This window comes from Scyliorhinus canicula, unplaced genomic scaffold (assembly GCF_902713615.1).
Source record: "Scyliorhinus canicula unplaced genomic scaffold, sScyCan1.1, whole genome shotgun sequence".
Lineage (NCBI taxonomy): Eukaryota > Metazoa > Chordata > Chondrichthyes > Carcharhiniformes > Scyliorhinidae > Scyliorhinus > Scyliorhinus canicula.
In genome coordinates, this window is record NW_024055585.1 from 114,347 (window position 1) to 186,435 (window position 72,089).

Genomic DNA, 72,089 nt, shown 5'->3' on the forward strand with positions numbered 1-72,089 from the left:
ACAAGAAACCACTGTAAATAATGACTTACTGCCCTGAGGCCACTGCAAATTATGATATACTGCCGAAGGAATAGTGTTAGTAATGAGATCATATTCAGGGACCACTGTATATAATGATGTACTGCCCATGAACCACTGTAAGTAAAGATATACTGCCCAGGAACCACTGTCAATAATGATATACTACACAGGGCCACTGTAAATAATGAAATACTACCCTGGATATATATCATTATTAACAGTGGTCCCAAGATAGTATACATTTACTGACAGTGGTCCCTGGTTAAAATATCATTATTTACAGAGATCCCTTTTTTGTATATAATTATTTATAGTGGTCCCTGGGCAGTATATCATTATTTACTGTGGTCCATGGGAAGTACATAGTTGTTTAATTTTGTCCCTGGATCACATATTATTTTTCACACTGTCCATGGGTAGCATATCATTATTTACAGTGATCCCTCTGTATTATATCATTATTAATAGTGGTCCCTGGATACTTTATCATTATTTACAGTGGTCCCCGGGTAGTACACTATAATTTCCAGTGGTCCCTGTTTAGCAAATCATTATTTAGAATGGTCCCTGCATAGAATGCCATTATCTACAGTGGTCCTGGATAATACATCATTATTTACACTGATCCCTGTGTAGTCTATCATTATTTTCAGTGCTCCCTGGATAGAATATCATTATTTACAGTTGTCCCTGTGCAGTACCTCATTATTTATTACGGACCCCGTGTGGGATTTCATTATTTTCAGTGGCCACTGGATAGTATATCATTATTTACAGTGGTCACTGGATAGTATATCATTATTTACAGTGGTCACTGGATAGTATATCATTATTTACAGTGGCCACTGGATAGTATATCATTATTTACAGTGGCCACTGGATAGTATGTCATTATGTACAGTGGTCACTGGATAGTATGTCTTTATGTACAGTGGTCACTGGATAGTATGTCTTTATGTACAGTGGTCACTGGATAGTATATTATTAATTAAAATGGTCCGTGTGTCGCATATCATTATTTAAAGTCATGATATGGTGATATCGGCGTTGGACTGGGGTGAGCTCAGTAAGAAGTCTTACAGCACCAGGTTAATGTCCAATCGGTTTACCTGTTGGACATTAATCTGGTGTTGTCAGACTGATTACTATTATTTACAGTGGCTCTGGGCAGTATATCATTATTTGCAGTTTTCCCTCTGCAGTTTATTATTATCTACTGTTTGCACATTATTATTTACAGGTGGTCCATGGGTAGTAGATCATTATTTTCAGTGGTCTCCGTGAAAGGTATCATGATTTACAGTGATCCCTACGCTGTATATCACGTACCAGCCTCGCCAAGCAGGCGCCGGAATGTGGCGACTGTGGGCTTTTCACAGTAACTCAATTTGATGCCTGCTTGTGACAATAAGCGATTTTCATATCATTATTCACTGTGGTTCCCGGGAAGAATATCATTATTTACAGAGGGTTTTGCGGAATCCATCATTATTCACAGTGGCCCTGAGCAATATTCCTTTACATACAGTAGTCCGTGGATAGGATATCATTATATTCGGTGGTCTTGTCCAGTATTTCATTATTTACACTTGTCCCTGGACAGTATATCATTATTCAAACCTTATTCATTATCTCCAGTATATCATTATTCAAACCTATATCATTATTCAAAAATATATCAAACCAACCAGGGGCTGGTTTAGCTCACCAGGCTAAATCGCTGGCTTTTAAAGCAGACCAAGCAGGCCAGCAGCACGGTTCGATTCCCGTACCAGCCTCCCTGGACAGGCGCCGGAATGTGGCGACTAGGGGCTTTTCACAGTAACTTCGTTGAAGCCTCCTCGTGACAATAAGCGATTTTCATTTCATTTTCATTTTCATCATTTAGAGTAAACCCTGGGCAGCATATCACCATTTAAAGTGATTGCTGGGGAGTATATCATTAGCTACAGTGGTCGCTGGGTAATAGATTAATATTTACAGTGGTCCCTGGGCAGTATGTCATGATTTACAACGGTCCCAGGGTAGAATATCATTATTTACAGTGGTACCATGGTAGAATATCATTACTTACAGTGCCCCCTGTGTATTATACCATTATTTACTTTGGACAAGGATAGTATATCATTATTTACAGTGGTCCCTGGGCAGTATATCATTATTTACAGTGGTCCCTGGATAGTATATCATTACTTACAGTGGTCTCTGGATAGTAGATCATTATTTACAGTGGTCCCTGGGTAGTATATCATCATTTACAGTGGTCCCTGGATAGTATATAATTATTTACAGTGGTCCCTGGGTATTTTATCAGTATATAAAGTGGTCCCTGGATAGTATATCATTATTTAAAGTGGTCCCTGGATAGTATATCATTATTTAAAGTGGTCCCTGGATAGTATATCATTATTTACAGTGGTCCCTGGGTAGTATATCATTATTTACAGTGGTCCCTGGGTAGTATATCATTATTTACAGTGGTCCCTGGGTAGTATATCATTATTTACAGTTGTTCCTGGATAGTATATCATTATTTACAGTGTCCCAGGATAGTATATCATTATTTGTTGTGCTTCCTGCGCAGTATGTCATTAGTTACAGTGGTCTCTGTGTGCTACATCATTATTTACAATGGCCCCAGGGTGCAATTTCATTATTTACAGTGCAATTATTTCAGGATTCCTGATTTGAAGGCCCGGCGTGGTAGCACAGTGGTTAGCACAGTTGCGTCACAGCTCCAGGGTTCCGGGTTCGATTTCTGGCTTGGGTCACTGTCTGTGCGGAGTTTGCATGTTCTCCCCGTGTTTGCGTGGTTTTCCCCCGGGTGATCCGGTTTCCTCCCACAGCCCAAGGATGTGCAGGTTATGTCGATTGGCCATGCTAAGTTGCCCTCAGTGTCCAAAATTGGCCTCAGTGCTGGGTGGGGTTACTGGGTTATGGAGATAGGTGGAGTTGTGGCCTCAGTGCTGGGTGGGGTTACTGGGTTATGGAGATAGGTGGAGTTGTGGGCTTGGGGAGGGTGCTCTTTCCAAGACCCAGAGCCGGTGCAGACTTGATAGTCCGAATGGCCTCTTCTGCACAGTAAATTTGATATATTTACTTCAATATGCAGGTGGACTGGGAAAATCCTAAGAAAAGGAATTTGTGCAAACTCTGAGAGATATCTCTTTGGACCAGCTTTTGACAGAACCGACTCGTGAACAGACAATCCTGGATTTGGCGATATGTAATGGGGCAGACTTGATGAGGGAACTTGAGGTGAAAGAACCCTTAGGGAACAGTGACCAGAATATGATAGAATCTCCCCTGCAGCTGGAGTCAGATGAAACGATATTACAATTAAATTGGGGTAACTAGAAAGACATGATGGAGGAGCTGGCCACAATTGATTGGAAAATGGGCCGAGCAGGGAAGACTGTGAAACAGCAATGGCAGGAGTTTTGGGTGGTTATTCAGGAGGAAGAACAGAATTTCATCCCAAGGAGGAGGGAAATTGCTGAGGGGAGGACAAGTAATCCATGGCTGACGAGGGATGTCAAGGATAGCAGTAAAGCAACATAAAAAGCAACCAATGTGGCGATGAATATTGGGATGGCAGAAGATTGGGAAACCTTTAATAGCGAGCAGAGGACAACCGAAAAAACAATAAAGGAGGAGGAGATGAAATATGAGTGCAAGATACTAGTAATGTAAAACAGCACAGGAAGATGTATTTCTCAATGTATAAAAGATAAGAGAGACACAAAAAAGACATTGGAGTACTGTAAATTCTGATTGGAGATGTAATAACAGGTAACAAAGAGATGGCAGGCGAACTGTATAGTTACTATGAATTAGTCTTCACGGTGGAAGATACCAGTGGAGTGGCAGAGCTCCAGGAGAACCGGAGGGCAGAGGTGAGTGCCCTGGCCATCACTAAGGAGAAGGTTCTGCAGCAACTGAAAGGTCTGAAGGTGGATGAATGACCTGGACCGGATGGACTATATCGCAGGGTTCTAAAAGAGATAGCTGAGGAGATTGTGGAAACATTAGTGATGATCTTTCAGGAGTCTCTGAAGGCAGAACGCGTCCCATAGGACAGTAAAGTGGCTAATCTAGCACCGCTGTTTAAGAAGGGATGAAGGCAGAAGACGGGAAATTATAGGCCGGTTAGCCTGACTTCAGTCATTGGTCAGATTTTGGAGGCCATTATTAAAGATGAGATCGCGGAGTACTTGGAAGTGCATGGTAAAATGGGACTGAGTCAGCATGGTTTCGTTGAGGGGAGGTCAATCTGGTAGAGTTATTTGAGGAAGTAACAAGGAAGTTAGACAAAAGAGAACCACTGGATGTGATTTATTTAGAGTTCAAGAAGGCATTTGACATGGTGGCGCATAGGACACTGTTAAATAAATAAAGAACTCATGGTGTTCATGGTAAAATCCTTGGATAGAAAAATAATTGGCTGTCTGGCGAAGGCAGAGAGTGGCACAAAGGGGTCTTTTTCAGGGTGGCAGTGGTTGAACAGTCGTGTGCCTCAGGAATCTGTGCTGGGACCGCAACTTTCCACAATATGCGTTAATGCTCTGGAAGAAGGAACCGAAGGCACTGTTCCTGAGTTTGCAGATGAAACAAAGATCTGTGGAGGGATAGGTGGTATTGAGGAGCAGGGGGGGGGGGGAGGCTGGTGGGGGTTGTGTGGGGCTGCAGAAGGTTTGCGAGGCTCGGTGATTGTGCAGAGTAGTGGAAGATGGAATACACTGTGGAAAATTATGAGGTTATGCACTTTAGAAGGAGGAATGGAGGAACTGACGATTCTCTAAATGGAAAATGCTTCAGAAATCAGAAGCACAAAGGGACATGGGAGTCCTTGTTCACGATTCTCTTAAGGTTACCTTGCAGGTTCAGTCGGCAGTTAGGAAGGCACTCGCAATGTCAGCATTCATGTCGAGAGGGCTAGAGTACAAGAGCTGAGATGTAGTCCTGAGGCTGTATAAGGATCTGGTCAGATCCCATTTGGAGTGTTGTGAGCGGTTTTCGACCCCTTATCTGAAGAAGGATATGCTTTCCTTGGAAAGGGTTCAGAGGAGGTTCACTGGAACGATCCCCGGAATGAACAGCTTGTTCTATGAGGATTGTTTGAGGACTCTGGGTCTATAGGTTGGAGTTTAGAAGGATGGGGGGGGGGGGGGTCTTATTGAAACTTACAGAATACTGCGAGGGCTGGATAGAGTGGATGTGGTGAGGATGTTTTCACTTTCACTTTCGTTAGAGAGAAGAAGGTTAAGAGGTGACAATAGAGGCATACAAAATGATCAGAGGGTTAGATACGGTGGACAGCGAGAGCCTTCTCCCGCGGATGGAGGTGGCTAGCACGAGAGGACATAGCCTTAAATTGAGGGGTAACAGATATAGGACAGAGGTCAGAGGTGGGTTTTTTACGCAAAGAGTGGTGAGGCCGTGGAATGCCCTACCTGCAACAGTAGTGAACTCGCCAACATTGAGGGCATTTAAAAGTTTATTGGATAAGCATATGGATGATAATGGCATAGTGTAGGTTAGCTGGCCTTTAGTTTTGACTTCCCATGTCGGTGCAACATCGTGGGCCGAAGGGCCTGTACTGCGCTGTATCGTTCTATGTTCTATGTACTTGTAGGAAAAACAAGAACCAGAGGGCACAATCAGACGAAAGGGACAATCCTTTCAAACAGAGATGACGAGGAATTTCTTCAGCCAGAGGGTGGTGAATCTGTGGAACTCTTTGCTGCAGAAGGCTGTGGAGGCCAAATCACTGTGTATTTTAGACAGAGATAGCTAGGTTCTTGATTAATAAGGGGATCAGGGGTTATAGGGAGAAGGTGAGAAGGTAGGAGAACTAGGCTGAAAAACATATCAACCATGATTGAATGGCGGAGCAGACTCGATGGGCCCGGTGACCATGTTCAGCTCCAATGTCTTCTGGTCTAATAGCCTTCAATGTCCAGATCGGTTTGAAATGTTGCTTTGGGTGTCTGCCTCCATTATTCTTACAGGAAATGAGGTAATGAAAGGATGTGAGGAACAAGCGGGAAATGACATTGAGGCAGAAGCTGAGCAGAGATTAAATTGAATGTTGGAGGAGGTGTGAGTGGCCCTGTAGTCTCTCCATGTTGCCATTTGTTATCAGTTCCTGCTCTGCATTACTCTCTGATGAATGTACCTGCATGATAATATATTTCAGTTACATCTTTCCAACAGATATTTATATTGTTCATGGAAACAGTTCATTTATATCCAGATTATCCAAAACTTATACAATCTGAAATGTGTGGAACGAATCTCACATCGTGGTCTTTTATTGCCAATAACCCAGCCCCAGCCAATCCAATCATCCCAAAGGGAAACCTGCTTCTAAACCAGTCACACAGCGAGTGTTTCTGATCTGGTCTGTACGGCCTGGGACACTGGTGTAGGCAGATACAACAGTGGTTTCACAGCGAATGGTAGGAGTGACAGAAATCAAATGCATGTCTCCAGGGAAAGGGCGGTGCAGTCGGATTGAATGATCTGCCCATCTATCGAGAGGCTGAGGACAAACGGAATGAATTGTTCTCCTTCGGTACTTCACTCACTTTTCAGGCTTTGGATGTTGTCTGGCTGTGAGAGGATGTGGGCCAACACCTGCAGGTTCCCTCCATGTTCCCCACCACCGCCAGTATTCTCACTGTAATCCTTTCTATTCACTGTGTCCATGTGTGAACTCAGCGTCTGGTTTAGCTGACTGGTTACTTCACAGCATCAACTGCATTGTAAGGTCCAATCTGTCTGACCCTGGGCGCTGCCTGTGCTTTTCATATTGAAAACATCTGTGTTGCTCCCAATAACAACAGACGCACATTTCATAATCAGAGGGAGGTCTATCTTTTTTGAGGTTGCATTACAATTATTGTTAAAAGGGTCTGTGCCACGTGTTTGCTTTCTGGCCTCTCACTGGCGAAAGACAAGTTCTATTCCAGCTCTGCACAATAACTGACCTATCACAATTATTCGCTACTTAAATTGTGGAATACTGCATGATGGATATTTACTTTATTCAGTATATGATTTTATAATTTAGGAACAAGTTTGATTGCTCAGCAAATATATCAATCCGGGTTGTGTTTTCCACATGATACTCAGTTCCCCATATCTCCAAGAACAACCTCACACTCTATTTCTCTCTTGCACTTTCTCCCTCTCTCACACTCTCTACCTCTCTCATCCTCCATCTCTCACGCTATCCTTCTCTCCAAATCCTTCCCACTCATACACTGTCTCACACTCTCCCCCTCTCTCCCACTCTCCCTCACACACACTCTCCTCTCTCACAATGCCTCCCTCTCGCACTATCCCTCTCTCGCACTCTCTCTCTATTTTACTCTCTCTCTCGCACTCTCTCCCACACCCCTCTCACACTCTCTCACTATCTCACTCTCTTCCTGTCTAACACACACTCCTTGCCCCGCATACTCCCTCTCTCACACTCCCTCCCCTCTCGCACTCTAACCCTCCCTCGCACTCTCTCTCTTTTACTCACTCCCTCGCTTACACTCTCTTTCTCACCCCTCCCACACTCTCTCCCTCTCTCACTCACTCCCTGTCTTACACACTCTCCCTGTCCAGAACTCTCCCTCTCTCGCACTCTCACCCTCTCTCTCACGCACTCCCTTTCTCGCACTCTCACCCTCTCTCACACTCTCTCACTCTCTGCCCCTTTCGCTCTCCCTCTTGTACTCTCTCACTGTCTCTCATTCTCCCCTCTCACACTCGCCCTCTGACACGTCTCTACCTCACTCACCGTCCCTTTCTCTCACACTTTCCCTATCTCACACTCTTACCCTCCAAATGTTTCCCCCTGCATGTCTCTCTCCCACTCACACAACTCCCTTTCTCACATTTTCTCTCACACTTTCCTTCTCACACACTATATCACACTCTTTCCCTCTCTCACACTTCCTATCACACTCTCTCTGCCTCACATTTTCTCTCACACTTTCCCTCTCACACACGATATCACACTCTGTCCCTCTCTCACACTTCCTATCACACTCTCTCTGCCTCGCACTTTCTCTCACACTTTTTCCCTCTCTCACCCTTTCTCGCACACTCTTTCCCTCTCTCATAGTTTCTCTCACACTTTCCCTCTCACACACACTCTTTCCCTCTCTCACACTTTCTCTCACACTCTTTCCCTCTCACACACACTCTTTCCCTCTCACACACACTCTTTCCCACTCTCACACTTTCCCTCTCACACACGCTCTTTCCCTCTCTCACACTTTCTCTCACACTCTTTCCCTCTCTCATTCTTTCTCTTACACTATTTCCCTCTCTCACACTATATGTCACACTCTTTCCCTCTCTCACATTTTCTCTCACACTTTACCTCTCTCACACTATATGTCACATTCTTTCCCTCTCTCACACTTTCTCTCTCACTATTTACCTCTCATACTTTCCCTCACTCTATTTCCCTCTCACACTTCCCCTCACATTCTTGCCCTCTCCCACTCCCTCAGTCACTCAGTCGCTCACTCCTTTCCTTGTCTAAGATTATGTTCGTATTTTACACCAGCATCATACAATGTGCCTCCCTCATCCACTCACCCACCCGCTCTCCACTCTGCTTCCCTTTCTCTCAAACAGTCTACCTCTCATTTTATTTTTTATTTCTCCCACCCTCTTTCTCTCCCATTCTATCTCATCCCACACTCTTTGTCTCTCACCCTGTCTTCTGTCAGCACATCTCACAGACCAGTTCTCCATTTCTCCATATCTCACCCCGCCTCTCTCCCTGTTTAAGTGTGTGTCTCAGATGGACGGTCGGTATCAGTTAGAGACGGGATATTAGTTTTCACAGCTGAATATTTTTATTGCTGCTCTCTGAGGTGACGACTTTGTATCTGCTGCAGCCTCTGAGTTTATTGAGGTTCCAATTATTCCAAATGTTTTCTTAGTTTAAGGGGCTGAATCAGATTTAGATATGGGTTCACACTCTTTGTGCATAAAATTGATCCAGATTTTGGAGACATTGACATTTTCTACTTCTGCTCACAGTTACAGAGACAGCTACACCCCAGAGTGCAGTGGACCCACCCAGATAAACACACTGACAATTGGAACTGTATCATAGAATGGTCACAGTTACAGAGGCAGCTACGCCCCAGAGTGCAGTGGAACCACCCAGAGAAACACACTGACAATTGACACTGAATCACTGAATGGTCACAGTTACAGAGGCAGCTACATCCCAGAGTGCAGTGGACCCACCCAGAGAAACACACTGACAATTGGAACTGAATCACTGAATGGTCACAGTTACAGACACAGCTACACCCCAGAGTGCAGTGAAACCACCCAGAGAAACATATTGACAATTGGAACTGAATCACTGAATGGTCACAGTTACAGAGGCAGCTAGACCCCAGAGTGCAGTGGACCCACCCAGAGAAACACACTGACAATTGGAACTGAATCACTGAATGGTCACAGTTACAGAGGCAGTTACATCCCAGAGTGCAGTGGAACCACCCAGAGAAACACACTGACAATTGGAACTGAATCACTGAATGGTCACAGTTACAGAGACAGCTACACCCTAGAGTGCAGTGGAACCACCCCGAGAAACACACTGACAATTGGAACTGAATCACTGAATGGTCACAGTTACAGAGACAGCTACACCGCAGAGTGCAGTGGACCCACCCAGAGAAACACGCTGACAATTGGAACGGAATCACTGAATGGTCACAGTTACAGAGACAGCTACACCCCAGAGTGCAGTGGACCCACCCAGAGAAACACACTGACAATTGGAACTGAATCACTGAATGGTGACAGTGGAGTGAGGGTTCTCACTGAAACAATCTGAGATCTGGAGATGGGACTGATAGTGTCTGAGGGGGCAGCATCCTTTCTGTTAATGTTATTTGAACAATGTGATTAACACAGTCCAGTGTTTGGAAAGAGGTCACTCACTCAAAAATAGTATTTGCTTTCACTGAACACAATATTATAATCCGTTTGTTCACAGCTTTGAAAAATAAGTTAAACGATGTCACAACCTCAATATCCCTGAGGTGGTCCCACAGGGTATAAATTAAAAGTTTGGAGAATATATCACTCAGAGTTTAAGACAGAGAGATTGCCAATCGCAGGAAGGGACACATCACTTCACAGTGAAAATGCTTTATCCAATTGATATTGCTGATAAAATATTCTACCCAATACTGGCTATCGTTGGTGTTCCTGGTAAGTGACTATCACCATTGAAGTTGTGTAAATCTCTGTGTGAGCGGCTGTCTGATTTTTAACTCTGATAGAAAATGTTTAACTCTAATCTCGTGCTCACTGTTATCCAGACACCTGAACAACGATATTATTCAATTAATTCAATTCTCGTCTGTAATGTCTAGGCTTTGAATCCATTTCATCAACTAACCATAAACCTGTTTGTAACTCACGGCATCTCTGATCAGTAATATAGTGATTGGAATCTTGGATAATGTTAGATTGGATCTCAGTGAATGCACTCTCTCTGACGGAAGGTTTAGTGGGCGTTAGAATGAAATCACACTGAGGGTCGATCACTGATCAGGTTGGAATATCTGACAGCAGTGAACAAGTATTATTGGATGTATCTGTCAGTGTAGAATTGTACTGAATGTGGATCGTTAACTAGAGTGGAATATCTGACAGCAGCGAACAATGTTTACTGAAAGTATCTGTCCGTATGGAATTGTATTGTGTGTGGGTCAGTAACTGGACTGACATTAGTTGGTTTTGTTATGAAATTATGTATTTTATTGGTGGGTGGTCGCTCCATTCTGTGGAGTTCTCTCTGTGTTTTATTTCTGGAATAGTTTGAAAACAGGAAGAGTTTGGCTATGTTTTGAAGATGTTTGATATTTATTGTATGAAGTGAAATGTATCTAACTGTTTTCTATTGATCTACTCCACACGGAACAGATATAATCCACACTCTAATATTTCAGAAAGCCCACAATAGTGCAGTATTCCAATAGGTTTTGTGATATTTACTCCTTCCTATTCATCGTGAAATACACTCACATGGTTGATCAATTTTTATGGATGTTTTAAAACTGTTTCTGCTTCACACGATTTGTGAATCTATTCATCTGATTCCAGAATCTTTGTCCATTGTCACACTTGTTTTCCGAGGAATGATTGGGGGACTTATTGTTCAGATCAAAATGCAGCAGCGGACACTGATCTGTCGGTACATTAATTTCTCACTGAAATACCCACTTTGCAAATTTATAATTAATGATCAATGTGTGCCTGTAATTAGTTATATTTTCCCTCTGTATTCACTATCAATCACAATTTGACTTTGTCTGTAAATTGTGTAATTATCATTCTGCTTCCCGATCCCATGCTGTTGATGGGAATGGTGCAGGAGTAATCCCGGTGCTGATCCTTGTGGAATACCATTTTCCACCTGCTACCAATCAGCCTAAATCCCTTCAATCCCTCTCCCTGTTTTCTGTGTTTGTCGCCAGCTTGTGTCCATTCTGCTGCTGTGTCCCCTAACCCCACTGGCTCTGAGATTACTCATCAGTCTGTTATGTCGGATCTTACTGACGGCCTTTAGAAACTCAAACTGTTTAACATCTATCCTACTACTGGGATCTATTATTTCTGATAGTTATTGAACTAATTGGATGAATTGTGTCAGGAATAATTTTGACTTTGGAATATGTGCCGACTATTTACTGTACCCTGTGTTATTGGATTTCTTTTACTCAGACTTCTAATTCCCTGTTTCCAACTGTTGACATTGTGACTGGAAGATTGTATTATATTCTGTTCTATATTCAAGAACAACTGAGACCGACTTCTGCTTTCCAATGCTGTGGTAATTATTCTGATGGTGTTCAGTGAGTAGATAATATTGTCTCTGGTATTTCTCACTGTCTATTTGATGAATATTTGTTGTTGAAATCCATCTGCCTCCAGTAATCTCCCTGTACCCGGACCCCACCCTCTGGCCTCCTATCAGCCCTTGGTCTTTTCATTGAGATCTGTCAGTGCGACATCCACCGTCTCAATTTCTCTGTGCCTCTCACCAACTCTATCCTGACTCATTCTAAACTTCCTCCAAATCTTTCTCTCTGATCCAACCCTGACCTGGTTATCTAAACTGTTCACAAGAGTGGTGCCCTTATTGTCTGGTGTACTGACTTATTCCTCACAGAGGCAGACTGTCAACTCTCTGGTCCATCCAGGAACCTACCACTGGACCAGCAGCACACCACCAAACATCATGATATTGTTTCCAGGACTTTCACTAACCTCATCGACTCTGAATATCTTCTGTCCACAGCCTCGGACATCATAGTGCCGCAACCCCACACATCCTGCATCAACCTCCCGCTTCTACCTCCTTCCCAAAATCCACAAACAGGAAAGTCCCAGTACACCCATTATTTCGGCCTGTTCCAGCCCCACCAAAATCAATTCTTCCTATCTTGATTCCATCCTCTTAACCCTGTTCTGCCCCTTCCCAAATACATTGGTAGCGCAGTGACACAGTGGTTTGCACTGCTGTCTCACAGCATCAGGGTCCATGGATCAATTCCAACCTTGGGTGACTAGCTGTGTGGAGACTGCACTTTTTCTCCGTGTGTGCGTTGGTTTACTCTGGGTGCTCTAGTTACCTTCCACAGTCCAAAGATGTGCAGGTTAAGTGGATTGGCCAAGTGAAATTACTCCGTAGTGTCCAAAAAGATGTGCAGGATAGATTAAGGGGTTAATGATATAGGGATGGTGTGAGCTAGGTTGAGGTACTCTTTCAGAGGTTTGGTACAGTCTGAATGGGCCGAATGACCTTCTGCACTGTGGGGATTCTATGATTCCTGATTCCTCTGGTGCCGCATGTTATATAAATAATGTCCCTTTTCCTGGCCCTAACCGTCTAATCTTCAAAATGGATGTCCAGTCCCTCTGCACTTCCGTTCCTCAACACGAGGGTTGTGTACAGATTCTCATACCCTGCTTTCTGTAAAGACAGCATCTCATTCTCCAACTTTCTCCGCCTCCATCGCCTCTGTTCTGATGATGACGTGTTTGGAAATAGCCCGTCTGGTATGCCTGTCTTTTCCTTAACCGGGGCTGTCCCCATCACTTTGCTTTGTGAACAGGGCTCTCATTCGTCTTCAATTCATTTCTCACATCTCTGTCCTCACACATACCCCTCCCTCCCGGAAACATGATAGTGTCTCCCTGTCGTCACTTTCCAGACCATCAGCCTCCACATTGAAAGGAAAATCCTCCTCCATTTCTGCCAGCTCCAGCATGATGTCACCATGAAACACATCTTCACCTCTCTCCAACCACCCTCCTCAATTTCTGCATGTGTCAGGTACCGCTCACTCCGCGACACCCTTGCCCACTTATCCATCACACACCACGCCCTTTTCCCTTCCCATGGTATCTTCTCTTGCAATAAGGGACGGTGCAACAACTGTCCCTTTACCTCCTCCGGTCTCATGGTTGTCAGCAGCAAACTCTCCTTTCTGGTGACCCAGCTTTTCACTTCTGTTCCTACAATTTGTTCTACTGTATTCGCTGCTACCAATACCGTATCCTCTACATTGGGGAGACTAAACACAGACTGCGACACTGCGTTGTGCAACACCTTCACTCAGCCCACAGCATTACCCCAGCCTTCCTCTTTCTGTCATTGGTTTCTGTAACTTTACAGGGCAGCACGGTAGCATTGTGGATAGCACAGTCACTTCACAGCTCCAGGGTCCCAGGTTCGATTCTGGCTTGGGTCACTGTCTATGCGGAATCTGCACATCCTCCCCGGATGAGTCTCCTGGAAAAGTGAGCTCCGGAAGCGAGCACTTTTCCAGGAGACTCATCCGGGGTGAGACTCATACAGAGTGGGAGATTGAAACTTGGTAATTTGGTGCAGTGAGGTAAATCAGCAAAGGTAAGTGGAAAATCTAATTCTGCTGTTTTTCAGTTAAAAGTGCAGTGTGGAGCTTAGTCTGATTGGTTGAAGCTGCCCCCACCCTAATTGCTGAGAGGCAGTTATCTGTCAATCACCTGAGGCCTGTTTAGGGGCACATTGTATTCTTCTCTTTGAAGTTAAGGTATTTTTTGAGTCATCGGTTAGCTGAGGTCTGTATAAAAGACAGATAGACAGCGCACACAGTAAGCGAGCACTTTTCCAGGAGACTCATCCGGAGTGAGACTCATCCAGAGTGGGAGATTGAAACTTGGTAATTTGGTGCAGTGAGGTATTTCGGTGCAGAGTGTGAGGAGGTGCTTTTTAACCCTGGTAAGTGACTGGTAAGTAGTCTCTCTTTTTCTTTTCATTGTCTAATTTATTTATTTTTATTTTGAAATTCTAGTTGTTTAAGTTTACCAAGGGTTTAAGACATGGCAGGAGATCCCAGACCCGTGTCATGCTCCTCATGTGCGATGTGTGAGCTCAGGGACACGTCCACTGTCCCTGGCTCCTCCACGTGCAAGAAGTGTGTTCAGTTGCAGCTCTTGTGAGACCGCTTGACAGCTCTGGAGCTGCAGATGGACTCACTTTGGAGCATCCGCGATGCTGAGGAGGTCGTGGATAGCACGTTTAGCGAGTTGGTCACACCGCAGGTGAAGGTTACTGAGGGAGATAGAAAATGGGTGACCAAAAGAAAGAGCAAGAGTAGGAAGGCAGTGCAGGTGTCCCCTGCGGTCATCTCCCTGCAAAACAGATATACCGCTTTGGATACTGTTGAGGGAGATGGCTCACCAGGGGAAGTCAGCAGCAGCCAGGTTCATGGCACCGTGGCTGGCTCTGCTGTACAGCAGGGCAGGAAGAAAAATGGCAGGGCTATAGTGATAGGGGACTCGATCGTAAGGGGAATAGACAGGCGGTTCTGTGGACGCAATCGAGACTCCAGGATGGTATGTTGCCTCCCTGGTGCAAGGGTCAAGGATGTCTCGGAGCGGCTGCAGGGGAAGGGTGAGCAGCCAGCTCTCGTGGTGCACATAGGCACCAACGATATAGGTAAAAAATGGGATGAGGTCCTACAAGCGGAATTCAGGGAGTTAGGAGTTAAACTAAAAAGTAGGACCTCAAAGGTAGTAATCTCAGGATTGCTACCAGTGCCACGAGCTAGTCAGAGTAGGAATGTTAGGATAGATAGGATGAATGCGTGGCTCGAGAGATGGTGCAAGAGGGAGGGATTCAAATTCCTGGGGCATTGGGACCGGTTCTGGGGGAGGTGGGACCAGTACAAACCGGACGGTCTGCACTTGGGCAGGACTGGAACCGATGTCCTGGGGGGTGTTTTCTCGAGCTGTTGGGGAGGGTTTAAACTAATGTGGCAGGGGGATGGGAACCAATGCAGGAAGTTGGAAGGTAGTAAAACAGGGACAGAAACAAAAGGAAGCAAGGGGAAAAGTGCAAGGCAGAGAAGACATAGTCAGAAATCCATAAGGGCGACAGTACAAGGTGCAGTGACTGAGGGGAGCACAGTGAATAGGCACAGTAATAACAAAAGGAATAAAACTGGAGATGTTAAGGTTCAAAACAGAGGTAAAAAAACCAACAAAAGTGTACTTTACCTGAATGCTCGTAGTATTCGGAATAAAGTAAATGAGTTGGTGGCACAAATCATCGTAAATGACTATGATTTATTGGCCATTACTTAAACATGGTTAAAGGATGGTCACGACTGGGAGTTAAATATCCGAGGGTATCAAACTATTCGGAAGGACAGAGTGGATGGTAAGGGAGGTGGTGTTGCTCTGTTATTTAAGGATGACATCCGGGCAATAGTAAGGGATGACATTGGTGCTATGGAGGATAAGGTTGAATCCATTTGGGTGGAAATCAGGAATAGTAAGGCGAAAAAGTCACTGATAGGAGTAGTCTATCGGCCACCAAATAGTAACGAGATGGTGGGGCAGGCAATAAACAAAGAAAAAACTGATGCATGTAGAAATGGTACAGCAGTTATCATGGGGGATTTTAATTTACATGTCGATTGGTTTAACCAGGTCGGTCAAGGCAACCGTGAAGAGGAGTTTATAGAATGTATCCGCGATAGTTTCCTAGAACAGTATGTAATGGAACCTACGAGGGAACAAGCGGTCCTAGATCTTGTCCTGTGTAATGAGACAGGATTGATTCATGATCTCATAGTTAGGGATCCTCTCGGAAGGAGCGATCACAATATGGTGGAATTTAAAATACAGATGGAGGGTGAGAAAGTAAAATCAAATACTAGTGTTTTGTGTTTAAGCAAAGGAGATTACAAGGGGATGAGAGAAGAACTAGCTCAGGTAGACTGGGAGCTAAGGCTTTATGGTGGAACAGTTGAGGAACAGTGGAGAACCTTCCAAGCGATTTTTCACAGTGCTCAGCAAAGGTTTATATCAACAAAAAGGAAGGACGGAAGAAAGAGGGAAAATCGACCGTGGATATCTAAGGAAATAAGGGAGAGTATCAAATTGAAGGAAAAAGCATATAAAGTGGCAAAGATTGCTGGGAGATTAGAGGACTGGGAAATCTTTAGGGGGCAACAGAAAGCTACTAAAAAAGCTATAAAGAAGAGTAAGATAGAGTATGAGAGTAAACTTGCTCAGAGTATAAAAACAGACAGTAAAAGTTTTTACAAATATATAAGACGAAAAATAGTGGCTAAGGTAAATATTGGTCCTTTAGAGGATGAGAAGGGAGTTTTAATAATGGGAAATGAGGAAATGGCTGAGGAACTGAACAGGTTTTTTGGGTCGGTCTTCACAGTGGAAGACACAAATAACATGCCAGCGACTTATAGAAATGAGGCTATGACAGGTGAGGACCTTGAGAGGATTGTTATCACTAAGGAGGGAGTGATGGGCAAGCTAATGGGGCTGAAGGTAGAAAAGTCTCCTGGCCCTGATGGAATGCATCCCAGTGTGCTAAAAGAGTTGGCTAGGGAAATTGCAGATGCACTAGTGATAATTTACCGAAATTCACTAGACTCTGCGGTGGTCCCGGTGGATTGGAAATTAGCAAACGTGACGCCACTGTTTAAAAAAGGAGGTAGGCAGAAAGCAGGAAATTATAGGCCAGTGAGCTTAACTTCGGTAATAGGGAAGATGCTGGAATCTATCATCAAATAAGAAATTGTGAGGCATCTGGATAGAAATTGTCCCATTGGGCAGACGCAGCATGGGTTTGTAAAAGGCAGGTCATGCCTAACTAATTTTGTGGAATTTTTTGAGGACATTACCAGTGCAGTAGTTAACGGGGAGCCGATAGATGTGGTATATCTGGATTTCCAGAAAGCCTTTGAAAAGGTGCCACACAAAAGGTTGCTGCATAAGATAAAGATGCATGGCATTAAGGGTAAAGTAGTAGCATGGATAGAGCATTGGTTAATTAATAGAAAGCAGAGTTGGGATAAATGGGTGTTTCTCTGGTTGGCAATCAGAAGCTAGTGGTGTCCCTCAGGGATGCGTGTTGGGCCCACAATTGTTCACAATTTACAAAGATGATTTGGAGTTTGGGACCAAGGGCAATGTGCCCAAGTTTGCAGATGACACTAAGATGAGTGGTAAAGCGAAAAGTGCAGAGGATACTGGAAGTCTGCAGAGGGATTTGGATAGGTTAAGTGAATGGGCTCGGGTCTGGCAGATGGAATACAATGTTGACAAATGTGAGGTTATCCATTTTGGTAGGAATAACAGCAAACGGGATTATTATTTAAACGATAAAATATTAAAGCATGCCACTGTTCAGAGAGACTTGGGTGTGCTAGTGCATGAGTCACAGAAGGTTGGTTTACAAGTGCAACAGGTGATTAAGAAGGCAAATGGAATTTTGTCCTTCATTGCTAGAGGGATGGAGTTTAAGGCTGGGAGGTTATGTTGCAATTGTATAAGGTGTTAGTGCGGCCACACCTGGGGTATTGTGTTCAGTTTTGGTCTCCTTCCTTGAGAAAGGACCTACTGGCGCTGGAGGGTGTGCAGAGGAGATTCACTAGGTTAATCCCAGAGCTGAAGGGGTTGGATTATGGGGAGAGGTTGAGTAGACTGGGGCTGTACTCGTTGGATTTTAGAAGGATGAGGGGGGATTTTATCGAAACATTTAAAATTATGAAGGGAATAGATAGGATAGATGCGGGCAGGTTGTTTCCACTGGCGGGTGACAGCAGACCTAGGGGACATAGCCTCAAAATAACGGGAAGTAGATTTAGGACTGAGTTTAGGAGGAACTTCTTCACCCAAAGGGTTGTGAATCTATGGAATTCCTTGCCCAGTGAAGCAGTTGAGGCTCCTTCATTACATGTTTTTAAGGTAATGATGGATAGTTTTTTGAAGAATAAAGGGATTAAGGGTTATGGTGTTCGGGCCGGAAAGTGGAGCTGAGTCCACAAAAGATCAGCCATGATCTAATTGAATGGCGGAGCAGGCTCGAGGGGCCAGACGGCCTACTCGTGCTCCTAGTTATGTTCTTATATTCTTATGTGTATCCTTGGGTTTCCTCTGGGTGTTCCGGTTTCCTCCCACAGCCCGAAGATGTGCAGGTTAGGTGGATTGGCGATGATAAATTGCTCTTAATGTTGGGTGGGGTTACTGGGTTATAGTGATAGGGTGGAGGTATGGACTTGGATAGGGTGCTCTTTCCACCCTGTGTGTATCGCCAGCATGTGTCCATTCTGCTGCTGTGTCCCATAACTCCACTGGCTCTGTGATTACTCATCAGTCTGTTATGTCGGGTCTCACTGACGGCCTTTAGAAACTCAAACTGTTTAACATCTATCATACTACTCAGATCTGTTATTTCTGATAGTTATTGAAATAATTTGATGAAATGTTTCAGCAATGATGGTGACTTTGGAATATTTAGAACAATCTGTGTTACTGCATTTCTTTTAACTCAGACTTCTAATCCCATTTTTCCTACTGTTGACATTGTGACTGGAAGATTTTATTATATTCTGTTGTAAATTCAAGAATAACAAAGACCGACTTCTGATTTTCAATTCTTTGGCAATTATGCTGATGGTGTTCAGTGAGTAGATAATATTGTCTCTGCAGTTTCTCACTGTCTATCTTATGGAAATTTGGTGCTGAAATCCATCCGCCTCCAGTAATCTCCCTCTACCCGGACCCCACCCTCTGGCCTCCTATCAGCCCTTGGTCTTTTCATTGAGATCTGTCAGTGCGACATCGACCGTCTCAATGTCTCTGTGCCTCTCACCAACTCAATCCTGACTCACTCTAAACTTGCTCCAATCCTCTCCCTAATATCCAACCCTGACCTGGTGATCTGAGCTGCCCACAAGGGTGGTGCCATTATTGTCTGGTGTACTGACTTCTTCCTCACAGAGGCTCGCTGTCAACTCTCAGACCCATCCTGCTACCTCCCCCTCCTGCTACCTCCCCCTGGACCAGCAGCACATCACCTAACATCATTATATTGTTCCCAGGACTGTCACTGACCTTATCGACTGTGGATATCCTCTGTCCACAGGCTCAGACTTCATAGTCCCACAACCCCACACATCCTGCATCAACCTCCCGTTTCTACCTCCTTCCCAAATTCCACAAACAGGAAAGTCCCAGTACACCCATTATGTTGGCCTATTCCACCCCAGCAAGATCATGTATTCCTATCTTAATTCCATCCGCTTTACCGTGCTCTTCCTCTTCCCAATGACATTGGTGACACAGTGACACAGTGGTTTGCACTGCTGCCTCACAGCACCAGGGTCCCCGTATGAATTCCCACCTTGGGTCACTGTCTGTGTGGAGACTGCACTTTTTCTCCGTGTCTGGGTAGGTTTCCTCCGGGTGCTCCGGTTTCCTGCAACAGTCCACAGATGTGCAGATTAGGTAGATTGCCAATGCTAAATTAGTCCGTAGTATCCATAAAGATGTGTAGGTTAGATTAAGGGGATAATGAGGTAGGTGGGTCTGTGATCTAGGTTGAGGTACTCTTTCAGAGGTTTGGTGCAGTCTGAATGGGCCAAATGACCTCTTTCTGCACTGTGGTGATTCTATGATTTCTGATTCCTCTGGTGCCGCATGTTATATAAACAAGGTCCATTTCCTTGGCTGTTGTAGACATCTGCAAAGGACCATGGGATTATGGCCAACCCTGGACTCAGACAGAAACAGAGCTGATGTGTACTTGAAACACAGGTAGCTAGACCTGATTTAAACCCCCCCCCCCCCCCCACCCCCTTTCGCTTGAATTTTTAATGGCCCGTTTCCCAGGACAATAGGACTCCAATCAAGAAACCGGTACAGCCACAGACTAATCTGAGCCACTCCCTTTACTCAGAGAGCCCATCTGCCAAGGTCAATGACCGCTCAGGTCCCGCCCAGCCACCAATACACCCGCCGCTTTATTGGCTGAAATCGAAGATTGCTCAGATTCCTGTCGAACAATTGGGTCCATATTGAAGGACCGCCCCAAAGTGCGTGAAATCCCAGAGGGATAAAAGACACAGCCATGTGTTCTGTCTCTGTTGGATCCGGCCTGTGCCAACCTCCTTTGAGTCTGGCCTGTGCCAGCCAACTGCAGCAGGAACAGCCAGCCAAGTTCAACACCAATGATCGCAACCTGACGGAGCCCAGCAGAGACAGAGCCACTTTCTTCGAACCAGCCGAGTGATATCCAGATAAAGGCCTTATCCATTTGCACAGTGCCGGTCGCCCTGAAGTTAAGTGTAGGTTATTGTAGCTGATAGGTAGTTTAACTCGTAGTAGATATTGTGTTTGCATGCCGAAGTAACCCTTGTGCATGTAAATAAACCACCTATTGTACTAACTAACTGGCTGTGTCGCCATTTGATCGATATAAGGGAAGGCTTGTGGTTCACCAACATCATCATTAATATTAGCAACAGTATTGGCGACGCTGTTGGGATGGAGCCACATTATAGTGCAATTTTATTGGTGACCCAGAGGGGACTGAATTAGAAGTGACTTTGTCACTCCGAGAGAACCCACAAACTTTAATTTCCAATTGCATGAATGAACCACAAGTGCAAGTCCCATATCGACCAAGTAACCGAATTGTGGAAGTGTGTACTAACCCACGTGCATTCCTAACAGGAAGAGTAAGGTGAACTCGTTAGAATTGTGCTCAACTATCGAGAGATAGTGAGCCGAACGGTAGCTTAGGCCATACCCGCAGTACAAATCGCCGCCTTATTCCTGTGTCAAAAATTAAAAGTAGAGCAAGAGATAAGGTAAATAATGGCCACTAAAGCAATAGAACGGTTGATGAATCGATAGGAACCCGAGATCGTAGCGACCAACAAAGCAATGTCCCATGTGGGAGAAAGAGTTAAGGAAATATTTAAAGGGGAAAGGATGGCCCTTTAGGCGACTATTTGTGCTAATGACGAGTCAGGTCCAGGAAAAATGGGATAAACTTGGCGGGAGAACCTAAGCAAAGTCCACAAGAAAAATGTAAAGTCAGAATGCCGATGGCATAAGTGTCCTGTTTGGCACAGTTGTGAGGCACAGAGGAGGCTGTGAGGACGCTCCGTAGGAAGTTAGTTGAGAAGGAAGAAAAGAACGAGGGAAACAGTAACAAAAGCGAGAAGATAATTGAGCAACTCCGGGAACAGTTAGCAGCTAAGGATAAGGAAATGTCTGATGTAAAAAGCGCATAACAATCTTGTCCGGTTCACATCAGTAGCTTCCAGACCCAGTACGATAAAGACGACCAAGATACACAGCGCAGTCCTGGTTAGAGAGGAAACAGAACAAAAGGTCGCCCAGCTAACTAGCAAATGCGCAGATCTAAAAGCAGCTTTGAGAGCGCTCCACAGATCCACCAAGGAACAGAGGCAGATCACCATTGACCATGCTAAATGCCGACAGAAGCTCGAAACGTTACAGTCGCTACTCTCAGTACAGAATGGCTTCAGGTACACTTTCGGGCAGGATTAGATGAGGAAGATGCTCCTGATTGGCAAGAATTAAACGAAATGTAGAATTGAAGCCCAAAGAAATGTAGAGGACACGGGAAATCAAAATCGAACCCCCCACGCCCCAAAAAGAAAAGCACCCGCAGCACCGACTGCACAGGCAGCACATACCCCAACTCACAATTCAACCCCCATGAATCCAGTTACCACACAACGCAGGTCATCGGATCAGGCGGAGCCTGATATCGTTAACACCACCCCACTATCCATAACACAATTAGGAAAAACTTGCATGAAAATGAGTCCATTCCAGCCCACCGCAGACCCACACAGCTTCTTTCAGGAGGTGCGCCAACAAAGAGTTATGTACGGCCGAGATGAGAGAGAGGAATTAAAGCTAATAGTTCTGAGCCTTAGCCAGTCCGTAAGAACACCTTTGCCCAGAACCCCAAAATGTAGCAGGAGGAATCCTTCAGGAAATGAAAACAACCATGTTAGATGTCATTGGGTATAACAAAGGAGATCCAGCCGAGAAAAGCAAATTACTGCGGATGCAGGAACTTGAAACTAAAGTGAAAATGCTGGAAAATCTCAGCAAGTCTGGCAGCATCCGTAGGGAGAGAAAAGAGCTAACGTTTCGAGTCCGATGACTCTTTGTCAAAGCTAACAGACAGAGAGAGTGGGAAATATTTATACTGTGGAGTGAGAATGAAAGAATAGTCATAGCCACTGAAACCCAGGGAACGTTGGTGCAAATGGCCACAGAAACCAAGTGGAAAGAGTGTTAATGGCCACAGATACCAATGGGGAAAGTGTGTTAATGGCCATAGATACCAAGGGGAAAGAGTGTTAATGGCCACAGATACCAAGGGGAAAGAGTGTTAATGGCCACAGATACCAAAGGGAAAGAGTGTTAATGGCCACAGATACCAAGGGGAAAGAGTGTTAATGGCCACAGATACCAAGGGGAAAGAGTGTTAATGGCCACAGATACCAAGGGAACAGAGTGTTAATGGCAACAGATACCAAGGGGAAAGAGTGTTAATGGCCACAGATACCAAGGGAACAGAGTGTTAATGGCCACAGATACCAAGGGGAAAGAGTGTTAATGGCCACAGATACCAAGGGGAAAGAGTGTTAATGGCCACAGTTACCAAGGGGAAAGAGTGTTAATGGCCACAGATACCAAGCGGAAAGTGTTAATGGCCACAGATACCAAAGGAAAAGAGTGTTAATGGCCACAGATACCAAGGGAACAGAGTGTTAATGGCCACAGATACCAAGGGGAAAGAGTGTAACGGCCACAGATACCAAGGGGGAAGAGTGATAACGGCCACATACCAAGGGGAAAGTGTGTTAATGGCCACAGATACCAAGGGGAAAGGGTGTTAATGGCCACAGATACCAAGGGGAAAGTGTGTTAATGGCCATAGATACCAAGGGGAAAGAGTATTAATGGCCACAGATACCAAGGGGAAAGAGTGTTAATGGCCACAGATACCAAAGGGAAAGAGTGTTAATGGCCACAGATACCAAGGGGAAAGAGTGTTAATGGCCACAGATACCAAGGGGAAAGAGTGTTAATGGCCACAGATACCAAGGGAACAGAGTGTTAATGGCCACAGATACCAAGGGGAAAGAGTGTTAATGGCCACAGATACCAAGGGAACAGAGTGTTAATGGCCACAGATACCAAGGGGAAAGAGTGTTAATGGCCACAGATACCAAGGGGAAAGAGTGTTAATGGCCACAGTTACCAAGGGGAAAGAGTGTTAATGGCCACAGATACCAAGCGGAAAGTGTTAATGGCCACAGATACCAAAGGAAAAGAGTGTTAATGGCCACAGATACCAAGGGAACAGAGTGTTAGTGGCCACAGATACCAAGGGGAAAGAGTGTAACGGCCACAGTTACCAAGGGGAAAGAGTGATAACGGCCACATACCAAGGGGAAAGTGTGTTAATGGCCACAGATACCAAGGGGAAAGGGTGTTAATGGCCACAGATACCAAGGGGAAAGTGTGTTAATGGCCACAGATACCATGGGGAGTGTTAATGGCCACAGATACCAAGGGAACAGAGTGTTAATGGCCACAGATACAAAGGGGAAAGAGTGTTAATGGCCACAGATACCAAGGAGAAAGAGTGGTAATGGCCACAGATACCAAGGGAACAGAGTGTTACTGGCCACAGATACCAAGGGAACAGAGTGTTAATGGCTACAGATACCAATGGGAAAGTGTGTTAATGGCCACAGATACCAAGGGGAAAGAATGTTAATGACCACAGATACCCAGGGGAAACAGTGTTAATGGCCACAGATTCCAAGGGGAAAGAGTGTTAAAGGCCACAGATACCAAGGGGAAAGAGTGTTAATGGCCACAGATACCAAGGGGAAAGAGTGTTAATGGCCACAGATACCAAGGGAACAGAGTGTTAATGGCCACAGATACCAAGGGAACAGAGTGTTAATGGCCACAGATACCAATGGGAAAGAGTGTTAATGGCCACAGATACCAAGGGAACAGAGTGTTAATGGTCACAGATACCTAGGGGAAAGAGTGTTAATGGCCACAGATACCAAGGGGAAAGAGTGTTAATGGCCACAGATACCAAGGGAACAGAGTGTTAATGGCCATAGATACCCAGGGGAAAGAGTGTTCATGGCCACAGTTACCAAGGGGAAAGAGTGTTAATGGCCACAGAAACCAAGGGGAAAGTGTGTTAATGGCCACAGAAACAAAGGGGAAAGAGTGTTAATGGCCACAGATACCAAGGGGAAAGAGTGTTAATGGCCACAGATACAAAGGGGAAAGATTGTTAATGGCCACAGATACCATGGGAGCAGAGTGTTAATGGCCACAGATACCAAGGGAACAGAGTGTTAATGGCCACAGATACCAAGGGGAAAGAGTGTTAATGGCCACAGATACCAAGGGGAAAGAGTGTTAATGGCCACAGATACCAAGGGAACAGAGTGTTAATGGCCACAGATACCAAGGGAACAGAGTGTTAATGGCCACAGATACCAATGGGAAAGAGTGTTAATGGCCACAGATACCAAGGGAACAGAGTGTTAATGGTCACAGATACCTAGGGGAAAGAGTGTTAATGGCCACAGATACCAAGGGGAAAGAGTGTTAATGGCCACAGATACCAAGGGAACAGAGTGTTAATGGCCATAGATACCCAGGGGAAAGAGTGTTCATGGCCACAGTTACCAAGGGGAAAGAGTGTTAATGGCCACAGAAACCAAGGGGAAAGTGTGTTAATGGCCACAGAAACAAAGGGGAAAGAGTGTTAATGGCCACAGATACCAAGGGGAAAGAGTGTTAATGGCCACAGATACAAAGGGGAAAGATTGTTAATGGCCACAGATACCATGGGAGCAGAGTGTTAATGGCCACAGATACCAAGGGAACAGAGTGTTAATGGCCACAGATACCAAGGGGAAAGAGTGTTAATGGCCACAGATACCAAGGGGAAAGAGTGTTAATGGCCACAGATACCAAGGGGAAAGAGTGTTAATGGCCACAGATACCAAGGGAACAGAGTGTTAATGGCCACAGATACCAAGGGAACAGAGTGTTAATGGCCACAGATACCAATGGGAAAGAGTGTTAATGGCCACAGATACCAAGGGAACAGAGTGTTAATGGTCACAGATACCTAGGGGAAAGAGTGTTAATGGCCACAGATACCAAGGGGAAAGAGTGTTAATGGCCACAGATACCAAGGGAACAGAGTGTTAATGGCCATAGATACCCAGGGGAAAGAGTGTTCATGGCCACAGTTACCAAGGGGAAAGAGTGTTAATGGCCACAGAAACCAAGGGGAAAGTGTGTTAATGGCCACAGAAACAAAGGGGAAAGAGTGTTAATGGCCACAGATACCAAGGGGAAAGAGTGTTAATGGCCACAGATACAAAGGGGAAAGATTGTTAATGGCCACAGATACCATGGGAGCAGAGTGTTAATGGCCACAGATACCAAGGGAACAGAGTGTTAATGGCCACAGATACCAAGGGGAAAGAGTGTTAATGGCCACAGATACAAAGGGGAAAGATTGTTAATGGCCACAGATACCAAGGGAACAGAGTGTTAATGGCCACAGATACCAAGGGAACAGAGTGTTAATGGCCACAGATACCAATGGGAAAGTGTGTTAATGGCCACAGATACAAAGGGGAAAGAGTGTTAATGGCCACAGATATCCAGGGGAAAGAGTGTTAATGGCAACAGATACCAAGGGGAAAGTGTGTTTATGGCCACAGATACCAAGGGGAAAGAGTGTTAATGGCCACAGATACCAAGGGGAAAGAGTGTTAATGGCCACAGATACCAAGGGAACAGAGTGTTAATGGCTACAGATACCAAGGGAACAGAGTGTTAATGGCCACAGATACCAATGGGAAAGAGTGTTAATGACCACAGATACCAAGGGAACAGTGTGTTAATGGTCACAGATACCAAGGGGAAAGACTGTTAATGGCCACAGATACCATGGGGAAAGAGTGTTAATGGCAACAGATATCATAGGGAACAGAGTGTTAATGGCCACAGATACCTAGGTGAAAGAGTGTTAATGGCCACAGTTACCAAGGGGAAAGAGTGTTAATGGCCACAGAAACCAAGGGGAAAGAGTATTAATGGCCACAGAAAGAGTGCACTGGCAATGCTGGCTGTGGGGTATCACTGGCATTGCTGGCAGTGTGGGGTGCACTAGCAGTGCTGGATTTGTGGGGGGAACACTGGCAGTGCTAGCTGTGTGGGGAACACTGGCAGTGCTGGCTGGGGAGGGCACTGGCAGTGCTGGCTCTGGGGGGAGTGAGCACTGGCAGTGTTGGCTGTGGCGGTGCGGCACTGGCAGTGCTGGCAGTGTGGGGGAACACTGGCAGTGCTGGCTGTGTGGTGAGCACTGGCAGTGATGGCTGTGGGGTAGCACTGGCAGTGCTGGCTGTGTGGGGAGCACTGGAAGTGCTGGCTGTGGGGGGAGCACTGGCAGGGCTGGCTGTGTGGAGAGGACTGGCAGGGCTGGATGTCGGAGTGCAGCACTGGCAGTGTTTGCTGTGGGGGGAACACTGGCAGTGCTGGCTGTGTGGTGAGCACTGGCAGTGATGGCTGTGGGGAAGCACTGGCAGTGCTAGCTGTGTGGGGAACCCTGGCAGTGCTGGCTGTGGGGAGAGCTTTGGCAGTGGTGGCTGTGGTGATAGCACTGGCAGTGCTGACTGTGTGGGGGAGCAATGGCAGTGCTGGCTGTGTGGGGGAGCACTGGCTGTGCTGGCTGTTGGGGGCACAGGCATTGGTGGCTGTGGGGGGAGCACTGGCAGTGCTGGCTGTGGGGGGTAGCTCTGGCAATGGTGGCTGTGGGGAGTGCGCTGGCAGTGCTGGCTGTAGGGGGAGCACTGGCAGTGCTGGCTGTGGGGTGAGCAATGGCAGTGCTGGCTGTGGGGGGTATCACTGGCAGTGCTGGCTGTGGGGGGTATCACTGGCAGTGTTGGCTGTGGGGGGAGCACTGGCAGTGCTGGCTGTGGGGTGAGCAATGGCAGTGCTGGCTGGGGAGAGCCCTGGCAGTACTGGCTGTGGGGAGGGAGCACTGGCAGTTCTGGCTGTGGGGTATCACTGACAGCGCTGGCTGTGTGGGGGTGCACTAGCAGTGCTGGCTGTGGAGGGCACAGGCAGTTTTGGCTGGGGAGGGAGCACTGGCAGTGCTGGCAGTGTGGTATCACTGGAAGTGCTGGCTGTGTGGGGTTTTACTGGCAGTGCTGGATGTGGGGGTATCACTGGCAGTGTTGGCTGTGGGGGAGCACCTGGTCCTTACGGGACAGTCCGGCAACCTCGCTATCAGCTGATTGACCCTCCGCTGCTCCCCTTCTCTGCCAACTATATCCTTTCTTAGTTAGGGAGACAGAAACGGTACACAGTACTCCAGGTGATGTCTCACCAAGGCCTCGTATAACTGCAGTAAGACATCTGTCAATCTGAACTCAAATCCTTCTTGCAATGAAGGCCAACATCATATCCCAACATCTCACTATTTAAATTCCACTCTTACTTCAGTTTATTTTACACCAACCGGTACAACTGACAGAAAAGCCTCAGTGTGAGTGGCACGGGGCACAATGGTTAGCACAGCTGCCAATGGCCGTCAACTGACCTAAAATGGCCGCCGTGAACTGACATAAAATGGCTGCCGTCAACTGAAATAAAATGGCCGCCTTGAAATGACATAAAATGGCCGCCGTGAACTGACATAAAATGGCCGCCGTGAACTGACATAATATGGCCGCCGTGAACAGACATAAAATGGCGGCCGTGAACTGACATAAAATGGCAGCCGTGAACTGACAGAAAATAGCCGCCATGAACTGACATAAAATGGCCGCCGTCAACTGACCTAAAATGGCCGCTGTGAAATGACCTAAAATGGCCGCTGTGTACTGACCTAAAATGGCCGCTGTGTACTGACCTAAAATGGCCGCTGTGTGCTGACCTAAAATTGCCGCTGTGTACTGACCTAAAATGGCCGCTGTGAACTGACCAAAAATGGCCGCTGTGTACTGACCTAAAATGGCCGCTGTGTACTGACCTAAAATGGCCGCTGTGCACTGACCTAAAATGGCCACTGTGTACTGACCTAAAATGGCCGCTGTGCACTGACCTAAAATGGCCGCTGTGTACTGACCTAAAATGGCCGCTGTGTACTGACCTAAAATGGCCGCTGTGTACTGACCTAAAATGGCCGCTGTGTACTGGCCTAAAATGGCCGCTGTGCACTGGCCTAAAATGGCCGCTGTGAACTGTCATAAACTGGTGGGAAACAAGGAGACAGGTGGATCACATCCCAGATTGCCCAGGAAGGGCATCACGGAGGGTCTGCGGGGAGGAGAAGGATGGCGGAAAGGGGGCCGGGGGGGAGGGGGTGAAGCGTTAGGTAAATGGGGGGCTGGGGGGGTAGAGGGGAAGGGTTAGGGAAAGGGGGGCTGGGGGGGAAGGGTTAGGGAAAGAGGTGCTGGGGAGGGGAATGGTTAGGGAAAGGGGGGCTGGGGGAGAGGGGAAGGGTTAGGGAAAGGGGGGCTGGGGGAGGAAGGGTTAGGGAAAGGGGGGCTGGGGGGAGAGGGGAAGGGTTAGGGAAAAGGGGGCTGGGGGGAGGGGAAGGGTTAGGGAAAGGGGGGCTAGGGGGAGGGGGTTAGGGAAAGGGGGGCTGGGGGGTGGGGAAGGGTTAGGGAAAGGGGGGCTGGGGGAGAGGGTAATGGTTATGGAAAGTGGGCTGGGGGGAGGGGAAGAGTTAGGGAAAGGGGGGCTGGGGGAGAGGGGAATGTTTAGGGAAAGGGGGGCTGGGGAGGAGAGGGGAAAGGGTTAGGGAAAGGGGCTGGGGGAGGGGAAGGGTTAGGGAAAGGGGGGTGGGGGAGGGGAAGGGTTAGGAAAGGGGGGCTGGGGGATGAGAGGAAGGGTTAGGGAAAGGGGGCTGGGGGAGAGGGGAAGGGTAGGGAAAGGGGGGCTGGGGGGGAGAGGGAAGTGGTTAGGAAAGGGGGCGGGGGGAGAGTGGAAAGGGTTAGGGAAGGGGGGCTGGGGGTAGTGAGGGGTTTAGGGAAAGGGGGGCTGGGGGAGGGGGAAGGGTTAGGGAAAGGGGGGCTGGGGGAGGGGAAGGGTTAGGAAAGTGGGGCTGGGGGGAGAGGGAAGAGGTTAGGGAAAGGGGGCTGGGGGTAGAGGGGAAGGGTTAGGGAAAGGGGGGCTGGGGGGAGAGGGGGGAAGGTTAGGGAAAGGGGGGCTGGGGAGACGGGGAAGGGTTAGGGAAAGGGGGGCGGGGGGAGGGAAGGGTTAGGGAAAGGGGGGCTGGGGTGAGAGGGAATGGTAGGAAGGGGTGGGGAGAGGGAAGGGTGGGAAGGGGCCTTGGGGAGAGGGGAAGGGTTGAGAAAGGGGGCTGTGTGGGAGAAGGGGGAAGGTATAGGGAAGGCGGGGGAGGGGAAGGGATAGGGAAGGGGGGGCTGGGGAGGAGGGGGGGAAGGGTTAGGGAAAGGGAGGCTGGGAGAGAGAGTGGAAAGGTCAGGGAAAGGGAGGCTGGGGGGAGAGGGGAAGGGTTAGGGAAAGGGGGGCTGGGGGGGAAGGATTAGGGAAAGGGAGGCTGGGGGAGAGGGGAAGGGTTAGCGAAAGTGGGGCTGGGGGAAGGGTTAGGGAAAGGTGGGCTGGGGGAGTGGAAGGGTTAGGGAAAGGGGGGCTGGGGAGAGGGGAAGGGTTAGGGAAAGGGGGGCTAGGGAGGGAGGGGAAGGGTCAGGGAAAGGGGGGCTGGGGGAGTAGGGAAGGGTAAGCGTAATGGCCGCTGGGGGGGAAGGGTTAGGGAAAGAGGGGCTGGGGGAGTGGAAGGGTTAGGGAAAGGGGGGCTGGGGAGAGGGGAAGGGTTAGGGAAAGGGGGGCTAGGGAGGGAGGGGAAGGGTCAGGGAAAGGGGGGCTGGGGGAGTAGGGAAGGGTAAGCGTAATGGCCGCTGGGGGGAAGCGTTAGGGAAAGAGGGGCTGGGGGAGTGGAAGGGTTAGGGAAAGCGGGGTGTGGGGAGAGGGGGGGGGGTTAGGGAAAGGGGGCTGGGTGGAGGGGAAGGGTTACGGAAAGGGGGCTGGGGGAGGGGAAGGGTTAGGGAAAGGGGGGCTGGGGGGGAGAGGAAGGGTTAGGGAATGGACGTCTCGGGGGAGAGGTGGGTTAGGGAAAGGGGGGCTGGGGGGAGAGGTGGAAGGGTTAGGGAAAGGGGGGCTGGAGGGGAGAGGAGAATGGTTAGGGAAAGGGGAGCTGGGGAGGGGAAGGGTTAGGGAAAGGGGGGCTGGAGAGGGGGGAAGGGTTAGGAAAAGGAGGGCTGGGGGAAAATGGTGGAAGGGTTTAGGGAAAGGGGGGCTGGGGGAGGAAGGGGTTAGGGAAAGGGGGGCTGGGGGTGGGGAAGGGATTAGGGAAAGTGGGGCTGTGGGAGAGTGGGGAAGGGTTAGGAAAGGGGGACTGGGGGAGAGGAGAAGGGTTAGGGAAAGGGGGCTGGGGAGGGGAAGGGTTAGGGAAAGGGGGGCTGGGGGAGAGGGGAATGGTTAGGGAAAGGGGGGCTGGGGGGAGGGAAGGGTTAGGGAAAGGGGGGCTGGGGGAGAGGTGAAGGGTTAGGGAAAGGGGGCTGGGGGAGAGGGAAGGGTTAGGGAAAGGGGGGCTGGGGGGAGAGGGGAAGGGTTAGGGAAAGGGGGCTGGGGGTGAGGGGAAGGGTTAGGAAAGGGGGGCTGGGGGAGAGGGGAAGGGTTAGGGAAAGGGGGGCTGGGGAGAGGGGAAGGGTTAGGGAAAGGGGGGCTGGGGGGAGGAGGGGAAGGGTTAGGGAAAGGGGGGCTGGGGGGAGGGGAAGGGTTAGGGAAAGGGGGCTGGGGGAGAGGGAAGGGTTAGGGAAAGGGGGCTGGGGGAGAGGGGAAGGTTAGGGAAAGGGGGGCTGGGGGGGAGGGGAAGGGTTAGGGAAAGGGGGGCTGGGGGGAGAGGGGAAGGGTTAGGGAAAGGGGGGCTGGGGGGAGAGGGAAGGGTTAGGGAAAGGGGGCTGGGGGGAGAGGGAAGGGTTAGGGAAAGGGGGCTGGGGGGAGAGGGGAAGGGTTAGGGAAAGGGGGGCTGGGGGGAGGGGAAGGGTTAGGGAAAGGGGGCTGGGGGGGAGGGGAAGGGTTAGGGAAAGGGGGGCTGGGGGGAGGGGAAGGGTTAGGGAAAGGGGGGCTGGGGGGAGAGGGGAAGGGTTAGGGAAAGGGGGGCTGGGGGAGAGGGAAGGGTTAGGGAAAGGGGGCTGGGGGGAGGGGAAGGGTTAGGGAAAGGGGGGCTGGGGGGAGAGGGGAAGGGTTAGGGAAAGGGGGGCTGGGGGGAGGGAGGGTTAGGGAAAGGGGGCTGGGGGGAGGGTAAGGGTTAGGGAAAGGAGGGCTTGGGGGAGAGGGGAAGGGTTAGGGAAAGGGGGGCTGGGGGGAGCTGGGGGGTATCAGAGACGCTGAACTGGACAGTAACAGTTTGTCAATAAAGAAAAGACAAAGCATTTTCACTGTCTAATAAATGTAAACAAACCGCAATGCACAGAATTGTGAAAATGGCAATAAAATATATTTTCAACAAATTGAGATTGCCCAGGTCATTGTTTCCAATTAAGGGGCAATTTAGAGCGGCCAATCCCCCTGCCTGGCACATCTTTGTGTTGTGGGGGCGAAACCCACACAAACACGGGGAGAATGTGCAAACTCCACACTGGACAGTGACCCAGAGCCGGGATCGAACAGTGATTAGCACTGCTGCCTCACAGCTCCAGGGTCCCAGGGTTCGATTCCCGGCTTGGGTCACTGTCTGTGCGGAGTCTGCACGTTCTCCCCGTGTCTGCGTGGGTTCCCTCCGGGTGCTCCGGTTTCCTCCCACAGTCCAAAATCGTGCAGGTGAGGTGGATTGGCCAAGATAAATCAAAATTGTGCAGAGTATCTAAAGATGTTGAGGTTGGGTGGGGTGACAGCGACGGGGTAGGGGAGTGGGCCAAGGTATGGCGATCTGTTCAGGGTTTACACTGTCTCTGTCATTATTGTTTACACCGACAATGCTGCCGCTGTGTGAGCACTTTGGCAAACTTTCTATCTCATTATCTTCAATCATTACTAAACAAACTGACACACACGCACACACCTATTCGCCAAACTCTGACGCCTGTTCGGGTACTCAGAGGGAGAATTCAGAATGTCCAATTCACCGAACAGCAGGTCTTTGGACAGTGGGAGGAAGCCGGAGCACCCGGAGGAAACCCACACAGACACGGGGAGAACGTGTAGACTCCACACGGACAGTGAGCCAAACGGGAATCGATCTGGGACCCTGGCGCTGTGAAGCCACAGTGCTACCCACTGTGCTACCGTGTCACTTACCGTGCCGCGTAAAGAATGGCGCACATACCTCCCCCCCCTCCCCCGCCAGACACATACACACATGTACAGAAAAACGCAAACACAAACTCAGACAGGCTGGGTCAATACATCTTTCAAATGGAGAGAGATCACATCTCCATCTTTAATTTGGAGAGGTGTATCTGGCCTGTGTGTGACCCAAGTCACACACTGACACTGAACATCCTCACAGCAGCTTGGGGACAGACATTTCTCAAGCACCTTTCAGAACCTTTGGGTATCACAAACTGTTTCACAGGCAATGGAACCCTTTTGAAAAGTGTTTATTTAGGAAATGGACCAGCTAATTTCAAAGAGAGACAGAAACAGGATAAAATTGTGCTGTACATGTTTCAGTGCTGTCACTGAGACACACACGAGATGTATAATATCAATTATTATTCTGAAGCATTTGATTAAATCACCGCTCAACCTAAATTCCAGTGTTTCAGAGTAAAGCTCCATCTACATTGTCCACCAGACACTCCGAGCCCAAATACTGGCTGGGGTTAAATACAGAGTCAAAATCCCTCTGTCCTGTCCAAGGAATTTTTCACTGCAGATAGTTATTTTTATTTTTTGGAAAAGCAGAACTTAAATTGCACAGAATCCCAGGGTGGAATCTTGTGTATTGCAATCATGAATTCAGCACTTCACATTTAAACATGAAGTTTAAGCTCCGATTACAGGTTGTCTGCTTGTCTCTGTTTCTACATTCAATGTGTCTGTAGCTTGTTCACTTGTCTGAATTATTTGAACAATAAGCGTTGGTTAAGAATCCTTTCTCACAGCACATGGAAGTTGTGAATCTTCAAGGCTCTCAGTCTAATGTAGTTAAAAAACAACTGCATCATTTGATCATCAATCCATTTCCCAACCCTAAATACATCTCACACATTTCCATAATGCAGGAATATCTCCATCAAAACTTCTAATCAGTTCCCCACACACTTATTAACACTCACCTGTATGAAGTAAATTCCACTGACAGATTCCGAAAGCTGCTCAGAAAAATGACTGGTTATTTTAAACTTTGAACCTGAACTATTTTAACTTGTCCATCAGCCCTATTGTACAGAAATGGTGTCCCTGTGGGATGATAGATTCTTAGCAAGATTGAAACATTGAGGAACCCCACGTACTGCATTTGACAACATTTGTGGCACTTCCAAAATCTGCGATACATTGCTGTCTGTATTGTGTGAATCCAGCTGGGAAATATCTGGACAGTTTAAACTTCCACTCTTTCTGTATTCTCATCATTTATAAAGAACACAGTTCTCTCCTTTTTTAGTCTAAAGTACATCATTTTATATTTCCCTACACTGAAATGCATCCACCAGTTCAGTCTTCTCCCAAATATTAATATCTCTCTGCAATTGTTTTCAGCAATGTTGCTAACAATGCTGTCTAATGTGTGGTGTCATTGGCAAACTATGTAATGTGCAGCATTCTATCAAATTGCCTTAAAGGGCTAATGTACACAGCAAAACTGTGTGTGTGCACACGCACACATGTGTCTATGTCGGAGCGGATGTGTGTGTCCGCATGTACCTGTACACGTGTATGTATCTGTCAGTGTGTGCACACGCATGTGTTTGTGTGTGAAAAACTAATCCCACTGTTCCACTCTCTCCTCATAACCCTGGATTAATACAAACTAATCCCACTGCCCCGTCCTCTCCACATATCCCTGTATCAATCCCAATCTAATCCCACTGTCCCACTCTCTCCCATAGCCCTGTATCAATCCCAATCTAATCCACTGCCCCGCTCTCTCCCCATAGCCTGTATCAATCCCAAACTAATCCCACTGACCCACTCTCCCCATAGCCCTGTATCAATCCCAAACTAATCCCACTGCCCCACTCTCTCCCCCTAGCCCTGTATCAATCCCAAACTAATCCCACTGTCCCACTCTCTCCCCATAGCCCTGTATCAATCCCCAAACTAATCCCACTGCACCGCTGTCCCCATAGCCCTGTATCAATCCCAAAATGATCCCACTGCCCCGCTCTTCCCATAGAACTGTATCAATCCCCAAACTAATCCCACTGCCCCGCTCTCTCCATAGCCCTGTATCAATCCCAAACTAATCCCACTGCCCCACTCTCTCCCATAGCCCTGTATCAATCCCCAAACGAATCCCACTGCCCCACTCTCTCCCCATTGCCCTGTATCAATCCGAAACTAATCCCACTGCCCCACTCTCTCCCCATAGCCCTGTATCAATCCCCAAACTAATCCCACTGCCCCACTCTCTCCCCATAGCCCTGTATCAATCCCCAAACTAATCCCACTGCCCCACACTCCCATAGCCCTGTATCAATCCCAAACTAATCCCACTGCCCAACTCCCTCCCCATAGCCTGTATCAATCCCCAAACTAATCCCACTGCCCTACTCTCTCCCATAGCCCTGTATCAATCCCCAAACTAATCCCACTGCCCCACTCTCTCCCCATAGCCCTGTATCAATCCCCAAACTAATCCCACTGCCCCGCTCTCTCTCCATAGCCCTGTATCAATCCCAAACTAATCCCACTGCCCAACTCTCTCCCCATAGCCCTGTATCAAACACCAAACTAATCCCACTGCCCCACTCTCTCCGCATAGCCCTGTGTCAATCCCCAAACTAATCCACCTTCCCCACTCTCTCCCCATAGCCCTGTATCAATCCTCAAACTAATCCCACTTCCCCACTCTCTCCCCATAGCCCTGGATCAATCCCAAACTAATTCAATTGACCCACTCTTCCCATACCCTTGTATCAATCCCAATCTAATCCAACTGCCCCGCTCTTCCCATAGTCCTGTATCAATCCCAAACTAATTCCATTGACCCACTCGCTCCCCATATTCCAGCATCAACCCAAACTAATCCCACTGTCCCGCTCTTCCCATCGCCCTGTATGAATCCCAATCTAATCACACTGCCCCACTCTTCCCCATAGTCCTGTATCAATCCCAAACTAATCCCACTGCCCCATCCTCTCCACATATCCCTGTATCAATCCCAATCTAATCCCACTTCTCCACTCTCTCCCCATAGCCCTGTATCAATCCCAAACTAATCTCAGTGCCCCAGCCTCTCCCCATAGCCCTGTATCAATCCCCAAACTAATCTCACTGCCCCACTCGCTCCCCATAGCCATGTATAAATCCCCAAACTAATCCCACTGCCCCACTCTCTCCCCATATCCCTGTATCAATCCCCAAACTAATCCCACTGCCCCACTCTCCCCATAGCCCTGTATCAATTCAAACTAATCCAATGCCCCACTCTCTCCCCATAGCCCTGTATCAATCCCCAACTAATCCCACTGCCCCGCTCTCTCCCCATAGCCCTGTATAAATCCCAAACTAATCCCACTGCCCGCTCTTCTCCCCATAGCCCTGTATCAATCCCCAAACTAATCCCACTGCCTCGCTCTCTCCCCATAGCCCTATATCAATCCCCAAACTAATCCCACAGCCCCACTCTCTCCCCATAGCCCTGTATCAATCCCAAAGTAATCCCACTGCACCACTCTCTCCCCATTGCCCTGTATCAATCCCCAAACTAACCTCACTGCCCCACTCTCTCCCCATAGCCCTGTGTCAATCCCCAAACTAATCCCACTGCCCCACTCTCTCCCCATAGCCCTGTATCAATCCCCAAACTAATCCCACTGCCCCACTCTCTCCCCATAGCCCTGTATCAATCCCAAACTAATCCCACTGCCCCATTCTCTCCCCGTAGCCCTGTGTCAATCCCCAAACTAACCCCACTCTCGCCACAGCTCTGGGTCAATCCCCAATCTAACCCCACTCTCCCCACAGCCCTGTATCAATCCCCAAACTAATCCCACAGCCCCACTCTCTCCCCATAGCCCTGTATCAATCCCAAAGTAATCCCACTGCCCCGCTCTCTCCCCATAGCCCTGTATCAATCCCCAACTAATCCCACTGCCCCGCTCTCTCCCATAGCCCTGTATCAATCCCCAAACTAATCACACTGCCCCTGCTCTCTCCCCATAGCCCTGTATCAATCCCCAAACTAATCCACTGCCCCCACTCTCTCCCCCATAGCCCTGTATCAATCCCCAAACTAATCCCACTGCCCCACTCTCTCCCCATAGCCCTGTATCAATCCCAAACTAATCCCACTGCCCCAGCTCTCTCCCCATAGCCCTGTATCAATCCCCAAACTAATCCCACTGCCCCACTCTCTCCCCATAGCCCTGTATCAATCCCAAACTAATCCCACTGCCCCACTCTCTCCCCATAGCCCTGTATCAATCCCCAAACTAATCCCACTGCCCCGCTCTCTCCCCATAGCCCTGTATCAATCCCCAAACTAATCCCACTGCCCCACTCTCTCCCCATAGCCCTGTATCAATCCCAACTAATCCCACTTGCCCCCCTCTCTCCCCATAGCCCTGTATCAATCCCCAAACTAATCTCACTGCCCCACTCTCTCCCCATTGCCCTGTATCAATCCCCAAACTAACCTCACTGCCCCACTCTCTCCCCAGAGCCCTGTGTCAATCCCCAAACTAATCCCACTGCCCCACTCTCTCCCCATAGCCCTGTATCAATCCCCAAACTAATCCCACTGCCCCACTCTCTCCCCATAGCCCTGTATCAATCCCAAACTAATCCCACTGCCCCACTCTCTCCCCGTAGCCCTGTGTCAATCCCAAAACTAACCCCACTCTCGCCACAGCACTGGGTCAATCCCCAATCTAACCCCACTCTCCCCACAGCCCTGTATCAATCCCAAACTAATCCCACTGCCCTCGCTCTCTCCCCATAGCCCTGTATCAATCTCCAGACTAATCCGACTTTGCACTCTCTCCCCATAGTCCTGTATCAATCCCCAAACTGATCCCACTGCCCCACTCTCTCCCCATAGCCCTGTATCAATCCCAATCTAATCCCACTACCCCACTCTCTCCCCATAGCCCCGTGTCAATCCCCAAACTAATCCCACTGCCCCACTCTCTCCCCATAGCCCCGTATCAATTCCCAAACTAACCCCACTGCCCCGCTCTCTCCCCATAGCCCTGTATCAATCCGCAAACTAATTCCACTCTCTCCATAGCCCTGTGTCAATCGCCAATACTAATCCCACTCTCCCCACAGCCCTGTGTCAATCCCCAATACTAATCCCATTCTCCCCACAGCCCTGTGTCAATCCCCAAACTAATCCCACTGTCCCCACAGCCCTGTGTCAATCCCCAATACTAATCCCACTCTCCCCACAGCCCTGGGTCAATCCCCAAACTAATCCCACTGTCCCCACAGCCCTTGGTCAATCCCCAAACAAATCCAACTGCCCCACAGCCCTGTGTCAATCCCCAATACTAATCTCATTCTACCGACAGCCCTATGACGAATGTTCCATCATGATCACTTTTCTGATTGTGGAATCTTACTGTGCAATCAATATTCCTGCTGTCAGTTTGTACACCTTCGAGTATAAAGAGAGATTGAAATCCATCTTCAGAGAGTCTGAACTTAATTTTGAAAGTGCCCCATTTGTGGGCTCTTCCTGTGCACACGCTGCCTTCAGAATTCCCCAAATTAAAAACAAGGTGAGAGAGGAGTGACAGGAGTGAGTTAACAGAAAGCAGTTGGGGTTATCAAACTGACCATTTTAATTTAATCTAAATTGTTTCATTTTAATTTCTAATTCAGAAATTGACATCAGAGGATTTCAGTGAAAAACCCCATTGAACCTCCCTGTCTAATAATATGATGTTGTTGCCGAAGTCCCTGTATTTATTCAGGAATAAACTTGACATCTCCCACTCAGAAAAAATCAAATTGAATCCAAATTATAGAGCAGATCACTGAAGAAATCTGCCTGTGAGTAACAGAATAAGATTGTCCCCATCAAAGACTCCCAAGGCAGGAACGTCCTGGGGTTCCTTACCGGTCTTTACCCATTGTATAGAAAGCCCTCCTTGGGAGACAGACAAATAGACATCCCAAACTAGTCAGAAATTCAGGGGGAAATAAATATTAACATCAAGACTGAAGTAACAGGACATTGCTCGATCTGTTGCTGTCGCCTGAATTAACATAACCATAGACAGGACAAATGCCTCTGGCCTCTCCTGTGAAGGCACATCTTTGGTAAACAATCACAGCGGACAGACTGAAAACATTCATCACAGAAAGTCAGGGGGTAGGGCTGCACACAGATCTCTGAGGACATCTCAAACAATACTGTTTCTAACCATTTCCCAATAGTATTTTAACTTATGCTTCAATTCTGTTATACAGAAATGTGGTCCCTGTGGGATGATTGTGTTAAGACAGCAGCTTGCTGGATCGATTGCTGTGTCATTTATCAATAGTATGGAGATTGGTATCTCTTGTCAGTCATTTACATGTCAATATTGAGCAATCCTCAGAGGCAGACATTCCACACATGGCAGAGACTATGGCTGGAGTTTGCTCACAGCTCACTGAGGGTAAATCTGAGTCTGAGGGACTTCAGTTCTCAAACCAATCCTCCCACTACACTGAAAACATTGCTCCTCTTGTTCAGTGTGTGTCTGTGTGTGTTGCTGAGTGTGTCAATCTGTTTGTTTTTCACCTGTGAATTGTGTGTGTTGGTATGTTGCTGAGAGATTGACAGGAGAGTGGAAATGCTGGACTCCTGTTGTGCTGTTTTGTGTAGGTTTGAAAATGTCCCTCTTATTGTCTTTTTAACCAATTTTATCTATTTTTCTCCCAAGGGATTTTTATTTGGAGAACTTTAAGGTAGTCGGGAATACAAAGAGGAGGATTTGGTGGGGATGACGAGGGAGTGAGAATTCATCCAGAGCGCTGGCTGAGGCCTGTTCCGCAGGCTTCACCCGGGGTGAGTTGTGTCTGGTTATTAACCTGACAGAGGTTTAATTTTAATATCTGAGGGATAAAGAGAGAGAGAGGGAGGAGGGAGACAGAAATATAAATGAGTTAGGGATGGAGAGACAGGAGAAACACAAGGGAAGGGGGAACTGTCTCTCAATCCTTTTTAGTCTCTGGTTGAAAGCTGTGACATTTTTGTATTTGGATGTTGCTGAGTTTGTGTATCTGAAAAGTGGATCCTGGGCTCTCGCTATATCAAATAGTTTCAAACTTTTCCTGTCTTTCACTTAACTTTCTTCCTCTTTTCCCCAGGAATTTGAATTTTGAAAGACTGCAATGTGAGCAGGAATCCTTGGACCAGGGCTTTTCTTCAGAGGTTGGATGGATGGACTGAGGCCTATTCCACAGGCTTCACCCAGGGTGAGTGTGTGTCTGCGTATTACCCTGATTTAATGCACATATGTGAGGGACAATGAGAATGAGATCGGGGGGAGGGGAGAAGAGAGAGACGGAGAAACACCAGGGAAGCGGGAACTGCCTCTCAATCTTTGTTATTCTGTGGTTAATAACTGAGATATTTCTAGATGGATGTTGCTGAGAGTCTGTGTAACAGAGAGAGAATTTGGCCTCTTGCTGTGTTTCTAGTTTAAACATTTTCCTGTGTATTAGTTCATTTGCACCCTCTTTTCCCCAGGAATTTGAATTTTGAAGACTGCAATGTGACAAGGAATCTTTGGACAAGGGATTTTCTCCAGAGGACAAGTGGGTGGACTGAGGCCTACTCCAAAGGCCACACTCACGCTGAGTTGTCTCTTTATTGCCACCCCGGCCTTGCACTCAGACACAACACTGTAAACCTTTGGTGGGTGACAAAGAGTGAATTAAAATCTGTAATGTGAAGCTGTCTAACTTTTGATCCTGAATCCAAACTAACAGGGGTTATTTTAAATCTGGGTGTCCCGAAAGGGGGGGGGGGTTGGATTTCATTGCCTGAGCCCCGGTCACTCTCCGTATAACCTGTTAGCTATTTTAAACGACACTCAACACTGCTGACTGCAGCTTCTGGGATCTTTCTGTGTATCAATGGACTTTGTTTATAAAGGTTTTTCTTTGTTTTGAGAGGCAGTTTAACGCTGTCAGAGAATTGAAGGGAGTTCTTCAGACTTGGTCCAAACCACACGCACAGGATGATGGGGGAGGAAGGGGTTTAGATCCAGGGGGAATGGGGCTCGAAGCAGGAGTGAGTGGGGGGGGGGGAGACAGCACCCCACCTGGTTAGGTTGACATTGCTGCTGCTGTGGGATCTTGCTGTTCATGCACAGGACTGCGGCTTTTGCCCACAAAGCAATTGTGATCACAACTCTTAAAAATAAAATAGCACATGGACTGCAAAGTGGGTTCAAAGATCTCAAATTTTAAAGTCTTGGGACTGAGTGAGTTGATGAACCGTTTTCACAGGGGACTGAGGGGATATTCAGCCATGATCACACTGCTGCTTGTGGGATCTTACTGTGCAATCAATACTGCCGTCAATGTGCACAATGCAACAATGGTGCAGAAACAGAGAAAGAGAGAGAGAGAGGGAAATCTCAGATCAGAAACTCTGAACTCAATTTTGAAAGTGTTTTTGGGATCTCCCTGTGCACAAGTTGCCAGCAGAATTCATAAAATTAACAATAGTGGGGTCACTTTAGGGCAGCACGGTGGCGCAGTGAGTTAACGCTGCAGCTTCACAGCACCGAGGTCCCAGGTTCGATCCCGGCTCGAGGTCACTGTCCGTGTGGAGTTTACCCATTGTCCCCGTGTTTGTGTGGGTTTCGCCCCCACAACCCAAAGATGTGCAGGGCAGGTGAATTTACCACGCTAAATTGCCTCTTAATTGGAAAAAATAAATTGGGTATTCTAAATTTGTTCAAAAAATATTTTTAAAATAGTGGAGTCACTTTCAAAACAAACGCATCGACTATGAAGTCATCTCGATGGCTCGAAATAAAAGTCCCTTAACTTGAAGCAGGTAAATGCTGGAACGAAGCCTGTATTTTAGGCCGAGACATAAATATGAGGGTGAAATTAAATCCACAGGGGGCATTTGAATTCAGTTTGCTGTGGTTGTTGGATTCCTGTGCCTGACCCTCTCTCTCTCTCTCTCCTTCCCAACTACTGGGGTACTGGGGAGAGGGAAAGAGAGAGAGAGCGAAGTACAGAAAGAGTGTTGGGAGGAGGGCGGTGAGGGAGATTAGAGAGAGGGAGAGGAGAAAGACAGAGAGGATGAAGGGAGAAATTTGACCCATTCACAACTGGGTGGGGGAAAGAATTCCTCAAACTGGACAGGGAACTGACTATTCTATTTTTTTTTAAATTTAGAGTACCCAATTCATTTTTCCCATTAAGGGGCAATTTAGCATGGCCAATCCACCTAGCTTGCACCTTTGTGGGTTGTGGGGACGAAACCCACACAAACACAGGGGGAGGGTGGTGGTGGTTGTTGGGTTACGGGTATAGGGTGGATACGTGGGTTTGAGTAGGGTGATCATTGCTCGGCACAACATCGAGGGCCGAAGGGCCTGTTCTGTGCTGTACTGTTCTATGTTCTATGTTCTCATACGCAAACTCCACAGGAACTGACCCACTCACAACTGGACAGGGAAAGAACACACTCAAATCCACACAGGGAAGTAAACTTTCACAACTGAACAGTGGAAAGGCAAACACCATCTGGGCAGGGAACTGACCTCACCACAAGTGGACATGCGATAAGCACACTCAAACCTGAAGAGAGACACGACCCATTAACAACTGTTCATGATCCATTCATAATTGATCAGGAGACAGACACACTCAATTCTGGAAGAGGGAACTGACCCACTCACAACTGGACATGGGTAATACCCCGAAAGCTGGAGAGGGAACTGACCCTTCCACCACTGGGCAGGTGAAAGACACACTCACATCTGGACTGGGAACAGACCCATCCACCACTGGGCAGGTGAAAGGCGCACTCACATCTGGACTGGGAACAGACCCATCCACCACTGAACAGGTGAAAGACACACTCACATCTGGACTGGGAACAGGCCCATTCACTGGTGGACAGGGGAAAGTCACATCCAAATCTGCTAAGGACACTGACCCAAACTCAACTGTACAGGGGAAAATAACATTCAAGTCTAGCAATTTAACTATCCCATTCGCAACTGGATAGGGGAAGCGCATTTTTAAATATGGAGTGGGATCTGACCCATTCACAACTGGACAGGGGAAAAACTCTCTCAAAATGGACGTGGAACTGACCATTCATCTCTGGACAGGGCAAAGGCAAACTCAAATCTGGAAGAGGGAACTGACTCATTCACAACTCGACAGTTGAAAGGCAGACTGCAATCTTGACAGGGAGCTGACCCATTCACAACTGGAGCGGAATAAAACAGACTCAAATCTGGAAGAGGGAACTGACTCATTCACAACTCGACAGTTGAAAGGTATACTGCAATCTTGACAGGGAACTGACCCATTCACAACTGGAGAGGAATAATACAGACTCAAATCTGGAAGGGGAACTGACTCGTTCCTCACTGGACAGTGGAAATATACACTCAAATCTGGAAGAGGGAATGACCCATTCAAAACTGGACAGGAGAAATACTCTCTCAAACTGGAAAGGGAACAAACCATATCTGGACAGGGAAATAACACACTGCAATCTCGTCAGGGAGCTGACCTATTCAACCCTGGATATGGGAAAGACACACTCAAATTTGGAGAGGGAACAGACCATTCACAACTGGAGAGGAGTAAAACACACTCAAATCTGGATGGGGAACTGACTCATTCACAAACGGACGATTGAAAGACACACTCACATCCCGACATGGATTCATTCACAACTAGACGGAGAAACTAATCAAATCTGGAAAGGGAGATGACCATTCATGTTTGGACAAAATAAAATCACAATCCAAGCTGTTTAGGATACAAATAAATCCACAACTGGACAGTGGAATGACACACTCAAAGCTGGAGTGGGAACTGACCCATTCACAATTGGATAGGTGAAAAACTCCATTAATCTGGAGACGGAGCTGATCCATTCACAACTGGACAGGGGAAAGACACACTCAAATCTGGAGACGGAGCTGATCCATTCACAACTGAAAAGAGGAAAGACACACTTGAATTTGCACGGGAACTGGCACATTCAGAACTGGACATGGAAAAAGAACATTAAAATCTGGACAAGGAAGTAAACTTTCACAACTGGACAGTGGAAAGTCACAAACTCATCTTGAGAGGGAACAGACTCATTAACAGCATTTCACGGAAAAGACACACTCAAATTTTGACAGCAATCTGACCCATTCACAACTGGACTGTGCAAAGGCAGACTCAAATCTGGAAAGGAAACTGACCCACTCACAACTGGACAGCGGAAAGACACACTCAAATATGTACAGGGAACTGACCCATTCACAACTGGACAGGGGAAAGACACACTCAAATATGTACAGGGAACTGACCCATTCACAATGCAACAGGGGAAGTACTCTCTCAAACTCGACGGGAAACAGATGATTCAGCTCTCGACAGTGGATGGGCAAACTCAAATCTGGAAGAGGGAAACGACTCATTCACAACGGGACAGTGTGAAGGGGAACTGAATTTGTCACTGGACAGTGGAAAAATACACTCCAATCTGGAGAGGGAACAGACTCATTCACAACAGGACAGTGGGAAATACACACTCCAATCTGGAGAGGGAACAGACTCATTCACAACTCGACAATGGAAAGGCACACTCCAATCTGGAGAGGGAACAGACTCATTCACAACAGGACAGTGGGAAGGCACACTCCAATCTGGAGAGGGAACAGACTCATTCACAACAGGACAGTGGGAAATACACACTCCAATCTGGAGAGGGAACAGACTCATTCACAACTCGACAATGGAAAGGCACACTCCAATCTGGAGAGGGAACAGACTCATTCACAACAGGACAGTGGGAAGGCACACTCCAATCTGGAGAGGGAACAGACTCATTCACAACAGGACAGTGGGAAGGCACACTCCAATATGGAGAGGGAACAGACTCATTCACAACAGGACAGTGGGAAGGCACACTCCAATCTGAAGAGGGAACAGACTCATTCACAACAGGACAGTGGGAAACACACTCCAATATGGAGAGGGAACAGCCTCATTCACAACAGGACAGTGGGAAGGCACACTCCAATCTGGAGAGGGAACAGACTCATTCACAACAGGACAGTGGGAAGGCACACTCCAATCTGGAGAGGGAACAGACTCATTCACAACAGGACAGTGGGAAGGCACACTCCAATCTGGAGAGGGAACAGACTCATTCACAACAGGACAGTGGGAAGGCACACTCCAATCTGGAGAGGGAACAGACTCATTCACAACAGGACAGTGGGAAGGCACACTCCAATATGGAGAGGGAACAGACTCATTCACAACAGTACAGTGGGAAGGCACACTCCAATCTGGAGAGGGAACAGACTCATTCACAACAGGACAGTGGGAAACACACTCCAATCTGGAGAGGGAACAGACTCATTCACAACAGGACAGTGGGAAGGCACACTCCAATCTGGAGAGGGAACAGACTCATTCACAACAGGACAGTGGGAAGGCACACTCCAATCTGGAGAGGGAACATACTCATTCACAACAGGACAGTGGGAAGGCACACTCCAATCTGGAGAGGGAACAGACTCATTCACAACAGGACAGTGGGAAGGCACACTCCAATCTGGAGAGGGAACAGACTCATTCACAACAGGACAGTGGGAAGGCACACTCCAATCTGGAGAGGGAACAGGCTCATTCACAACAGGACATTGGGAAGACACAGTCCAATCTGGAGAGGGAACAGACTCATTCACAACAGGACAGTGGGAAGGCACACTCCAATCTGGACATGGAACTGACACATTCAGAACTGGACAGGGATCAAACACACTCAAGTCTGGACAGGGAAAACATCTTGCACAACTGGACAGTGAAAAGGCACACTCGTATCTGGAGAGGGGACAGACTGATTCCCTAAGGTACAATGGAAAGACACAATCAAATCCGACAGAGAACTGAGCCATACAGAAGTTGTCACAGGAAAGACACACTCAAATCTGGAGAGAAAACTGACCCATTAACAACTAGACAGAGGAAAGGCACGTTAAAATATGAAGCTGGAACTGACCCATTCACAACTGCACTGGGGAAAAACTCTCTCAAACTGCAAGGGGAACAGACTATTCATATCTGGATAGGGGATAGGCAAACTGGAAGGGAGAACTGACCATTCACAGTTGGATAAATGAAAGACACACTCAAATGTGGACAAGGAACTGACACATTCATAACTGGACAGTGGACCGACACACTCAAATCTAGAGAGGAATCTGTCCCGTTCACAACTGGACAGGGGAAAGGCACATACAAATTTGGAGAGGGAAACGTCAATTCACAACTGGACAAGGGAAAGACACACTCGGGGAGAGTGGTACTTTCCATAGCAGCTTCTCCGAACAGGCGCCAGAATGTGGCAACTTGGGGCTTTTCACAGTAAATTAATTTGAAGCCTACTTGTGACAATAAGTGAATTTCATTTCATTTAATTTCATTTCAAATTTGGAGAAGGATCTGACACATTTACAACTGGACAGTGGAAATATACACTTGAATCTGGAGAGGGAATGGACTCATTCGCAACAGGTCAGTGGGAAGACACACTCAAAACTGCCAGGGGAACTGACCCAACCACAACTGGACAGGGAAAAAAACACACTCAAATCTAAGAGGTAACTGACCAATTCACAATAGGATAGGGGAAAGACACACTCCAATCTGGAGGAGGGAACTGACCCATTCACAACAGGAGAGGGGAAAGGCACACTCCAATCTGGAGAAGGCAGTAACTCAATCACGTACTGAACAGGGAAAGACACATTCAAATCTGGAGAGGGAGCTGACTCATTTCCAACTTGACGGGGAAACACACACTGATCTGGAGTGGGACCTGACCCAATTACACCTGGCCAGGTGAAAGGCACGTTCAAATATGGAGAGGGGCTGACCCATTCAAACATTCACAACTGGCCAGGTGAAAGGCACGTTCAAATCTGGAGAGAGATCTGACCCACTCACAACTGGACAGGGCAAAGGCATATCCAATCTGGGGAGAGATCTGACCCACTCGCAGCTGTACAGGGGAAAGGCATATCCAATCTGGAGAGAGATCTGACCCACTCACAGTTGGATGAGGGAAAGACTCCCTCAAACTGGACAGGGAACTGACCATTCATAATTGGATAGAGGGAAGGCACAGTCAAACCTGGAAAGAGAATTGACCATTCAGCGCAGAACAGGGGAAAGACACAATCAAATCTGTTTAGGGAACTGACCCATCCACCACTGGACAGGTGAAAGGCTCACAAACATCTGGACTGGGAACAGACCCATTTACTGCTGGACAGGGGGAAGTCACACCCAAATCTGCCAAGGAAACTGACCCAACCTCAACTGGATAGGGGAAAAAATATTCAAATCGAGACAGGTAACTGACCCATTCACAATCGTTGGGGGGAAAGATACACTCAAAACTGGAGGAGGGAAGTGACCCATTCACAACAGGATAGGGGAAAGATTCCCTCACAAATGGACAGGGGAAAGACACACTTGAATATGAAGGGGAACTCACACATTCACAACTTAGGCAGGGGAAAGGCACACTCAAATCTCGAGAGGGATCTGATCCATTCACAACTTGATGTAGAGAAAGACTCCCTCAAACTGGACAGGGAACTGACCATTCATAACTAGACAGGGGGAAGGTACAGGCAAACCTGGAAAGAGAATTGACCATTCAGCGTAGAACAGGGGAAAGACACAATGACATTTGGTTTGGGTACTCACCTATCCACAACTGGACAGGTGAAAGGCACACTCACATCTGGACTGGGAACAGACCTATTCACTGCTGGACAGGATAAAGACACATTCAAAACTGACCCATTCACAACTGGAGAGCAGAAAGACTCCCTCACAAGGGGATAGAGGAAAGGCACACTCAAATCTGGGGAGGGAATTGACTATTCACTTTCTGGACAAAGGAAAAACACAATTAAAGCTGTTTAGGATACTGATCCATCTACAACTGCACAGGGGAATGACACTCCAATTTGGACGGGGATCTGACACATTCACATCTGGACAGTGGAATGGCATCCTCCAACCACAACAGTAACTGTCTCATTAATTTACTGGACAGGGGAACGGCACATTCAAATCTGGAAGACGGAACTGACTAATTCACAACTGAACATTGAAAATGCACACTCCAATCTGGAGAAGGAAGTAACTCATTCGCTTACAGGACAGTGAAAGGCGCATTCAAATCTGGAGATGGAACTGAATCGGTTACAATTGGGCAGGTTAAAGGGATACTCAAATCAGGACAGGGAACTGACCCATTCACAACTGGACAGGGGAAAGACACACTCAAATCTGGACAGGGAATTGACCCATTTACAACTGGACAGGGGAAAGACGCACTCAAATCTGGACAGGAAACTGATCCATTTACACCTGGACAGGGGAAAGACACACTCAAACCTGGAGGCGAACTGATCCAACCACAAATGGACAGACGATGAGCAAAGTCAAATCTGGACACATTGAACATAGAACATAGAACAGTACAGCACAGAACAGGCCCTTCGGCCCTCGATGTTGTGCCGAGCAATGTTCACCCTACTCAACCCCACGTATCCACCCTATACCCTAGGACACTACGGGCAATTTAACATGGCCAATCCACCTAATCCGCAGATCTTTGGACAGTGGGAGGAAACCGGAGCACCCGGAGGAAACCCACGCACACACGGGGAGGACGTGCAGACTCTGCACAGACACGTAGATGACCAATTCATTACTGGATCAGGAAAATACATACTCAAATTTGGGACCAATTCACAACTATACAGGGGCAAAAGACACACAAATCTGGTCGGGGAAGTGACACATTCGCAACTGGATAGTGGAAAGGCACACTCCAATCTGAAAAAGGCAGTAACTCTTTTAGTTAATAAAATCTCCAATTTTAGATCTCCAAATAACTATGGAGCGTGAATTGGATATTCAATCAAAAGGGAAATACAATCAAGGTTATTTAAGGTACTGACACATTCATATCAGGACAGTGGAAATGCACACTCCAATCTGGAGAAGGAGCTAACTCATTCACTTACTGGACAGGGGAAAAAACAACATTCAGATCTTGAGAGGGAACTGACCCATTTAAAACTGGACAAGGGAAAGGCACATTCGGATCTGGAGAGGGAACTGACCCATTTAAAACTGGACAAGGGAAAGGCACATTCGGATCTGGAAAGGGAACTGACACATTTAAAACTGGACAAGGGAAAGGCACATCCGGATCTGGAGAGGGAACTGACACATTCAAATCTGGACAGTGGAAAGGAACAACTCCAACTTGGAGAATTAACTAACTCATTCACTTCAGATCTGGAGAGGGGTCTGACCCATTTACATCTGGACAGTGAAAGACACACTCAGAACTGGAGAGGGGGGGGGGCGGAGCACGGTGGCGCAGTGGGTTAGCACTGCGGCCTCACGGCGCTGAGGTCCCAGGTTCGATCCCGGCTCTGGGTCACTGTCCGTGTGGAGTTTGCACATTCTCCCCGTGTTTGCGTGGGTTTCGCCCCCACAACCCAAAAACGTGAAAGCTAGGTGGATTGGCCACTCTAAATTGCCCCTTAATTGGAAAAATGATTGGGTACACTAATTTTTTTAAAAAAGAACTGGAGAGGGACCCGAACAATTTACAACTGATTTGGGAAAATACGCTCTCAAACTGGAAAGGGTTACAGAGCATTCATATCTGGAGAGGGGAAGAACACACTCAAACCTGGAGTGGAACTGACACATCCAGAACTGGACAGGGTACAAACACACTCAAACCAGGCAGTGAAGTAAACTTTCAAAACAGAACAGTGGAAAGCCACACTCAAATCTCGAAAGGGAACTCACCCATTCACAACTGAATAGGAGAGAAACACACTCATATCTGGAGAGCGAACTGACCATATACAACGGGATGGGGCAAAGAATCCCTCAAACTGGACAGGGAATTGACCATTCCTAACTGGACACTGGAACATAATACATACATATGGAAATAGAATTGACCATTCTGAGCTGAAGACGTCAAAGACACAATAAAATATGTTTTGGCAACTGACCCATACACCAGTTGGCAGGTGGAAGGTATTCACATCTCGACTGGGAGCAGACCCATTCACAACTGCTCAGTGGAAAGGCACACTCAACCCTAAACAGGGAACCAAACCATTCACATCTGTATATGTGAAAACACACTCAATCCTAAACAGGGAACGAACCATTCACATCTGTATATGTGAAGGCACACTCAATCCTAAACAGGGAATGAACCATTCACATCTGTATATGTGAAGGCACACTCAAACCTAAACAGGGACCAAACCATTCACATCTGTATATGTGAAGGCACACTCAATCCTAAACAGGGACCGACCATTCACATCTGTATATGTGAAGGGACACTCAAACCTAAACAGGGACCAAACCATTCACATCTGTATATGTGAAGGCACACTCAATCCTAAACAGGGAACGAACCATTCACATCTGTATATGTGAAGGCACACTCAAACCTAAACAGGGACCAAACCATTTACATCTGTATATGTGAAGGCACACTCAATCCTAAACAGGGACCGACCATTCACATCTGTATATGTGAAGGCACACTCAATCCTAAACAGGGACCGAACCATTCACATCTGTATATGTGAAGGCACACTCAATCCTAAACAGGGACCGAACCATTCACATCTGTATATGTGAAGGCACACTCAAATCTGGACAGCGAACCGACCATACAAAACTGGACAGTGGAAAGTCACACACCAATCAGACAGGAAACTGACCTGACCACAAGTGGACAAGCGATAAGCACACTCACAACTGGACAGGGGGAAACACTCAAATCTGGAGAAGCAATTGACCATTCACTTTCTGGACAAAGTAAACCCACAGTCAAAGCTGTTTAGCGCACTGGACAGGGAACTGCCCATACAAACTGGACAGTGGAAAGTCACACAGCAATCTGTGTAAGGAACTGACCTTACCACAAGTGGACAGGTAATAGGCGCTCTCAATTCACACTACAGACTTGGATATTTTCCCCTGTCCGTCACTGGAAAATGGATGGGGAACTGTCCATTCATATGTGGACAGGGGAATGGGAGACTAAAATATGGAGGAGGGAACTGACTCATTGACAACTGGACAGGGGAAAGTCACACACAAATCCGAGCAGGGCACTGACCTTAAACAAGCGGACAGGTGTTTGCCACAAACAAATCTGACACAGACACGACCCATTCCTAACAGAGCAGGGGGCAGAAACACTCAAATCTGGAAGAGGGAACTGACATATCCACAACTGGAGAGGCGAAATACTGCCTCACAACTGGAGAGGGGAAAGGCACACTGAAATCTCGACAGGGAACTGACCTATCCACAGCTGGAGAGACGAAATACTGCCTCACAACTGGAGAGGGGAAAGGCACACTGAAATCTCGACAGGGAGCTGACCCATTCACAACTGGACAGGGGAAATAGACCCTCACAACTGGAGAGGGGAAAGGCACACTGAAATCACGGAATTCAACTGATCAATTCACAACTGGACAGGGACAAATACTCAAATCTACAGTGTGAATTGTCCATTCACTTTCTGGACCAAAGAAAAACACAATCAAGGCTGTTTAAGGTACTGATCCATCCAAAACTGGGCAGGGGAAAGACACACTCACATCTGGACAGGGAGCTGACACATTCACTTCTGGACAGGGGAAAGACACACTCACATCTGGACAGGGGACTGATCCATCCACAACTGGCAAGGGGAAAGACACACTCACATCTGGACAGGGAGCGGATACACTCACATCTGGACAGGGGAAAGGCACACTCACATCTGGACAGGGAGCTGACACATTCACATCTGGACAGGGGAAAGGCACACTCACATTTGGACAGGGGAAAGGCACACTCACATCTGGACAGGGGAAAGGCACACTCACATCTGGACAGGGAGCTGACACATTCACATCTGGACAGGGGAAAGACACACTCACATCTGGACAGGGAGCTGACACATTCACATCTGGGCAGGGGAGAGGCACATTCACATCTGGGCAGGGAGCTGACACACTCACATCTGGACATGGAGCTGACACATTCACATCTGGACAGGGAGCTGACACATTCATATCTGGACAGGGAGCTGACACATTCACATCTGGACAGGGGAAAGGCACACTCACATCTGGACAGGGAGCTGACACATTCACATCTGGACAGGGGAAAGGCACACTCACATCTGGACAGGGAGCTGACATATTCACATCTGGACAGGGGAAAGGCACATTCACATCTGGACAGGGAGGTGACACATTCACATCTGGACAGGGGAAAGGCACACTCCAATCTGGAGATGGAACTAACTCATTCACATCTGGACAGTGAGCTGACACATTCACATCTGGACAGGGGAAAGGCACACTCACATCTGGACAGGGGAAATGCACACTCCAACCTGGAGATGGAACTAACTCATTCACTTACTGGACAGGGGAAAGACACGCCCAAACCTGGAGATGGATCTAACTCATTCACTTACTGGACAGGGAAAACTCATTCAGATCTTGAGAGAGAACTGCCCCATTTACAACTGGACAGGGGAAAGGCACGTTCGAATCTAGAGAGGAAACTGACACATTCAAATCTGGACAGTGGAAAGGCACACTCCAATTTGGAGAATTAACTAACTCATTCACTTACTAGTCAGGGGTAAGGCACACTCAGATCTGGAGAGGGGCCTGACCCATTCACAGCTGGACAGTGAAAGATACACTCAAATCTGGAGAGGGAACTGACCCATTCACAACTGCACAGGGGAAATACTCCCTCAAACTGGAATAGTAATAGACCATTCATATCCAAAGAGGGGAAAGAAACACTCAAATCTAGAGAGGAACTGACACATTCAGAATTAGACAGGGTACAAACACACTAAAATCCGGACAGTGATGTAAACTTTCATAACAGAACAGTGGAAAGCCACACTGAAACGTCGACAGGGGACAAACCCATTCACAACTGAACAGGAGAAAAACACACTCAAATCTGGAGAGGAAACTGACCAGTTTCAATTAGATGGGGGAAAGACTCCCTCAAACTGGTCAGGAAACTGGCCATTCATTACTGGACAGTGGAACGGAACGCTTATATCTGGAAATAGAATTGACCATTCAGCGCTGAAGACGGCAAAGACACAATAAAATATGTTTCAGGAACTGACCCACTGGACAGGTGAAAGGCATTCACATCTCGACTGGGAACAGACCCATTCACAACTGGACAGGGGAAAGATGCACTAAAACCAATAGGGAACCATTCACATACGGACATGTGAAGGCACTCAAATCGGGACAGGGAACCGAACACACAAATCTGGACAGTGGAAAGGCACACACCAATCTGGGCAGGGAACTGACCTTACCACAAGTGGACAGGCGATAGCCACACTCACATCTGGACACAGACAAAACGTAAGGGAAAATGCTGGAAAATCTCAGCAAGTCTGGCAGCATCTGGAGGGAGAGAAAAGAGCTCCCTCCGATGACTCTTTGTCAAAGCTAGAACGATGTTAATGAGATGTGATGGAGAAGTGAGTGGTGATCCAAAGATGGAGCTTGGACAAAGAGACATCGGACCCGAAACATTCGCTCTTTTCTCTCCCTCCAGATGCTGCCAGACTTGCTGAGATTTTCCAGCATTCACAAATGGATAGGGGAAAGACTCACTCCAACTGGACAGGGAACTGACCATATTTAACTGGACAAGGGGAAGGCACAGTTCAACCTGGATAGAGAATTGACGATTCAGTGCGGAACAGAAGAAAGACACAATGAAATCTGTTGAGGTAACTAACCCATCCACCGCTGGACAGGTGAAAGGCGAACTCACATCTGGACTTGGAACAGACCCATTCACAATCAGACAAGGGATAGACACACTGAAAACTGGAAGAGGGAACTGACCCATTCACAGCAGGATAGGGGAAAGACTACTTCACAAATGGACAGGGGAAAGACACACTCGAACATGGAGGGAAACTCACATGTTCACAAGTGGACTGTGGAAAGCCACACACCAATCTGGACAGGGAATTGATCTGACCACAAGTGGACAGTGATAGCCACACTCAATTCTGGACGCAGACACGGCCCAACTGTACATGACCCATTCATAATTGACCAGGGGGAAGACACAATCAAATCTGGAAGAAGGAACTGACCATTTCAAATCTAGAATGGGGAAAGACATCTTCAAATCTGGATTAGGAACAAACGCATTCACAACTGGACAGGGGGAAGGCAAACTCAATCTGGATGGGAACAGATGCATTCACAACTTGACAGGGAAAAGACACATTCAAATTTGGTTAGTGAACTGACTCATTCACAACAAGAGAGGGGAAAGGGACATTCAAATCTGGACAGGGACTGAGCCATTCACAACATGAGAGGAGAAAGTCTCACTCAGAAGTGGATAGGGGAAAGGCACACTGAAATTTCGACATGGAACTGACCCATTCAGAACTGGACAGGGGAAAACACATACATCTGGAGAGGGAACTGACCATTCACTTTCTGGTCAAAAGAAAACCACAGTCAAATCTGTTTAGGGTACTGATCCATCCATAACTGGACAGGAGCAAGACACACACAAATCTGGAAAGGAAACTGACCCATTCACAATTGAACAGCAGACAGGCACACTCCAATCTGGAGGAGGAAATAACTCATTCATTTACTGGACAGAGGATAGGCAGATTCAAATCTGGAGAGGAGCTGACCAATTCACTACTGACAGGGGAACAGGCACTCTCAAATTTGCACAGGGGACTGACCCACTCACAACTGGACAGCAAAAAGACACACCTAATCTGGAGAGGGAACTGACCCATTCACAACTGGACAGCAAAAAGACACACCCAATCTGGAGAGGGACTGACCCATTCACAATTGGACAGCAAAGAAACCCAGGCCAATCTGAGAAGGAAATAACTTATTCACTTACTGGACAGAGGTTAGACACACTCAACCACGGAGTGGGAACTGACCCATTCACTACTGAATAGAGGAAATACTCTCTTGAACTGGACAGGGGACTGGCCATTCATATCTGGACAGATGAAAGGCACACTCAAATCAGGAGAGGGAACTGACCAATTCACTATTGGACAGGGAAAGAGGGTCACATCTGGAGAGGGCATTGACCATTCAGGAGGGGGAACTGACCCATTCACTACTGGAGAAGGGAAATACACTCTCACAACTGGAGAGGGATAATATCGACAGGGATCGGATCCATTCACAAGTGGACAGGGCAAAATACTCAAATCTAGCGTGTAAATTGTCTATTTACTTTCTGTACAAGAGAAAACATTAGTCGAAGCACATTAGGTACTGGAACATCCACTACTGGTCAGGGGAAAGACACACTCAAATCTGGACAGGGAACTGATCCATTCACAACTGGACAGGGAAAGAGGGTCACATCTGGAGAGGGCATTGACCATTCAGGAGGGGGAACTGACCCATTCACTACTGGAGAAGGGAAATACACTCTCACAACTGGTGGGAGAAGACACACTGAAATCTCGACAGGGATCGGATCCATTCACAACTGTACAGGGGAAAATACTCAAATCTGGAGTGTGAATTATCTATTCACTTTCTGGTCAAGAGAAAACCATAGTCGAAGCACTTTAGGGCACTGAAACAGCCTCAACTGACAGGATAAATCTGGATGGGAATTGACACATTCACAACTGGACAGTGGAAAGGCACACTCCAATCTGGAGGAGGAAGTAACTCATTCACTTACTGGACAGGGAAAAGACACACTCAAATCTGCAGAGGGAACTGATCCATACACATCTGGACGGAAGAAATGATCTCTCAAACCTGGAGAGGGAACTGACCCATTAACAGAGGGCAGTAAAATGACACATTCATAACTGAACAGGGGAAAGACACATTCAAATCTGGACAGGGAACTGATCCACTCACAACTGGACAGGGGAAAGACACACTCAAATCTGGACAGGGAACTGATCCATTCACAACTGGACAGGGGAAAGACACACTCAAATCTGGACAGGGTACTGACACATTCATAACTGGACAGGGGATAACACTGAAATCTGGTGCGTGAATTGACCATTCTCTGGTCAAAAGTAAATGACAGTCGAGCTGTTTAGGGTACTGATCCATCCTCAAATGGACAGGAGAAAGACAAACTCAAATCTGGATGAGGGAACTCACCCATTCCCTTTCTGGACTAATGAAAACCACAGCCAAATCTGTTAGGGTACTGACACATTCACAACTGGACAGTGGAAAGGCACATTCCAAACTGGAGAGGGAAGTAACTCATTCACTTACTGACCAGAGGATAGACATACTCAGATCTGGAGAGGGAAAAGGCACACTGAAATCTGGAAAGGGAACTAACCCATTCAAAACTGGACATGATAAAGACACTTAAATCTGGACATGGAACTGACCCATTCAGAGCTTGATATGGGAAAGGCGCACTCAAATATGGATACGGATCTGACCCATTCAAAGCTGTACCGGGGAAAGACACACTAAAATCTGGCCAGGGAACTGACACATTCACAACTTGACATGATAAAGACACACTTGAATCTGGACAGGGAACTGGCCCATTCAGAACTTGACATGGGAAAGACACACTCAAATCTGGACAGGGAACTGATCCATTAACAGCTGTACCGGGGAAAGACACACTCAATCTGGAGAGGGAACTGACCCATTCACAACTGGAGAGGCAAATACTCCCTCACAACGGGACAGGGAAAAGACACACTCAAATCTGGAAAGGGAACTGATCCTTTCACAACGGGACAGGGAAAAGACACACTCATTCAGGAGAGGGAACTGACCCATTCACAACGGGACAGGGAAAAGACACACTCAAGTCTGGCCAGGGAACTGACACATTCATAACTGGACAGGGGATAACAATCAAATATGTAGAGTGCATTGACCATTCTCTGGTCAAAGGTAAATGACAGTCGAAGCTGTTTAGGGTACTGATCAATCCTCAAATGGACTGGAGTAAGACACACTCAAATCTGGATGAGGAACTGACATATTCACAATGGGACAATAGAAAGGCACACCCCATCACTTACTGACAGAGGATAGACAAACTCAAATCTGGAGAAAGAACTGACACATTCACGACTGGACAGAGAAAAGACATATGTGGACAGGGGAAAGACACAATAAAATCTGGAATAGGGAACTGACCACTTTCATATCTGGACAATGGCAAGGCACACTCCAATCTGGAGAAGGAAGTAACTCATTCACTTTCTGGGCAGGTGAAAGACACATTCAAATCTGGACAGGGAACTACCCATACAAAACTGGACAGGGGAAAGTCACACACCAATCTGGGCAGCAAATTGACCTTTCCACAAGTGAACATGCGCAAGGTACACTCAAATCTGGATACAGACAGAACCCATTCATAATTGAGCAGGGGACAGAGACACTCAAATCTGGAAGAGTGAACTAACCCATTCACTAATGGAGAGGGGAAATACTCCCTCAAAACAGGAGAGGGGAAAGATACACTGATATCTCGACAGGGAACTGACCCGATCACAACTGGCCAGAGGAAAACACTCAAATCTGGAGTATGAATTGACCATTTGCTTTCTGGAGACAAGAAAAACACAATCAAAGCTGTTTCGGTACTGATCCAGCCTAACAGATAATCCAAAGCCAGTCGATTTTGTAATGCCACGGTCCGGAGAGTCACTAGCTCAGCTGAGACCTCGGCCAGTGCCTGCCCAGTGTCCCTGGCTTCTGTTGCCGTTACGTTTGCCAGATATTCCAATGCTGAGGCCATGTAGATCAGTTCGTTGGAAGCCTTGCCTGTTCCATACAAGGGAAAGGCCATCATAAGGAATTGTTCCATTTTAGAAATTGTTCTTTCTGCTCGCGAGGGGGAGTGCTTAAGGGTGGGTAGGTGACGCATTTGGGGTACGACATATCCCCAAAAGCAGGATCCTGTCCAATCAATGGGGACACACGGATATGCTTCAGTGCTGCATATGAAATAGGTTCCATTGTAGGCTGTAAAATCATCAGCTGATGTCATCCAGGGGATTATATTGGTAGGTTGCACTTACTTTGCCCCATTAACTTTCCTTTCCCTTATTTATTAAAACATATGGAACCTTGAGCATTATACGAGTAAACAGTGAGGGAGGGTGGAGTTAAGGCATGATTATAGGTAGGTTGTGTGTTGTTCCTCGTGTCTTAATAAAGCTCGTAGTCTCAAATGTGGAGAATATGCTTTATTGTGAATTCGTTCTCTCTTCAGAGCTTAACCTATGGCTACCTCAAATGCTACCTGCTGGTGTGTATGTGTCCTGCTACATGTTCTGCCTTCCGTGAAGTGTGTCCTCACTTCCTGTCCCGGTCTATTTATATGGCTCTCCCGTGCTCCCTCTAGTGTTTGCTCAGTTGTATTGCATCTAGTTAACTTGTGATCACCACAGGTTGATTCGAAGCTGAAAATTTAGTCCTGTCATAGCCAGCAGATCTCCATATTTTCATATTCCCCCTATCTCCCCTGATCCCTGTTTTATTTTGTCGTAAAATCCATTCAACTGTTTCTGCGGTATGAAAGGGGAGGGATTGGAGAGGTATTCCTTCCCTTGAATGGATGGGGATATGGGTACAAACTTACTAATATTCAATTTTTCGGCGTAAAGATATGACATATGTAAATAGGTATTGGAAGGCAGGTCTCGTTTAGTTCGTTTTTTTTTACTACCGAGTGGCCATGAAGGCTAAATAGTCCAGAAAGTCCAAAAATTATACTGAAGATCTTCATCCTGTGTTCTCGTCTGGGTTGGAGACTATCTTCTTGCAATCGGATAGATGTATCCAACTGGCACGTCCTTCAAGTTTGACCGAAGTTGGTGTAGTCAGTAGTATGAGGAAGGGTCCGCTCCAGCGTTGTCCTAGTTTCTTTCTGTCCCAGCTTTTCACCAACACGAGGTCTCCGGGTTTGACCAGTGGATATCGAGGGACGGCTGTCCCTGTCCTTACTGGGAGATGTGCCTGTGAGTGAAGAAACTTCAAAGAAAGTGTTAATTGCATCAAATAGTTCTGCATTTGTTCCCCCATCACATGGAGGTCTACTCCCTCTCGGGGCTTTCCATGGGCATCCCAGGGAGTCCTCATTGGCCGACCATAGACTATCTCTGCAGCTGACAGTCCGGTCCGCGAATGGGGAGTCACTCGCATGTGAAACAGTGCCAAGGATAATACTTTTAGCCAATTTAACCCAGTTCCTTCAGTTAACTTAGATAATTTTTCTTTTAAAGTCCCGTTGGCTCTTTCCAGAATTCCTGCTGCCTGCGGGTGATACGCGCAGTGCAATTGCTGTTTAATTACAAGGGCTTTGCACAATTCAGTATTGATCCGAGCTACAAAATGTGGTCCATTGTCTGAGATCACCATTTTGGGTACCCCAGAACGAGGAATGACTTCCGTTAACAACAACTTCACTACTGTATGTGCCGTACAATTAGTGGTGGGGAAGGCTTCAATCCATTTACTAAACACATCGATTATTACTAAACAATATTTATAGCATTGTGCTTTTGGCAATTCGATAAAATCAAGCTGTAGACAAGCAAAAGGACCATCTGGTAAGGGGATGGTTCCTGGAGGGCATTTAATACCTTTACCCTTCATGCAAATGACGCATCGATCCAGCCGCGTTTGCTGTATTCAAATCTGGGTGCCACCAAGTTTTTAGGAGTAGCTGTACCACTCCCTCCTTGCCAAGATGGGTACAAGAATGCAAATAATCAACAAGTAACGGCAATAAAGAATTCGGAATACAAACTTGACCAACTGGGGTCAGCCAGAGGTCTCGTGTCAAGAAGTGCGAACACCCTATTGACTTCCATAGTGTTCGCTCAGAATCAGAGGCGTCCCTCTGTAAATTTTGAACTTCAGCTATCTCTGGCATGCCCTTCGTCCTTAATGCAGGTACCTGGTTTAGAGCCTGATTAGCTCCACTGGGAACAATTATAGAGGTTGATGAGTGCAGTTTTAGCAGCTGAATCAGCACGGGCATTTCCTAATTGAACAGGAGTGGCCACCTTCGTGTGCGCAACACATTTAATAACTGCCAATTGACGGGGAAGCTGAATAGCATCGAGGAGATTTTTAACCCAAAGAGCATTTTGAATGGGAGTTCCCACAGAGATGAGAAAGCCTCGCTGTTGCCAGAGACGGCCGAAATCATGGGTCACGCCAAAGGCATACCTAGAATCAGTGTAAACATTAGTACTTTTGCCTGTGGCCAAAATACATGCTGGAGTCAGGGCGAATAGCTCGGCTTTTTGTGCAGAGACAGGGGTCTGGAAGGCTGCTGCTTCCTGCACGTCGGTGTCGGTTACCACGGCATATCCCGACTGTGGGACGGGAAATGGGGAAATGGAAGAACTGCCATCAACATCAAAAATTAGATCTGGATTATCAATAGGCCTGTCTGTTAAATCCGGGCGAGGTGCGGTAAGGAAGTGATTCCGAAGTAAACAATCGTGTGGTGGGTCCCCAAGGTTATCGGGGGATGTTCAAGGAACACAGCAGGACTTAAGGTTGAACAATAATGAAAAGAGAGGTAGGGGTTTTACAATAGTGAAACGTCATAGCAGCTCAAGCACGCTTGAGTCAGATGCTGGGTTTGCTGAGACGTTAGGAGAGCCACGATAGAGTCTGAAGTATGCACTTGTACTGGCTGGTGAAGGGTTAGATTGGAGGCTGCCTGTGCTAACAAATGGACAGCAGTAAGAATTTGGGTGCAGGGAGGTAGACCGCAAGCTACAGGATCTAATTTGGTAGAATAGTAGGCGACCGGGCGACGCCGGTCACCGTGTTCTTGTGTAAGAACACCAGTGGCACATTTATCAAGAACATTAACGTACAGCTGGAAGGGTCTGTCATACATAGGTCGTCCTAGCTCTGGGGCGGTAGCCAGGGCGTTTTTCAGAGTAATAAAAGATTGCTTTGCTGAATCAGGTAGTTCAAACTTAAGAGGAGCATTTTGAGAGGAGTACGGAGTTAATTCTTTAGTATGTACAGTAACATTCAGAATCCATTGTCTGCAAAAGTTCACTAATCCTAAAAAGGCTCGCACCTGCTTGGACGATGTCGGAAATGGGTCTGCAGTATAGGAGTAATGCGTTCCTGAGTAAGGGAGCGATCAGTAGAACTTATTAGGACACCCAAAAAATTGACTTGTCGTTGGCCTTGATGAACTTTAGCGGGCGGGATCACATATCCCCATGAATGGAGATGGATGAGCAGGTAAAAGGTGTCAAGGTGGTTAGCGATGAAATCAGGGCTGGCAAGGGGTAAGTCATCAACATATTGAATGATGGTGGAGCCACCAGGAGGCGCTAATGTTGCTAACTGGGAGTGACCAAACGCCATTCGGATAGTCTACCTATCTTAGGAACTGGAAGAATCGGGGTGATACAGGGGGATTGGCACGGTATCAGAATTCCCTGTTGAAGGAACGATTGAATCATGACCGAGACTCCTTCTTCAGCCTCTGGCCACAAAGGGTACTGTGAAATAGAGGGTAAGGGCATATCAGGTTTGACTCTAATAACAACAGGAGGGACATTAGTGAGACCAACTTCGTGTTTGGAGGCTGCCCATAAATCTGCGGGTAGTTCAGGAGTCATAGATTGGGTTGAATGATGATGGTGCAGTGTGCCAATGTGGACAAATGGGCGTTTAAAATATTCTAAAGTGCCTGCGGGTAGGGTTTGACTATCATTAAGGAAAGGATCAGCTTGTCCTCATAGTGCAGCTGCCAGAAATCCCAAGGACTTGGCACTGTAGCCTTCGTTGACAGAAAGGGTCACGTGGGGTGACACAAGTCTCGACTGACGCCGTAGGCTGTGGGGTAAATCGACAAGAAAGGCAGACCCTTCTTTTGTCTTGGTAAATGCTCTCCAAATCGGGCGGGCATCCTGTATGATCGTAGCAAAGAGTGACATGTGGATTGGGAATATCTAAGGGAGGTGAAAAGTGTGAGGGATCAAAATCAATCGGCCACCGCTGTGGAGTAGTGAATAAGGGAAAGTTTCGAAGCTGGGCCTGCGGGATAGGTGATATGGTAATGCCGTTATCAAGGCTTGGGTCACTATATTCTCTCATCTGGACTCTATCGGGTGTTTTAAACAGTGGTACTCAGGGTTAATGTTAGCTGCCAGCATAGAACACAGAGCAATCAGGCGCAGGCACAGAAGTTATTAAATCTTGCAGCTGGTGACCTCGTATTTGAGACAGTTCTATAAACATACCATTATCAATGCACTGTATTACCGCTCCGAATTTGCAGTGTCTATCTGCCTAATATGGTCAGATGTCGCTAGTTGAGGTACATCCTTCCTGGGAGAGGGCTATGAGTCGGACATATTTCAGTCAATTTTCAATATTTGCTATTTAACCAGTTTTTTGGAAAGAGACATTACTGGATGTTTATCATTTCTTTTTATTTCAAATGAACTGAACCACCGCTGAGTCTGTCTGGACAGCCTGAAACGATCTGAAGTTATTTTAGACAAGAATCCATTGTTAAGTTCCTAACTGTAATCTTGTTTTGACTTTGCTCCCCTTTTTTTTCATTTTGGGAGATTTGTTATCCTCAGATATTCCTGAACAAAAACTAATGGAGTGTTTTAGCAACTTTCTAATCAAGGTGGATAGCCTAACTTGGTTCTTTTCCATATGCACATTCCGTTTTCAAGATCTGTCAATTCTATACCCAATTTTAATTCTTTATCCTGCTAGCTGGCTAACAAGGAGGCATCCTTCAATTTTGGACAATATTCCCTCTATAGAGCAACTAACGTTTTAGCAGTTGACCTCCTATTATTTTCCTAAATCACTTGTTGAGCTCTATTACTGTTGATAAGTCTTTAGTTGTTCACACAGCGTTTGCATTACGTTGCCATTTTAAAAAGTTGTATCTAAAGTTTTACCCATTGCACACTTTGTCTGATGCCAGATGGTCCTTCCGATTACAATTTTAACAATTGATTAAGGAAATTACGTGTGTGATGTTTTATGTCAGGGTCCGCACGCTTTTTGCCCTGTTTATGTGTTATTAAGCAGAGTTATCCGCATCTGCAGGAGATTATAATTTAAATCATGGAGTAATCGCGCTCCATGCAAACCAATTAACAGCTCGAAGGTGATACTGTAAAGATTCTATGCCACCCGCCTTACAAAGTTAACGGGAACCTTTTATCGCGAAGGTTTCAAGTAATAACAAGGACCATGTTGGTATCGATATCTCTTTACCTCTTTCAAATAATCACAGCTTGAAACATAATTTTTAAAGTCAAAGTCTGAAAAATGAAATATGAATCTTTCCTTCTCTTTCTTATATATCTCTCTCCCTCTCTACATAACTCTGTCTGTCTTTGGAACTCTTGTTGCTCTTTCTCTTTATCTGCCTACCTCTCCATCTCTGCCTCTCCCTGACTCGCTCTCTTCCGCTATCTCTAACAGTTCCTGTCTCTGTCGCTGGCTCTCTCTCTCTCCTTCAATCTCTTCCTCTGTCTCTCTTTCTGTCTCTTGGATTCAGCTCTTGTCCTTGGGGACAAATTTTGAACAAAAATTTTTCATTCCCTTTCGAAAACTTTATCTGTGTTATTCCATTTAAGTCAATTTGCACTGATTAATTTTAGAGGCATTAGCTAATCTTAGAGACGTGTATTTTTTCTTTGTCAATTCAAAAAAGACCAACTGTCTGCTGAAATGGTTAATGTTGCCCGCAGAATCTAAGGGGCGAAGAACTTGGCGTGATGCCATTTACGTCTTTTCACGCAATCTAAAAACTTATTCACATTTCAATTACTCTTATTTGTAAAGTTACTTTCTTTTAAACTGATATAGTGTGAACTGAACAACTTTGGGAACATTTGCAAGACGAATTATGAATGTTTTGCCATTAGTTTCAAAACAATTGAGTACGCATTTTGTTGTCCTTCAGAAGAACCACTTGTTATCATAACAAGGCCAGTACAACATTCCAAGCAGTAGTCAGTTAACATCATCTTATGTACTAAATTTCATTCAAAAGCAATGTTAAACTTTAGTCATTATTACCGGCATGCTTCTAAATTGATAACTTATTAACTTCATTTCTATAATTTCCTTATTGTGGATCGTTTAATCAACACCTTTTAGTCAATTATCATGTTTTCCGTAGAGAAGGGTTGTTCGATATTTATGGCTTTCGTCTGTGACCGAGTGCGTGTCGCTGAGGGGGATACGTTAGCAGGAGTTTCATTGGTAATGGGATCAGAAGTGGGAGTCAGGACTTGGGAAAGTGGAATTGTAAGATCGGGGAGCACAAAATTAGGGTGGGGTCCAGGGTTCAAATTCTCCTCGTCATCCGTATCGCTTGAATAGGGGAACATCGGCATGCCAGAGCAACTGGGAGGATCCTCCTTTCCTATAATCTTACGAGCTAGCCCTATTTGTCTGGTGAGAGGAGGTTTCTTATTGCCGAATTGCTGTTTTCGTGTTTTGACTGTTTTCTATCCCAAAGCTCACATTACAATTTTAAAGTCTTCCAATCTTTCGCTTTACCGTTCACGCACTCATTAATATCTCTTTTGCGGGGGTTATCTCTCCAACTCATTAATAGTGATTGTTCGTTGCGTTAAGTGGACTGTTTTTTTTCCACAGTAAAATTAAACAATTTGAAACCGGCATTTTTTTCTCCAGATTGCTTTTTGTTTCTGCATCAATGCTATTGGCTAAGTTCCAAGATCCCTGTGTTACCTAGTGGCCAGATATCGTTACCTAATTTATTGTTTAAAGCAGCGCTGCAGCCAATCTTCGAATATTACGTTCTTGAGAAGGGGTTTCTAAACACATGAAAAATAGAGGGGAGTTGCCGCTAGTTTTATCTAAAGTATGTCCCATAATGTCAGTAAAATGTGCCCCAGGCAAAAAAACGCTCAAACAAAATTTCTGGTACCAAATCAAACCGGAGGGTCCCCGACCCGAAAAAATTACTGACAGGGTCCCTGACCCCAAAAAAATTATTGACAGGGTCCCTGACCCCAAAAAATTACTGAGAGGGTCCCTGACCCCCAAAAATTACTGAGAGGGTCCCTGACCCCAAAACTTAATCAAAGGGTCCCTGACCCAAATTTATTGACAGCCTGTATAAATCTAATGTGGATGAAAAACGAGATCAACAAGGTCCCTGACCTGCGGCTAATTACACAAAAAAAATGTACTCACAGTCAAATTTAGATTCGAGAACCGTCACCTGTTTAGTTACTTCCGTCAGGGATGAGGGTTCGCAGCACAGATCCGAGAGAGAGAGAGACCAAGGTCAATCTTACCTTGTGCCGGCGTCTGTCTCTTTACTCCGGTCATGGCTTTGATCACTTTTTCTCAGTCCCTCATGGAAGCTCACTTCAGGATATTGGATTTTTTCTCGCAGCGCCAAATGTTGTATTTTATATTTTCCCCGCGTCTTGACTGTGATAGAGAAATTCAAACAGCATTCATTAGATAAGCAAAACTGAACTTTATTCACTAATTAGAACTGCTAGCAGTAAATGGCTGATACTTGGAGTCGGAAAGCAGTCAAGTACAAACTGCTGAGTCCGCCCCAAGTCTGCGGGGTTACAGAAAAAGAAGGCGATTCTTATACATTATAGGATCAAGATAACGTGAATACAACTTGGTTAGGAATTTAATCGAAAGTAAAACATAAGTAATAATCGTTACAATGGCGTCACTTTGCTGACCTTTAGGGGACTAGAGTCTCATATCATTATCTTGTCTTTGTTTTAAGAAAGGGAAGAATTTGTTTCGGAACAGGAAGAAATAGTTGTTCAGCTTGTTATGTATTAAGACTGCTTCTAAGATCAAGCCATATCTAGACTCTCAGAGTCACCCAGTTCCCAGGACATGCTGTCTCTGTTTTCTGTGCCTTAGGTTATATGAAATCAGTTTAAATTCACTTGTACCAAGAAAACTTGACTACTTTTCCCATCATGCCATTATTTGCTTCACACAATACCGCACAGGGACCACTGTAAATAATGATCTACTGCCCAGGGACCACTGTAAATAATGATATACTGCCCAGGGATCACTGTAAATAATGATATACTATCCAGGGTCCACTGTAAATAATGATATTCTCCCCAGGGACCACTGTAATAATTATATACTACCAGGGAGCACTGTAAATAAAGATATACCGCCCAGGGACCACTGTAATAATGATATACTGCCCAGGTACCTCTGTAAACAATGATATTCAACCCAGCAACCACTATAAATAATGATATACTGCCCAGGGACCACTGTAATAATGATATACTGCCCAGGTACCTCTGTAAATAATGATATTCTCCCCAGGGACCACTGTAAATAATGATATACTATCCAGGGATCACTGTAAATAATGATATTCTGTCCAGGGACCACTGTAAATAATGATATTCTACCCAGGGACCACTGTAAATAATGATATACTGCCCAAGGGACACTGTAATAATGATATACTGCCCAGGGACCTCTGTAAATAATGATATTCAACCCAGGGACCACTGTAAATAATGATATACTATCCAGGGTCCACTGTAATTAATGATATTCTGCCCAGGGTCTACTGGAAATACTGATTTCTACACAGGGCCCACTGTAAATAATGATATTGGACACAGTTCCCACTATAAATAATGATATCCTGCCCAGGGACCAGTGTAAATAATGATATACTGCCCAGGGACCACTGTAAATAATGATATACTGCACATGGACCTATGTAAATAATGATATTGGGCACAGTTCCCACTGTAAATAATGATATACTGCCCAGGGACCACTGTAAATAATGATATACTACCCAGAGTCCACTGTAAATAATGATACTGCCCAGGGACAACTGGAAATACTGATTTCTACACAGGGCCCACTGTAAATAATGATATTGGGCACAGTCCCCACTATATATAATGATATACTGCCCAGGGATCACTGTAAATAATGATATACTGCCCAGGGCCCTCTGTAAATAATGATATTCTGTCCAGGGGACCACTGTAAATAATGATATACTATCCAGGGACTTCTGTAAATAATGATATTCTACCAGGAACCACTGTAAATAATGATATACTATCCAGGGTCCACTGTAAATAATGATATTCTGCCCAGAGAACACTGTAATAATGAGATACTGCCCACGGACCTCTGTAAATAATGTTATTCTCCCAGGGACCACTGTAAATAATGATATACTGCCCAGGGATCTCTGTAAATAATGATATTCAGCCCAGGAACCACTGTAAATAATGATATACTGCCCAGGGACCACTGTAAATAATGATATTCTCCCAGGAACCACTGTAATATTGATATACTGCCCAGGGACCACTGTAATAATGATATTCAGTCCAGGGAACACGGTAAATAATGATATACTAACAGGGCCCTCTGTAAATAATGATATACTGCACAGGGAGCACTGTAAATAATGATATATTACTCAGGGTGCACTGTAAATAATGATATACTGCCCAGGGACCACTGTAATAATGATATACTGCCCAGGGCCACTGTAAATAATGATATACTACCCAGGGACCACTGTAATAATGATATACTACCCAGGGTGCACTGTAAATAATGATATACTGTCCAGGGAGCACTGTAAATAATGATATACTGCCCAGGGCCCACTGTAAATAATGATATTGTACCCAGGGACCTCTGTAAATAATGATATTCTGCCCAGGATCCACTGTAAATAATGATATTCTCCCCAGGGACCACTGTAAATAATGATATACTATCCAGGGTCATCTGCAAATAACGATATTCTGCCCGGGGACCACTGGAAATAATGATTTCTACACAGGGCCCACTGTAAATAATGATATTGGACCCAGTTCCCACTATAAGTGAGTATGTACAGCCCAGGGCGCACTGTAAATAATGATATACTGCCCAGGGAGCACTGTAAATAATGATATACTGACCAGGGACCACTGTAAATAATGATATACTACCCAGGGTCCACTGTAAATAATGTTATACTGCCCAGGGACCACTATAAATAATGATATACTGCCCAGGGATCAGTGTAAATAATGATAAACTGCCCAGGGATCAGTGTAAATAATGATAAACTGCCCAGGGAGCACTGTAAATAATGATATACTGCCCACTGACCACTGTAAATAATGATATTCTGCCCAGGGACAACTGGGAATACTGATTTCTACACAGGGCCCACTGTAAATAATGATATTGGACACAGTTCCCACTATAAATAATGATATACTGCCCAGGGACCACTGTAAATAATGAGATACTGCCCAGGGACCTCTGTAAATAATGATATGCAGCCCAGGGACCACTGTAAATAATGAGATACTGCCCAGGGACCTCTGTAAATAAGAACATAAGAACATAAGAACTAGGAGCAGGAGTAGGCCACCTGGCCCCTCGAGCCTGCTCCGCCATTCAATTAGATCATGGCTGATCTTTTGTGGACTCAGCTCCACTTTCCGGCCCGAACACCATAACCCTTAATCCCTTTATTCTTCAAAGAACTATCTATCTTTACCTTAAAAACATGTAATGAAGGAGCCTCAACTGCTTCACTGGGCAAGGAATTCCATAGATTCACAACCCTTTGGGTGAAGAAGTTCCTCCTAAACTCAGTCCTAATCTACTTCCCCTTATATTGAGGCTATGTCGCCTAGTTCTGCTGTCAACCGCCAGTGGAAACAACCTGCCCGCATCTATCCTATCTATTCCCTTCATAATTTTACATGTTTCTATAAGATCCCCCCTCATCTTTCTAAATTCCAACGAGTACAGTCCCAGTCTACTCAACCTCTCCTCATAATCCAACCCCTTCAGCTCTGGGATTAACCGAGTGACTCTACTCTGCACACCCTCCAGCGCCAGTACGTCATTTCTCAAGTAAGGAGACCAAAACTGAACACAATGCTCCAGGTGTGGCCGCACTAACACCTTATACAATTGCAACATAACCTCCCTAGTCTTAAACTCCATCCCTCTAGCAATGAAGGACAACATTCCATTTGCCTTCTTAATCACCTGTTGCACTTGTAAACCAACCTTCTGTGACTCATGCACTAGCACACCCAAGTCTCTCTGAACAGCGGCATGCTTTAATATTTTATCGTTTAAATAATAGTCCAGTTTGCTGTTATTCCTACCAAAATGGATAACCTCACATTTGTCAACATTGTATTCCATCTGCCAGACCCGAGCCCATTCACTTAACCTATCCAAATCCCTCTGCAGACTTCCAGTATCCTCTGCACTTTTCGCTTTACCACTCATCTTAGTGTCATCTGCAAACTTGGACACATTGCCCTTGGTCCCCAACTCCAAATCCTCTATGTAAATTGTGAACAATTGTGGGCCCAACACGGATCCCTGAGGGACACCACTAGCTACTGATTGCCAACCAGAGAAACACCCATTTATCCCAACTCTTTGCTTTCTATAATTAACCAATCCTCTATCCATGCTACTACTTTACCCTTAATGCCATGCATCTTTATCTTATGCAGCAACCTTTTGTGTGGCACCTTGTCAAGGCTTTCTGGAAATCCAGATATACCACATCCATCGGCTCCCCGTTATCTACTGCACTGGTAATGTCCTCAAAAAATTCCACTAAATTAGTTAGGCATGACCTGCCTTTTACGAACCCATGCTGCGTCTGCCCAATGGGACAATTTCTATCCAGATGCCTCGCAATTTCTTCCTTGATGATAGATTCCAGCATCTTCCCTACTACCGAAGTTAAGCTCATTGGCCTATAATTTCCTGCTTTCTGCCTACCTCCTTTTTTAAACAGTGGCGTCACGTTTGCTAATTTCCAATCCACCGGGACCACCCCAGAGTCTAGTGAATTTCGGTAAATTACCACTAGTGCATCGGCAATTTCCCTAGCCACCTCTTTTAGCACTCTGGGATGCATTCCATCAGGGCCAGGAGACTTGTCTACCTTTAGGCCCATTAGCTTGCCCATCACTCCCTCCTTAGTGATAACAAGACTCTCAAGGTCCTCACCTGTCATAGCCTCATTTCTATCAGTCACTGGCATGTTATTTGTGTCTTCCACTGTGAAGACCGACCAAAAAACCTGTTCAGTTCCTCAGCCATTTCCTCATCTCCCATTATTAAAACTCCCTTCTCATCCTCGAAAGGACCAATATTTACCTTAGCCACTCTTTTTTGTCTTATATATTTGTAAAAACTTTTACTGTCTGTTTCTATATTCTGAGCAAGTTTACTCTCATACTCTATCTTACTCTTCTTTATAGCTTTTTTAGTAGCTTTCTGTTGCCCCCTAAAGATTTCCCAGTCCTCTAATCTCCCCAGCAATCTTTGCCACTTTATATGCTTTTTCCTTCAATTTGATACTCTCCCTTATTTCCTTAGATATCCACGGTTGATTTTCCCTCTTTCTTCCGTCCTTCCTTTTTGTTGGTATAAACCTTTGCTGAGCACTGTGAAACTCGCTTGGAAGGTTCTCCACTGTTCCTCAACTGTTCCACCATAAAATATTTGCTCCCAGTCTACATTAGCTAGTTCTTCTCTCATCCCCTTGTAATCTCCTTTGTTTAAACACAAAACACTAGTATTTGATTTTACTTTCTCACCCTCCATCTGTATTTTAAATTCCACCATATTGTGATCGCTCCTTCCGAGAGGATCCCTAACTATGAGATCATGAATCAATCCTGTCTCATTACACAGGACAAGATCTAGGACCGCTTGTTCCCTCGTAGGTTCCATTACATACTGTTCTAGGAAACTATCGCGGATACATTCTATAAACTCCTCCTCAAGGTTGCCTTAACTGACCTGGTTAAACCAATCGACATGTAGATTAAAATCCCCCATGATAACTGCTGTACCATTTCTACATGCATCAGTTATTTCTTTGTTTATTGCCTGCCCCACCATAACATTACTATTTGGTGGCCTATAGACTACTCCTATCAGTGACTTTTTCGCCTTACTATTCCTGATTTCCACCCAAATGGATTCAACCTTATCCTCCATAGCACTGATGTCATCCCTTACTATTGCCCGGATGTCATCATTAAATAACAGAGCAACACCACCTCCCTTAACATCCACTCTGTCCTTCCGAATAGTTTGATACCCTCGGATATTTAACTCCCAGTCGTGACCATCCTTAACCATGTTTCAGTAATGGCCACTAAATCATAGTCATTTACGATGATTTGTGCCATCAACTCATTTACTTTATTCCGAATACTACGAGGCATTCAGGTAAAGTACACTTATTTTGTTTTTTTTACGTCTGTTTTGAATCTTAACATCTCCAGTTTTATTCCTTTTGTTATCACTGGACATATTCACTGTGCTCCCCTCAGTCACTGTACCTTGTACTGTCGCCCTTTTTGATTTCTGACTATGTCTTCCCTGCCTTGCACTTTTCCCCTTACTTCCTTTTGCTTCTGTCCCTGTTTTACTACCTTCCAACTTCCTGCATCGGTTCCCATCCCCCTGCCACATTAGTTTAAACCCTCCCCAACAGCTCTAGAAAACACCCCCCCCCCCCAGGACATCGGTTCCAGTCCTGCCCAGGTGCAGACCATCCTTTTTGTACTGGTACCACCTCCCCCAGAACCGGTCCCAATGCCCCAGGAATTTGAATCCCTCCCTCTTGCACCATCTCTCGAGCCACGCATTCATCCTATCTATCCTGACATTCCTACTCTGACTAGCTCGTGGCACTGGTAGCATCCTGAGATTACTACCTTTGAGGTCCTACTTTTAGTTTAACTCCTAACTCCCTGAATTCCGCTTGTAGGACGTCATTCCGTTTTTTACCTATATCGTTGGTGCCTATGTGCACTACGACAGCTGGCTGTTCACCCTCCCCCCCCAGAATGTCCTGCAGCCGCTCCGAGACATCCTGACCCTTGCACCAGGGAGGCAACATACCATCCTGGAGTCTCGATTGCGTCCACAGAACCGCCTGTCTATTCCCCTTACGATCGAGTCCCCTATCACTATAGCCCTGCCATTTTTCTTCCTGCCATGCTGTGCAGCCGAGCCAGC

The 72,089-nt window shown here is 46.5% G+C and overlaps 1 long non-coding RNA gene across 1 annotated transcript; it reads left to right on the forward strand.

The window, feature by feature from the left end:
* Positions 1-39,552: 39,552 nt before the first annotated feature.
* Positions 39,553-40,466, forward strand: LOC119960540. Its single transcript, XR_005459431.1, has 3 exons — positions 39,553-39,676; positions 39,979-40,086; positions 40,361-40,466. It is a non-coding gene; the product is annotated as an uncharacterized LOC119960540 (long non-coding RNA).
* Positions 40,467-72,089: the final 31,623 nt, after the last annotated feature.